The 72089-nt window shown below is 35.8% G+C and overlaps 1 protein-coding gene and 1 pseudogene across 2 annotated transcripts; one reads left to right on the plus strand and one right to left on the minus strand.

Moving 5' to 3' along the window:
* The first annotated feature begins 11226 nt into the window (after positions 1–11226).
* On the plus strand, positions 11227–21532 carry LOC149240057 (beta-galactosidase 5-like; annotated as a pseudogene). The gene is made up of 9 exons (XR_016245969.1): positions 11227–11273; positions 13169–13246; positions 13344–13410; positions 19456–19548; positions 19734–19877; positions 20253–20332; positions 20570–20727; positions 21047–21165; positions 21290–21532. The product of XR_016245969.1 is annotated as a beta-galactosidase 5-like (transcript).
* A 10122-nt stretch (positions 21533–31654) lies between these two features.
* LOC149240058 (uncharacterized) lies at positions 31655–32932 on the minus strand. The gene is made up of 2 exons (XM_089373623.1): positions 32762–32932; positions 31655–32469 (listed from the first exon to the last, which is right to left on the minus strand). Exons 1-2 carry the CDS (start codon positions 32774–32776, stop codon positions 31951–31953), a joined length of 534 nt encoding a protein of 177 aa, XP_089229749.1. The 5' UTR covers positions 32777–32932; the 3' UTR covers positions 31655–31950.
* Positions 32933–72089: the final 39157 nt, after the last annotated feature.

The raw sequence follows: 72089 nt of genomic DNA on the forward strand, positions 1-72089 counted from the left end.
AGAAGCTTGAACAAATAATCACTGGAGAAGAAGATTATGTCAGCACTTGTCCAGACAAATAATATAAACAAAGTAAAGATTATAAACTTATATAACTCAACAATCTCACCATCGACAACGACAAAGACAAATTAATTGAATAGTATTCAACTGTAAAAAGTGCAGCCTACACTTACAGTTCCCTTGTCCACAATCTGTACAGGCTACCATAGAGACGAATCCATTTTGGCCCACAGGAATCTCTCTCAGGCTAGGAAATTTTGATTCTAGAACTTGCATGACCCTACATTAATACTCTGTTCCTCTCTGAATCATTGCCTTTTGGTTCTCCATTTACTGAAACAACCCTTTATCAAATGGTCTGAATGCTCAAAAAGCGACCAACTGGTTAACTCAAAAACCCTCAAAGAAAAACCCTTGATTTCAAAATGTTCTCAAAAAGCTTCAAAGGAGGCAACGATTGTGAACTTCTCCAATTCCTGGCTAGTTAAGGATATTGATTGAGGACGAGGCTCCATTGCTCCTTCTCCCAGTTGACTCACAATGCTTTGATTTCCTTGCAAAGCAGTTGCTTCTTCCACTTCTTTCCATGCTTTCAAGCCAACGACCCAACCATCCTTCACCATCCTCTACAATTCAGACAACTCACAAACCATTTTCATATGCAGAGAGGCCAAGCTTAAGGGATGAAATGTCTAGCTTCTAGAGACTGCATAGCTTTAGAGTCTGAAATGAAACTTTTGTATCTTAAGGAAAAGTATGATATCCAAACATAGGAACTCGCAACAAACTAGAGAATCAGTATAAGAAGTTAGCCCAACTCCATATCCAACTAACAGTCTTCCAATATCCAATGGTAGAGGATCCTGTAGAGCATGATGGTTCCAGGCACTCAAACACACTTGCTTCATGGTTGGTTTTACATTGATTTCAACCACTCAGGGGGCTAAAAAGCATTATAAGAAAAGGTAAAAACCTCTCATAGTTACACTGCTAAAAAAAATTCACTCCACACCATGTACAAAAGATCTGGATAAAATGATTATCAAATTAAACTAATGACCTTGACTGTGGAGGATCTAAGATCTGGCATCCTGTACTCGTTCATAATCCAGTCCTTCCTCTGCCCGTAAGGGGATTTTACTTCATAAAACACGAGAATTTTCTTCAGACCGATGCATTGAAGCTGCTCGTTGCAAATTGCCCTGTCTGAACCCGTGGCCTTCCAGTAACCGACTTGGTCAATCTGTTAGGCCGAGCGCTCGAATTCTTGTGGTCTCTTGGAACGAAGAAGAACCATTGCCTCTCCCCAACATCATAAGCCAAACCTGAAAGCAGACGAATATATAAATTATTATTTTGTGAATTTTTTATAACAATTCTAACCTGAGAAGTAGCTGAGAGAATATAAACATAGCTGGTAACTTACAGGGATTGCATCGGTACAAGTCTAATGTTGGTATGATTATATTGAAGCGACCACCTTTGATCCCTTTCTTCAGATAAAAGCCAACCAGTTCCTCTTCAGTTGGATGAAATCTGAAGACTGGAAGATCCATTAAAAATCTCCCTGCACAGTCCCGACTGGGGATAAAAGCTCATCAAGCTCCTAGAGTGGGATGCCCAGAGACGCGGCCTACTCAGCAATATTTAACCGCAAGATTTGAAGCAATAGGAAAAACGATGCGGAAAGAACATAAGAAGCTAACCTAATCTAATTATTAGTTTTTTTATCCTAATTATTCATCCAATTGTATGGAACTTTTCAATCGTCTAACATCTAATCGAATGGTTCAAACAAGTACACGGTGGCAATTGGGGGAGTTGATTTCAGAGGGGAATGCCTTACGGCGTAATTATCGTCAATTAACGTGGAGGATTATTCATGATATGATGTTTCATCTGTGGGTCTGTCGGTTTTGGATATACATAAGGAAACCAATCGACGTGTTATATATAAATACTACCAAGGGGGGAGGCATATTATAATGTTATATTTACGGGCCTCCATGTAACCCTGGAGTATTCAAGCGAGGGCATTGGGGAACTCCCGTGATTTAAATCCTAGGGTTATGTTGTAAGAGCAAGCCCTCTCAACAATGTGTGCACCATGAAATGTGGATTCTATGTGTATTAATGACTTGGATAGCCATGTGGGGACCACGTGGGTTCCATGTGGTAGGTTAGGATGACATGACAGAGACCAATATATTAATCTTTCCAAATGGCCATAATTTTTTTATCGAAGAGTCAGATTGAGGAAAAAATTATATTGTCGAAAAGCCTCAACAAGACAATTATGATGGCACTATTTATTTTTGGTTTTGAAAAGCTTTACAAAGGTTTAAAAAAATTTAGGCCACATCTCCATAATTGAACCTAGGAGGTTGGATCACCATAGTAACTTCCTCCTTCTACTCTTAGTGTGGACTATAGGTCATAAGGGGGTATGTTGCATGAGGGAAGTTGGACTTTAATAATGAGTGGAAAGGAGATAACTTATTGGATGCATGGAAAACATGGTGGGACTCTCATGGGCAAAAGAAATTTCGACCATCCCTTCATTAATATGTTGGGGGGTACAACTATCTTGGAACAAGGTTATTTTTCAAGATATCCTCTCCTATTTTTCAAGATATCCTCTCTGCTCTGGAAAAAATTGCAATACAAATCCTTGTTCTTTTTTCCCTCCTTCCTTTCAAGAACAAACCTTCACCCTCTTGAGTCATACATACATAAGACATTCACAAGTATTGTCCATGGGATTTTTTTGATGGGAATCCGAAAGAGAGGGAGACTATGAAGGGGGTGTCGATCTCTATCTCTCTAATACACACTCTTTCTCACACTTGATAGGGATGGGAAAAGGGTCAAACAACTATGAAGGTATACTGGCCTTAAAGCTTCTTCTTATTTTTGCACCAGAACAAGATTATAGGTCATTTCATATTTTGGGGACTCTATGCTGGTGATAAACTGGTTCAAGGGGACAAAAAGATTCCACAACCATTCATTTTTTCCCTTGTTAGAGGATGTACTATTAATAAAAACTCCTTTGATAACTTCTTAGGCTATCATGTTTATGTAGATACCCTTTATAAAGAGGGTACCCAACTGATTTTGGGCCAATGGATGATAAAGGAAACAAGTAATGGAGAAGACTATGAATACTATCATAGGCCCTTCATAGAGGGGGGGCCTCTATTCCATCAACATACTAGGAACTAAAACAAAAGGATATTTTTGAAATTATAATGGCTTTCTTTGTTGTGATTTGTTTGGAACTATATGTATATATTTATATTTTCACTCATTAAAAGGGTGAAGACTTTGGACCAACTCTTTTTGGATCAACTCATATTTAGGAACAATGTGAAAATTCTCAGAATTTTTCTACTCTCAGGGAGTCTTTTGCCTCACCTGAGCTAGGTTCTCAAAGAAAATTTATCTGAAGGCTCTTTCAAGAATGCATAATTAATATATAGGAGGGGATGGGAGGTTACCCCTATTAATTTATATACATATATGCATATAGATCCACCTAACCTTGATGATTTATGTGAAGGCTTGAAGGGGATTGTGTGGCAAGTGAGGGCCCAACTCATTGGTATTTGCTACCATACATGCATATGAACATATATAGTTAAAAATAGGCTTTAGCCATGTTAATGTGTGTCTCTATCTGTGTGTGTCTATATATCTGTGTGTGTGTGTGTGTGTATTACAAGCCATGGAAGGGGGTCTTGTGTGTAATGATGTGGTATGGTTGAGGTTGTAGATGTTGACATAAATCCAATGTGGACCTTTAGGAAGTGACATGGAAATGACTTGGATATCCATGTAGGGGACCACGTGGGTTCCATGTGGCAGGTTAGGATGACATGACAGAGACTAGTAGACTAATACTTTAAAGGCCATAAATTTTGATCCAAGAGTCAAATTGAGGAAAAGTTTATATCATCGAAAATGCCTCAACAAGACGAATGCGATGGAACTTTTATTTTGGGTTTTTAAAAGTTTTACAAAGGTTAAAATAAATTTAGACCACATATCCGTAACTGAATCTTGGAGGTTGGGTCATCATAGTAACTTCCTCCTTCTACTCTTAATGTGGACTATAGGTCATATGGGGGTATGTTACATGAGGTAATTTGGAATTGAATAATGCGTGGAAAGGAGATAACCTATTGAGTGCGTGGAAAACATGGTGGGACTCTCATGGGCTAAAGAAATTTAGACCTTCCCTTCATTAATATGTTAGGGGGTATAACTATCCTAGAACAAAGCTATTTTTCAAGATATCCTCTTCTCTCTAGAAAAATTGCAATACAAATCCTGGCAATTTTTTCCCTCCTTCCTTTCAATAACAAACCTCCACCCTCCTAAGTCATCCATACAGAGGAAATTGACAAGTATTGTCCATGGGATTTTTTTGATGGGCGTCCCAAAGAGAGGGAGACTATGGAGTGGGTTTGGTTCTCTATCTCTCTGATACACACTCTTTCTCACTTTAGATAGGGATGGGAAAGGGGTTAAAGAACTATGCAGGTATACTGGTCTTAAAGCTTCTTCTTCTTTTTGCACTAGAACAAGATTGTAGGTAATTACATATTTTTGGGGACTCTATGCTTGTGATAAACTGCTTCAAGGAGACAAAAAGACTCCACAACCATTTAATTTTTCGCTTGTTAGAGGATGTACTATTAATAAAAACTTATTTGATAATATATTAGGTTGTCATGTCTATGTAGACACCCTTTCTAAAGAGGGTACCCAAATGATTTTGGGCCAATGGAAGATAAAGGAAACAAGTAATGGAGAACACTATGAATACTATCATAGGCCCTTGAAAGAGGGGGCCCTTCTAGTCCATCAACATACTAGGAATTAAAACAAAAGGCTCTTTTTGAAATTGTAATGGCCTTCTTAGTTGTGGTTTGTTTGGAACTATATGTATATATTTATACTTTCACTCATAAAAAGGGTGAAGACTTTGGACCAACTATTTTTGGATAAGCTCATATTTAGGAACAATGTGAAAAATCTTAGACTTTTTCTACTCTTAGGGAGTCTTGGGCCTCACCTGAGCTAGCTGCTCACAGAAAAATTGCGTGAAGTCTCTTTCAAGAATGCATACTTTGAGCTAGATGCATCAACAAAATGTAATTTGACTCATGATGCTAATGAAGAAAATTAAAAACAATTTCCAAGGAAAACATATAATTTCATTTTAAATTATTACTATTATTATTAATTATAAAAAGAATTAATATATAATTTAAGCTTATATACATTTAAAAAAACATGTAGCAAGATTCTTAACAATGGATATTCTTAGTTTGTAAATAGACTTTGTTACAATACCATGGGCCAGTACCATGGCTTATTAATACCACATGCCTAAAAAACCATAACTCATTTAATATGACACTTGTTCATACGATTTTTTTTAATTAATAAATTTAATTAGAGGAGAAAAAAATGGTATAACTACTTTGGAGATCAATTTCAACCTTTGATTTGTGTAACTACTAAAAATATTCTAGAATATCTCATGGAGGTTAAACCTCTACCATTCACCTAATAATTATTGATAATTAAATTAAAATTATAGAAGCCATATTCCAAAATAGACACACATATGCTTGAGCTAACTCTTAGGGTTTCACATAGTTCATTTATATGATTGGTTACCATTGTCTCAAACAGAAAGACACAATAGGATAGGATAAATGTATGGATGAAAAAAACATAAACATAAACTCAAATGGATTTAGAAACAAGTGAAGAAACACATAATATTCAAATGGAACAGCTGCATGAATTTTTGGAATTTGTTTTGGTGATGATATAGATAAACAAACAAATGAAGTTAAAGAAGTAGGTAATAATCAAGGAAAAAATATAAAAAGAAACAAAAGGTGGATTTTGTATTGATCGGCTCCAAATGTTTGGTCAAACTATGACATGCATGAGGAAAAAATAACCATGAAATCTAATTATTTTGAGAAGTATATGATCAATGAATCATGGGGTTTAGGAATGGTTGTACCAAATTACAAAATCATGCACTTATTACTTTTGAAATTCAGGGGTATATAAAAATACTAGTGCAACAAGGATTAATGCATTAGAGACAAAGATGAAGCTAATTCCATGTTATATTAATGAACATGGATTAATGTAAAGAGAGATGAGGCCAATTCCATATCACATTAGAACATAAAAAATGATAATGATAAAACAGTGTTAGATACAATGAAAATATAATATTTTGTTGAAAAATAATATTCATATTTATCAAAGTACCAAAAATATACATTTTTTTCAATAATGCAAAAAACATTATATATGTATATGTACAAGTATCAATCGTACTCTTTGTATGAAAGTTGTAATGATACCAATGATTTTATTTATGTTATATCAATATATCTTTGAACTAATTAATACAAAAAAATATTATGGAAATTCCTTTCTTCTCATTAATGGTTAATGAAACCATTAACTAAATCTTAGAGTAACTATATTATAGCTTATAGCTTATGAATCTCAAGGATATAATGGATGGAAAAAATAAAAATAAGATTTGATACTCTCATTCAATTAGGAATTGTTAGAAATATTTAGTATATGGTTTCGTAGTGGTTTTTACTGATAGGGGTTTAATAATGTTTAGATATAAAAATGGATTTAGATATAAGAATGGATTTGTATTATTAAAAAAATATTTTAAATCTTATTATAGTTCATTTGAGTCTATAGTGTCAATAACCATTTTTAAGATTTTTTAAGAAAATACGTAAGTTATTATAGGTTGAAAAAATTGCAATCTTATTATAATTCATTTTGAGTCTATAGTGTCAATAACGATTTTTAAGATTTTTTAAGAAATGATTTAAGTTGTTATATATTGAAAAATTGCAATTTTATTATAGTTCACTTTGAATCTATATTGTTAATAATCTTATTATAGTTTACTTTGATTCTATATTATGTTAATAACAATTTAAAAGATTTTTTAAGAAAGTTTGAAAAAATTACAAATCAATTGTATTTATAATTTCAAAAGTCGCCCATGGGAAAGAATGAAGTTAATGATCTTCTTATATTCATACAAATTAATGCTCTATAAATATAGACAAGGAGATTACACAAGGAGATGGTTATGAAAGGGAAAGTTATTATAATATTTGTGAAGCTTATGCCATCCATTTAAAGTTTGTAGAAAAATGAAATAGAAACTCCATAATGATGTATAAATATACCCAATATACCCAAGGAGATGGTTATGAAAGGGAAAGTTATTATAATACTTGTGAAGCTTATGCCGTTCATTTAAAGTTTGTGGAAAAATGAAATAAAAACTCCATCATGGTATGATAAGACAAATTTACTCCACTAAGTTTAGTTTTGTTTGTATATGTTTGGTGAATTGAACAAGTTGACCAAGATTTTTCAAGAAGAAAATGTAGATGTTGCACTATTATGTTGGTTCTGAAAGTAATTATAAATACATTGATTAGTTGATTTTTGAAAAAAATATATAATTGTAGAAGATATAACCTATGTTTTAAAATATTTTAAGTGATTCTCGATATAGATATATTGAAATTAAAGATGAAAGGTTAGCCAAAAGAAAATATGCGTAAGTAACAATACATTCTTATCCTAACGATACATATTGATTATAATGATATAAGGAAACAAACTATGAAACATCTCATTAAAATAAAATAAGAGAGTTGTGAACAAATCATATAAGGTTATATTAAGTTTCTTATAGATTCCTGGGTTGAAATACTTTTAGATGTCTATCATTTTAACGCAAATAAAACTACGCATCCTGTGTTGTGTTATTGTTTAAAGGGAAAACATGATCATGAAAAAAAACTTGGAGAGCTAGCTTTTAAATTGTTCAACATTTGTTGTATACCATGTCAAAGACATTTAACCCACACATTATTGATACATTAAACCTGGCTTGTGAGAGTTAAAAAATGGAAGAAGCATGGAAGGAATTTGGCAACAAGAAAGTGTTGACACAAAAATTATCCTCATATCATTAAATTGTGGCAAGTTCTACTTATTATTTCTACCCGTTGAATAGATTGTGAAAGGTATTTTATAAGCAAAATATTATTAAGAGAATAATAGAATCAAGACTATGGTTGAATAAACTAGATTCTCTAATAAGAATATTTTTAAATGGAGCTAAATTATTTAAATTTGATTGGAATGTAGTGTATGGGGTATGAAGAGATATAAATTCAAATGTTAAGAAAAATTATTGATATTTCACAAATGGGAAGGTAATTTTCTTTATCTACAGAAGTGAGTTTTTTTTTTTTATTGTAAAGTAATCTTTAATTTTTATGTTATTTTCTAGAATATGCGGAGATGAATATTTGAAACTGGGTTTTTTTAGTATGTTGAAATGTCTGGTCTATAAGTTCTGTAGAGAAAGGGATGGTTGGGGCCCGGTAGATGTTCAATGTGCTGCCAGGCTTCTGAATCATCCCTCCATATGTTCTTCCAATGTTCGGCTTCATCCCAGGTCTGGTTTGATCTTTCCATTTCCTTTGGTTTTCCGTTCCAGCTGTTCGCCTCTGTCCAGCATGCTTTCAGATGGTGGTCCGTTCAACGATCAGAATGGAGATCGATTTTCATTTATACCTGCTGGCTTTTATGGAAATGGCGGAACGAATTCATTTTCCAAGATTCAAAGATATCCATTTCCTCCATTCCGGTTCTTGTATCTGCGTTCTCTGAACAGTTTTGAATCTGTTTTCTGGATGCCGCATTCAATGGGCTTGCTTCTCAGCTGTCAATGCTTTGTTTCAGCCTTATCTCTGGATGCTGCCGATCCTTCCGTTTTATGGTTTACATAACTGTTCTGCTCGTTTTGATCCTGAATCATTGGTCCTCTTATGTTATCAGGTTTGTTTGGACGGCTCTCTCTCATTGGTGTATTTATCAGCCAGCGTGGCTCATTTTCTTCCCATTACGCTCAGAATCTGTTCTATTCCTGGCCAATGATTTTTCATATGGTCCGTCATTTGTATTTTGCCTATTATATATTCTTAATATAATACCATGCCGTTTTTTCCTTCTGAAAAAAAATGATTTTATAATATATTGAAATTTTAATTTTAGAAGAAATTTAAAATTATATATTAAATCTTAATTAAATATTTATTTTTCATATTTATACATTACGGTATATGGAGAGGAGTATTTGAACCAGAGTCTTTTTTAGCATGTGAAAGTGTAATCCATAATAGTTTTATAATATATTGAAGTTTTAATTTAAAAAAAAATAATAAAAAATAAAATTATATATTAAATTTTAATTAAATATTTATTTTTCATATCTATACATTAAAATATATATGTGTTATTTTTTTTTTTCTTTTCATAAACTTGAAAACATTTGATTTCCAATCAAATATAACTAGAAAATATTTAAACAAGTGAATTTTATTTAAGTGGTTAATACTTTCATGATTAAATCAAAATATGAATAGGTTATACCTTGTCGTATTATATTTAAGAGATAATACTCTAAAAGGCTCTTTTTTAGTCCCTGCCATCTGGCAATGGCCAGGGACTATAGTAATCGGAACGGATGAACTTAACATTAGTTGACCTGTCTGTGAGCTGTTTGCTACTGCCATTTGATCGAGTATAATGAAATTTTTTGGATAAATAGTCATTTACTATCTTATTTGGCCTCTTCCCGAGGCCAGAGGCTGAAAAACATATATTATTTTGGCTTTGTGTTATTCATTTGTTCATTTGGTGTTCATTTTTTTTGGACTTGTTAGACTAATGCTAACATTAGTCTACCAGTATAAAATGCTAGCTAGCTCCCGGGTATTGTCTATTGGAATCAGTACATCCTTCACAGCTTGGAATCGATACATCCTTCCTACTGTGACTGATGGGCTTTCTTGCTCTCTTGCCACCTGTTGCCACCTGTTGCTGCTTATTCTCTGAAGTTGCCACCTGTTGCTACTGTGTCTACTGTAGCATTGCTGCATGTTCCTGTGGTGTCTATGGAACCGAAGTCAAGTTGAAAGGAAGGGAATTGAAGCTGGAGAGAACAGATGAAGCTGGAGAGAACAGAAGAAGATTATAGAAGAAGAAGATCATAAGGGAACTGAAGCTGGAGTGCTGGAGAGAACAGATTATCCTAGAGTTGGACCTCATTCTGGTAGAGACCTCGGGTATGCCGGTGGGCACTGAGTTGGCAGGGGTGCTTCAAACCGGCTTCCTATTAGACCTTCACCTTCTTCACACGGCCATAAATAAGGTACGAGATAGCTTCTTATATAAGCCAGCTTCCATGAATTTCAAGCATATGGCGAGCGTAGTTCATGCATTAGTAGAGGCAGATGGATGACTATGAAGGACATACCTCCATACAGTATTAACATCCTCCATACAGCATAAACGTCGACTGGCATAGATTCCCTCATTCCCACTTGCTTGGGCAGCCGAATACGAAAATTCAAAAGAGTAGGAAGGGCTCTGCCTCCGACGCGGGCATCTGCCTCAATGTTCAGGTGCTCAAACCGAACTTCTATTGTTTGCATCGCAATCCCAACTCTGATCCCAACTCTGTGCAACCGAAAAATTGCCTCCATCATTGCAATTCCATGACATTAGTATAATTTCATCATTGCAAAAAGCTCAAACTCGACGACAGATATTCTGCTTTACCTGTCAATCCTCTGTTTGAGCTTCGTCAAAGAACCGCTCATTCTCCACTTCGGCCACCTGCAGAACTCTCTCAATGAACCTCTTGCGAGTGTCATTGGAAAGCGTGGTGACATCCACATCGTGATATTTGAAACTCTCGGTCTCTGCAACTTCGCTTAGAACAGACTTCCTCAGCCGATCATAAGTTGGGAGCTTCTCAAGAGCAACCCATTTGAGGGCATCTTCATCGTCCTCTGCATTGATGCTCCTTCTACTGAAAGATCCAGATAATGCAGTGTCTTCGCCACTCCATGCACTGCTCCCAGTTCGCCACAACCCCCCTAATTCCAAACGCACAGGCACGACCATGACCTTGCAAGCCTCCAATCCCTTCAACAACTTCTGCAAGGAAACCTAAGAAAAGAGCATTGAAGTCACTAGCATGGACAAATATTTGAACGTCCTCATCTAGCTAGAGGTGGACAGAATGAGTCAAGCAAACAGATGCTTCATTTCGATTAAATGAATTTGAAAGATGGTTTACATGATAGTTTAAGAGCGCATGTAAGGTGACACTTGGTATTCATGCGGTAGCATGAAGTCCAGCTGCAGCGACTTTTATATTTTTATATATTCTAATTGTCATATTATTTTATTTAATAATTTTTTATATAACTTTTAATTATTAGTTTTTTCTTTTTATTACCACCTGGTAGCCTGTTTATTACCACGTCCAGTGTTGTTCTCTTCTTTCTTTTTGGAATACATATTTCTGCAAAACCCAGAATCGAGGTCAACATTTACAAATTGAACGATTTTATCTGTTTTTGTCCTGATTACAGCAAAATACCCATTTTTTTTGAGGTTCGACTACGCTATTAAAGTAGAATAAGCAGAAAATGGGGAAAAATAAGTTTGGGAATGCAAGGCCTTGATTGGGCTTGAATGGACTTCTGGTGGCTCTGATGTGTCTGTGCTTAATTGTACTTGTCAATGGCTCTGGTGATGATTCAAGATGAAGGTTTGAAGGGAATCAAAATGCTTCAATCCCTTCAAGTGTTTTTGCCCCAAGAAAAGATACCGCTGATGCAAGAAAATCGATCTGGAATTTGAGAATTCTGTATGCACTACCATCTTCCCTCATTGTTTTTGCAATTTTGAGCAAGCCCAATGTTCTTAGATATATGGCCCATCCAAGCCCTATAACAGTCCAAAAAAAAATAAATATCAATTTAACATTAATTTAAATGAGAGTGGCGCTTACCTAGCCCGATAAACATGTAATTAATTAACCGTTCAAATTGAATGAATAGTGCTTACCTGTTTACCTATGGTCGAAGTAGGCTTACCGCAACAAGGTTTTGGGGATGACTCTGCACCCAACCATAGGCTCAATTCTGCAACGTCTTGCTACAACTGGCCACCCCCGAGCCCTCAATCAACGTACTGCTGCCAGTGACTCCTAGGTCTTAGTATACCATTCTCCCAAGAGAATGAAAGACAGAATCTCGGAAAGATGGAATGCATGAATGCCTCTCATCTTCCTCGCCATCTATTAAATAGAACAAACATTGGAAGAGGAACCACATGCACACACTCCATGTGTCTCATGCAACTTTCTTTTGATTTCTTTCTTTTTGATAGTTTCATTTTCTTGTTTTATTTCCTTCTTTTTGATAGTTTCCTTTTCTTGTTTTATTTCCTTCTTTTTGATAGTTTCCTTATTCTTATCTAAAGCTTTAGTATGGTTATTACTATTTTTTATCTTTATTATTTTTATTTATTTTCTTGTATTTTAAATATCATTTTTAACATTTATGATGTATTATTTTTATTATTTATTATTAAGTGGTTTATTATTTATTATTTATATTATTATTATTTATTTTGTATTATTTATTATTTTTATTATTTTTATTAAGGGGAGGGATATTACAAGCCCCAACTGATCAGGATTTCACGGCATGATTAGAAAACAGGCTTTAAGCAGTAGCATTTGACCGAGTCTACGCATATACAGAGGCGGTTGAAGAATCATAGCGTGCACTAGCACTTCGTCCAACACCCTTTATTATTATATCGATATCCATAACCTATTTAGCAAGTGGTTGATGATTCGATTCATACCCAATGGACTCAGTTGATCTTGACCCAGTTGGCCTAGAAGTAGCAGGGGTTTCACCACCCTCAGTGTTAGGGGTAGAGGCACCAGAAGCGAAGGAGGAGAATGAAGCAGTCCCAAAGCCAGTTGACCTCATTCATTGACCCGGAGCAGCACCCAATTCAAAGGCATCACTAGCATCAAAAGAAAAGGTAATAAGGGCATAGGCAGGAACAAGGACCGTAGAGATCTATATAAGTTAGTGTTATTTTGGTCCCGCTTGGATGGTGAATATGGCGCGTTTAATGCTTTGGAGACGTAGAGCTTTCGGGTGACTAGCGTTGTGCTTTTGGTCTCATGAAGGCTCATTCGTTTGGAGGAGGCAGGACTTTATGTTCATCTTCGCATTGGCCCTTATGTTTGCGCAGAATGGAATTTCGGGTATATTTCCTTTTGACTGATTTTCTGCAAGGTCCTCTCTACTCAAATCTATCAGGTCTTTATAACATTGGACACGAATCTTTTGATATATCCGCAGAGGCTTTCCAGTTTCGTTGAAATATGTTCCTGGCATCAGTTTCAGAACAGATAATGAGCCTTTCAAGGTTGACCTCTATTATGAAACTAGCTCATGAAAAAGATAGAAAAGATAGATCAACGCCTTAGAATTCAACCTCTTTGAGGGGGCAACCTCCTTTACATTACATAAATGAACAATTCTTGGATGATTCAAATGACAAAACCTCCTTTCTATATATAGGACTGTAAGGAGTCACAATATAACCCAACCGACCTAACAATAATAATATAAAGCCACAAAAATAACAATAGAGGGATTCTATGGGGCACAGTAGTAACAATATGGGGATAATAGGGGCACAACAATATTAATAAGGGGTACAACTACAATAGTAATGGGGCAATCACTAGTATTATAGGGACCCAACATGCCCCTCTCCTTCAAAAAAGCGTTGTCATCAACGCTTGAGAAGTTCTGGATGCTTCTGTATAGAATTCTCATCCTCCCATGTGGAATCTTCAGCGGATAAGTTCTTCCACTTGATAATATACTCCGAAATTGATCGATTTCGTAGCTGTCGAGTTCTTGTTTTTGTGACTGCTTCCGGTTCCAATATAATTTTTCCTTCCTCGTCAAGTTCTGGCAATATTGTTTGAACTGGGAGCTTGTCGCCTATAACCTTCTTTAAACATGAAACATGGAAAACTGGGTGCAATCGAGAAGCTGCAGGAAGCTCTAATTTGTATGCCATAGTACCAATCTTTTGCAACACCTTGTATGGACCATAGTACTTTGGTGATAATTTATTATCCTTCTTAGCTTGCTTGAGGGACATTTGCTTATATGGTTGTAGCCGTAGGAATACTCAATCACCTACATCAAAACTTCTTTCGCTACGATGTTGATTTTCCTGTTGTTTCATTCTATTCTGTGCCAACACGAGGTTATCCTTTAAGAGTTGGAGGACTTGTTGTTGATGTTCAATGTGATGTTCCACTGCTTGAACCTTAGAATTTTCTCTTAAATATGATGTGATGGATGGTGGCTGATACCCATAAAGTGCCATAAATGGGGTCATTTTTGCTGCTGTATGGAAGGAAGTGTTATACCACCATTCAGCCAGAGGCAACCATTTGACCCATTGTGTCTATTTATCAGATACAAGGCAACGAAGATATCCTTCCAAACATTTGTTTACTATCTCAGTTTGCCCATCAGATTGAGGATGATAAGATGAGCTATGAGCTAACTGAGTACCAAGACAAGAAAATAATTCTGTCCAAAAATTTCCAGTGAAAATGGGATCTCTGTCACTTACAATAATCTTTGGGTTTCCATGTAGCTTTTGAATTGTTTCCATAAATGCAGTAAAAACTGTACTAGCTTTAAATGGATGTGATAATGCACAAAAGTGTGCATACTTGGTAAGTCTGTCAACTACCACCATGATGACACTCTTTCCCTCAGACTTGGGTAAACCTGTGATAAAATCCATTGAAACCTTCTCCCAACGTTGGCTTGGAATGGATAAAGGTTGTAATAGACCTGGTGTCTTAATTGTTTCAACTTTATTTTGTTGGCAAACCAAACATTCTGCCACAAACTTTTGAATATCTGATTTAAGGCCATCCCAAAAAAATTCCTTCTTAACCCTGTGGTAAGTTTTTAAAAATCTTGAGTGCCCTCCTAAGGGAGAAGTGTGCAATTCCATAAGAATATTTTGTTTTAGTTGGGAATTCTTACAGAGGTATAAGCGATCTTTGTACCATAACGAATCATTTTGCCAGCTAAATGTATCAGACATACTGGAATCTTGTTGTAACTTTCTAATAAGTACCCACACTTCTTCGTCATTCTTCCATTCCTCCCTTGCTTCGTTTATCCAATCTGGTTGGATAATAGAAATGGCGCACAACAATGCTTCCACATCCTCATCCTTTCTTGAGAGTGCATCTGCCACCACATTTTGCTTCCCTTTTTTGTAGATGATTTCAAAGTCATAACCCAACATCTTTGTGACCCACCTTTGTTGCTCTTCAGAGGATAATCTTTGTTCTAAAAAGTATTTAAGGCTATCATGATCCATTTTTACCTTGAAGTGTCTTCCCATTAGGTAGGGTCACCATTTCCTAAGTGCATGGAGTATTGCCAACATTTCCTTATCATAAATAGCTTTGTGTAAAAACTTTCCCTTGATTGGACGACTTTCAAAAGCAATGGGTCTTTCATCTTGCATTAAAACAGCACCAATTCCATTTCCTGAAGCATCACATTCCACAATAAAGGTTTTTGTGAAGTCCGGTGTAGCTAAGACCGGTGCTTGGCACATTTCCTCTTTAAGATGTTTGAATGCCTTTGTTGCTTCTGGAGTCCATGAAAATGCATCTTTCTTCAATAATGTTGTTAGAGGTGCTGCTATTCTCCCATAATTCTTAACAAACTTGCGATAATACCCTGTCAACCCGAGAAATCCTCGCAGATGCTTTATGGATGTGGGAATTTTTCATTCCTTAATGGCTTTAATTTTGCTAGGGTCTACCTTAACTCCTTCATGAGATACAATATGACCCAGATATTCCACCTCTTGTACTCCAAAGAAACATTTGGATCTTTTTGCATATAATTGTTTCTCCTCCAATAGTTGTAGCACCTTGTCAACATGTTCAACATGATCCTTCCAAGACTTGCTGTAAATTAGTATATCATCAAAAAATACTAACACAAATTTTCTAAGGAATGGTTTGAAAATTGAATTCATCAAACCTTGAAATGTTGAAGGTGCATTGGTAAGGCCAAAAGGCATGACCAAAAATTCATAATGACCCTCATGAGTTCTAAATGTTGTTTTCGGAATGTCTTCAATCTTCATTCTGATTTGATGATATCCTGAACGAAGATCCAACTTGGTGAAGTAAATTGATCCATGCAATTCATCCAGTAATTCATCAATGACAAGAATGGGAAACTTATCTTTAATAGTGAGCTTGTTGAGCTCCCTATAATCCGGACACATGCGCCATGATCCATTCTTCTTGTGCACCAATACGACTGGAGCAAAGTAAGAACTTTGACTTGGTTGAATTATACCAGCCTCTAACATTTCTGCAACCATAAGTTCAATTTCACTCTTTTGGGCATAGGGATATCTGTATGGCCTGATGTTTGGAGGAACACTTCCTGGAATTAGATGAATAGCATGATCATGATCACGAATAGGTGGGAGACCTTTGGGAGTCTCAAATACCTTGGAATGATTGTCCAAGACTTTTTGGAGATCTGGAGAAATAGATGATTCCACTGTGGATACATCTAGTGAACATAATTGTGCAATTACACCTCTTTGTTCCTTTTTTAGAAGCTTTGTCATACCGTTAGAGCTAATTATCTTTCCCGGTTTCCCTGCAATACCCCTTAATTCAACTTCCTTTCCTTCCACAGAAAATTTCATGAAAAGTTCTTGAAAATTAAAAGCTATTGTACCCAAGGATTGTAGCCATTGGACTCCTAGTACAACATCAACACCTCCCATTGGAATGGAAAGCATTGGGCTAGTCAATACATATTCTCCCATGGATAGCTTGATATTATGGCACTTTCCGAGCAATTTATTGTTCCTCCATTTGCAACCATCACTTGACACTCTGGTGCTGGATATAAGAAGCAATTCAATTCTCTTGCTACCTTACAATGAATAAAATTGTGGGTACTTCCTGAATCAATCAACACTATTACCTTTTTCTTCTTGATTTGTCCTTCTATCTTGATGGTTTGAGGAGTGGTAATTCCCACCAATGCATTACAAGATATGGTCGGATTCATTTCTTCTTTATCTAGGCTTTGTTCCTGGAGTATATCCTCTTCTTTTGACCTTTCTTTCTCCTTTTCTTTTTCCTCTTCACAATCTATGTAGAATAATTTCTTCTCAGCACACTTATCATCTTTAGTGTATTTGCTATCACAACTGTAACAAAGACCTTTTGCTCTTTTTTCTTCCAATTGTTGTGGTGTCAACCTTATAGGTTGTGGAAGACTAACGGCAACAACACTTCCGTCTTTATAGTTGTGAGCGGTATGCTTCCTGGTTACCATAATTTTGCTTTCCATTTTTCTTGCTAACCTGAATGCCTTCTCTAATGAATCATGTTCCCAAAGGCGAACATCATGTTGGATATTATCCTTTAAAGACCCTATGAACACATCAATCCTATGTTCTTCTGGAATATCTTTTACCTTTATGTTCAATTTTTGGAACTCCTCAATGTGCTACATTATTGAACCCTTTTGTTTGAGACTTATCAATTGGCTAAAAAAAGTGTTGCTTTTTGTATCCTCATAATGTGCTATCAATTCTTCCGTTAAAATTGCCCAAGTGATAAATTGTTTACGAGAGCAAAGCCATTGATACCATACAAACTGATTTGATTCCAAATATAAAGTTGCAATACATACCTTTTGTGTGTTTTGCACATTATTGAGATCGAAAAATTGCTCCATCTGTAATATCCATGTTGCGGGATCTTTGCCATCAAACTTCCTCATATCGATTTTTGGAATATGGTGGGTCTTTGATCCAACATTAGAGTCTATGGAATCATAATTAACATTTATTTTGTTCTCATCATGAGTTTCCTTTACTACCCTTTCACCATTAGTGACCCTTTCATGTAGCAACTTATTCATATTTATCTTCAATTCTTCCATGTCTGTCTTCAAATCTATCTTCAAATCATCCATCTTAGCTTCCACGTCATTCATCTTAGCTTCTACACCTTTCTTTAAACAATCCATCTTAGCTTATACGCCTTTCTTTAAACCATCCATCTTAGTTTCTGTTCCTTTTTGTGCAAGGGACAGTTGTTGCACTTGGTCTTGTAATTTTCATATATCATGTTGCATTTCTTCCTCTTCTTCATGAGTCATGCTAGAGCCTTCAGGTTCCTTACTAAGTGTTTGCATTTTCTTTCCTCGGGGCATCAGTTACTGATAATAATGCTCTACTATGCCCTTTGAATTCCTTCAAAATAAATTTTCAAACCAAGCTTAAGCAAAAATTTAAGAAAATCTACGCACCTTTTTTCACTTTGTAGGAGCTCGATATTTCCTTTGATGTATCTCTGTACTTTCCAACCATCTAAATCTGAATTTTTGACCTGCAGTAGCCCTCTGTGTCCTCTTTCCAATGCCACAAGTCTGACCCAAATTGGATTCTCTAAAGAAGAGTTATGCGAAATCTCCCACAGTGACTTGATTATAGACTAGTTCAGTAGAGCGAACTTGTACGACGTGCCACGAGTCACCGTTTCGACCTTTAGATCTGAAAAATGCATACAAGAAACTATAGTCCGTCCTCTTTCTGTACCTTCTTACGAAATTTCAATTTGATCCCCAGAGAGAAAGTTATGATGCTTTTCCCCAGGTCACCTGTTTGGAATGTAATTCAAGAGTCTGCAAAAAGACCAACTTCCTCAGATCATATCTCCGCAAATATAGTGCGAACAGCTCTGAAATTCAGACTCGAGTTTCAACGCGATTTCTTTTCAAATGGGTTTTTTTTTCAACTCCTGAAATGTCGCAGAAAAAAAGTTATAGCGAAAATTCCACGATGACCTGTTTGGAGCAGCGAAACCCTAGAATCCAAAGCTCTGATACCAAATGTTATGAAACCAGCTCATGAAAAAGATAGAAAAGATAGATCAATGCCTTAGAATTCAGCCTCTTCGAGGGGGCAACCTCCTTTACATTACATAAATGAACAATTCTTGGATGATTCAAATGACAAAACCTCCTTTCTATATATAGGACTGTAAGGAGTCACAATATAACCTAGCCGACCTAACAATAATAATATAAAGCCACAAAAATAACAATAGAGGGATTCTATGGGGCACAGTAATAACAATATGGGGATAATAGGGGCACAACAATATTAATAAGGGGTACAACTACAATAGTAATGGGGTAATCACTAGTATTATAGGGACCCAACAACCTCTATGAATACCCTTTTTTTTCTTTTGAATTCTTATGGTCATTGCAATGTTCTCTCAACTGTCAGTGTCAGTGAGTCACATGCTTTCAAATCATATCATTCTTGTTACATTTTATGATTACCCGTTTGGGTATTTTACAGAATGCAATGGAAGGTTTCACAAGAAAGGTTGTCGACATGATGAAAAGTGAAGGGCTATTTGAATCGCAAGGTGGACCAATTATTATGGCCCAGGTATACTTTGATCCCTCATGGTAAAATGTGTTAAATTTTGATTGGTAGTCAATTGCTTGATTCATTATATTTGCAGAAAAGAGTGATCCGCATGGATAGTTTGAACTTTGTATATACTCATGGTTTGATTTCCTAATATAATGACTAGTGACAAAGTGTTCTTACAGGTAGAAATGAGTATACAGGTAGAAAATGAGTATAAACCTGAAGAAATGGAGTATGGGTCTGCTGGAGTGCAATATATGAATTGGGCTGCTCAGATGGCTGTGGGAATGGATACGTGTGTACCTTGGGTTATGTGCAAACAAGATGATGCACCAGACCCTGTGGTAAGCTCTGTTATCAATACCCACTTATATGTTTATATCATAATATCTTCATCTGGGCACTTGGTGACTCCTGTCTTTGGATGAACTTGTCAAATTATAAGAAAATGTTGCACCAATTAAATCGATAGTTAGCTTTGCATATTCACTCTGTCTAAAGAGGTCTTTGACTGATTTTTGGTGCTGCAATCTCTGTTCTATTAAGTTTTAACTATTCGGAGAAGACCTGATCACATGTATTCGGGGATAGTTGCCATGTAATAGATTGTGGGGTTTTCAGGGTCCTGCACTCTGTTTTTCTTTTTCTTGTAATAATCCATGTAGTGATATCTGAGCTTCCACTGTTTTACCTTATTTCTTGTTTAATATTTGTAACAGATAAAAACTTGCAATGGTTTCCATTGTGACAACTTTGTACCTAACAAGCCAACAATGTGGACGGAAGCCTGGAGTGGCTAGTACTGAGATTATTTTGAACTTTCTTTTAGCTGGTGGAATAACAGCTTCCATTACATCACATTCAAATTAATTTGGAAATGCGTCCTTCAATAAACTGATATGATGAAGATTCTAGGCTCTGCAGTAAAGTCTTTATTGCAACAAATTGAAAAATGCAGATATGCAGCAATGTTTATAATCAGTTGTAAATGTAATTTGAACTTATAGTATCCGAAACATTGTCTCTGATTTTCTAGGTATACTGCATTTGGAGGTGCAAGTCCTCGTAGACCAGTGGAAGATCTGGCCTTTGCAGTTGCTTTTTAGTGAAGCGTGGATCTTTTGTAAACTATTACAGCAGGTGGGCCTTTCATTGCAACCTCCTATGACTATGATGCACCCATAGATGAATATGGTAGTGCAGAGTTGAGAGAAGTTTTTTCAGGACTTGAATGTCATCCTTGGGCAATCTATAAGGTTATCTATTTATTTGGCAAGGGAATTGAATTCTGCTGTAATGCCTTTTCTGTTCTCGGGCTCAATATAAAGCAACTGCAATAGAAAAAACATTGTCAGAAGATTAAAAAACAACAGAAAGCTTGAATTACTGTTCATTTGCTACAATGCGAATTTCTAATGCTTGCCTTTTCCTTTCAATATCCAGCCTTGTGAATTGTGAAATGGATTCTGACCTTTGGAACACAACCTATTGCTTTCGACTCTGTCTTTGGCAGGGCTGATTAGACAGCCAAAATGGGGTCATCTTAAGGAATTACACAAAGCCATAAAGCTCTGTGAGACTGCTTTAGTTAGTGGTGATCCTGTTGTTACGTCCCTTGGGCACTTCCACCAAGTAAGACTTGTTTTCTTTGACTGCACTATACATATATATTTTCGGTGTAGACATAGAGAAGTTTCTCCTACTTTCTTAAAGGATGCTATGCAAGACAGAACTGACTTACGTGTTGTCTATTCAGGCTTATGCATATTATGCAGGAGCTGGAAATTGTGCCGCTACATTTCTTGTAAATTTTGATTCAAATAATGTTGGGAGAGTCATCTTTAATGGTCAGCACTATAAAATAGCTCCGTGGTCTGTTAGCATTCTCCCTGATTGCAGAAATGTGGTTTTCAATACTGCAAAGGTGATAAGCTTGAGTTATTAGAGTTGTGATTCTATCTTTTTTTTTCTATCTTAAAGCATTACGTCTCATGCAACTTGTTAAAGTTGATGCACAAACCTGGAGTATCCGGATGTTGCAAGCTGTTTCAAGGTAATAATAACTGATTATGTGCACCAAACAATTAATTAAGTTCCCCACTGGTCTAGCTGATAGTAGACAAAAGAATGCGTATCTGATTTCTCAGATAGCAGTTGATAATAAAACAGAAAATAATCATTCTGTTTCTGTTATATTTTTTCTGATGCCTGGCTTGCATGTATATTGTAGCATGTCACATCTCTGGAAATTGTTCTGTTTTCTAATTCAGCATTTATTTCCCCATCCTATATACATAGATTTCTGTTTCAGTTTCCAATAGACATAGATTTATGTTTCAGTCTCAGCATCTATTACTGTTGAATTACACATCGCTAGTCTAACCCAATCCTACTATGGGTCCGGTCCGAGCAATTGTTATGTCTTTCCAGCGGCAAGAGGCAACATCATGAAGCGATTGTTATGTCTTTCTTATATGTTTTGCACTCACTCAAGGCAGGGACTTGCTGCGCAGCAGCCCTCCTTGTTTTCATATAGAAATGATGCATTGATTTTTCATAGCTTTTTGTAATTGTTAATTTTTTTGTTAACATCGTCTCGTTGCACTATAAGTCAAATGTTGAATAAACTATATCTGGTCATATTATATCTCGGAGATAACACTCTAAAAAGTTTTTTTAGTCCGTGGAAATAATGCATTGATCTTCACCATAGCCTTTTGTAATTTTGAATATTCCTTTCGAAAAATGTACATCATTGAAAATTTTTAGTTTCATGTGGAATCTTTTATCATGAGTTGTGGAACTTACAAGAGTGGTTTTCATTTCCTTCGTAAATGTACAAGTGTTTCAGTAGTTAATCTGATTGTTTGAATAGGAAAAATACAAAGGCAATTTTCTAAATAATATGATCATTGCTTTTATATAGTATACGTGTTTTATTATGTCGGTTGAAAGTGGGATATATTGAATTTTATTTTGTCAAAATCTACTTTTGAAATTTTTAAACACACTCTATAACTTTTATTAAAGTTTAAAAAAATTATATATTAAATTGAATATTATTGAAAATTAAAAATTAAATTTTAATTTTTTAAAATGATTTTTTTAATTGGTTGATGGGTATTTTTATATGTTTTTAAATTGAATTATAAGATATAAAATTATATTAAAAAAAAAATTATTGGCCTAGTGTTATGACATTGCACAACATAATGCCATGTGGATAGCTCTCGGTCATTTTTTATGCAGAAAACTATTCACAAGATTAGAAATTTCAAGTAGAAAAAAACAAATGATTTATTTTGGTTTTTTTATTAGTCATAAGTATTTTTGCTTGCTTCTTCTATTTCAGTTCATTGCTTTCTCAATTTAAATTTTCTAATTTTAAAGATATTTCTAATTACATTTATTTTTACTTGCTTTTTCTATTTCAGTTCATTGCTTGCTAAGTTTTGCTATAAATAACTTTGGTTGTCAATTACATTTTACTTTTTACATTAAAAAAAATAAAAAAAAAACAACATTTAAATTTTATTTGTTTCATTAATTTTTGGCCCTTAATATATATCTTTCTCCTTAAAATAAATCTAATTGTTATTTTTTCTTATTCAACTTTTTTTGAAATGATTCTAATTTTAAATTACTGTGTAACTAGGATGTCCTAGTTTTTTTTTTTAAATCATCTCATTAATATTTAATATAGGAGGTGTTATTTATATTTTGGAGCATTGTGGAAACTTGTATGATGGGGCAACACATGAGTGTGGCTTCATGAGAAATCATTTAATAAGCGATGCGTGTATTGACTCAATAATTGAAGCTCGGAACAAGTTATATACAGATCTTTGCATCATGGCTTCTATGACTGCTTATGAATATGCAGATCTTTGCATCATGGCTTCTATGACTGCTTATGAAAATGAACGGGTTATCAGAAACAAAGTTACAGAAGATTGGAAGGTATTGTTTAACATCAACACATTTAAAATCTAATCTAGATTATTCATGGAAATCTCTATTGTATTTTATACATGTTTCAATCATATCTTGCAAATGCATTTCGTGGAGTTCTTCGACGGTTGGAATCGTATGCAACACTCTGAGTTCTTTAAGATATTATTATTGGGTTATTGTAACATATAATTGATTTTTTTTAATTAATTTCGCTTTCATTAACTTAACATGGAGATTGACATGTAAACAATCAAATTACTTAAAAGAATAAATCAACAGAAAGTATTTATATTATTTGACAAAGAAGTATATGCCTAACTGATAGTCATAGCCTTCACAGGTAAAGAACCATTTGATGCAAATGACTGGTTAACAGACAATGATATTTCAATGTATGAAACTGGTCAAAGCTAGAAGGCTCATTTTGGATTTCTGAAAGCATTAGGTTACACTAATTATTTAAAAAAATAAAAAATTATAATCATAGAAGTTCTAAGATGTGGCCTGATTATAAAAACATCCTGAAAAACATTGGGCTTCCGTTTGGGAGGAAAATTGGAAAAATTGAAAGTTAATAAAGTTTCTCTCTTTTCATTTAGTAGGTTTAATTTCCTAGTTTTTAATTTTAAAATAGTTTTACACTTTATCTAGTTTTTATTATGTGTAATATATATAAAATTTAAATATAAATTTATTAATTAATTAGTGGATTAATTAATAAACATTTAGGATTATTCCCTATTTATTCCATGATTCTTTTAATGAAAATAAATAAATTTAATAGTTAAATTAACTAATTATTTATAAACAATTTATCCCATAAATTTTTATAAAATTTACCCTTATTTTATTACTTGTGAAAATAAATAAATAAACGAACTTAGAATCATGTTAACTAATTAACGAACTAGTTATTAGTTTTATAATAATTCTATAATAATACAAATCTTTGAGTAGTTTTAAAGTATTAAAGAAGATATTAAAATATTTAGGTTTTAGGTTCTGAGTTTAAGTTCATTAAAACAATTTAGTTAATTATAAAAAGATTTATTTATTACAAATAAAAATAATAATGAATTGATTTAACAAACTAATTATTTAATTAATTAATTAATTAATTAATTATATTCTTTTCTCTGTCTCTTGGTCTAGTCAAATGTAGTTGTTGCCCAGTCTTTTGTAGTTGCTTCCTTGGTAAAAAATAGTTGTTTTTATAGCCGTTGAATGATCGATCTCTCTATTTAACTTGTTGCCATGATCTAATTCTTCATCTCCTCCTGACGATGAACCACACTTGTTGATTCGAAAAGCGTCGACAAATAAATTTCGATGTGATTATTGACCAAAACCACCCTAATGAAATTGGAAAAATTTATTAATGTTCCTACTAATATCAGATTTGACAATTTTTGTTTCACTTTTACTTTTTTATTTATATATTTTAGATTAACCACACGTTCTTTCTTATAATAAAATGAAAAAATAGAAATAATTTCCTAAGTTCAAAATTTTAATATTTTGGTTTATTAAAAAAAATAATATACATGTAAAAATTTGTAAAATTATTTCTATATAAACCATCTTCAATACATCAACAAACTAAAACTAAATTCTACATGGTCTAAACGAATCTCTACAAACCAATCAAAACCCATGTTAGATAAAACCTCTACCTTTCAATAACCAATAATAATTTCAAAGCTCAATTACATAATATGATGGAGAATAGTACGCTACTTGATAAAATCAATAAAAGCTGATAAGTCCAACAAAATTTACCTAGTATCACTCTATCGTCCTTCCCATCAGTTGAAAGGAATCTCTACGAACCGATCAAAACGCATGTTAAATAAAACCTCTACCTTTCAATATCCAATAATAATTTCAAACCTCCATTATATAATACGATGGAGAATAATACGCTAATTGATAAAATCAATAAGGCTAATAAGTCCAACAAAATTTACCTAATATCACTCTATCATCCTTCCCATCACATGATTACGCATAATGTAAAATAGAATTACCTACTAGTATCATTCCTCCCATCATCATTACATGCGTAAAAACTTGGGTAGATCTTAAAATCTATTATACAATTTCAACAAATTCTACTGCTCGTGATTATGCTGTTTCATTATAATGTGATAGCATTTTCCATTATCCTTTTTCATGATTGATAGTGTAAATGTGAGTAAGGATCGATTTAAACGATCTATACATATTTTATTCACCCGCCTCCGCCTTCCATCACCCTCGGCCTTCTCTTCCGCTTTGGCTGCTTCAGTCAGCTATGCTTTTTGAACAGAACTCTCTTCAACTGATGCAGTATTTTCTTCTAGAATTTCAGAAAGTGCCTTCTTCCCTACCCAATGATTTTACAGCTGTTTTTTTGAACAAAGGTCGCTTTGGCCGGAGTTTGAGCTATAACTCTTCTTTTACAGGGCACGGACTTTTCGGGTACTTCGGCAGCATCTTCCTTGGGTTTTCCGCTTCCTCGGATTCCACCGAACCGACTCTGCTTCGGGCTCGAAGACAGGCGTCCTTACACTCTATTTGTCTACAGATTTCGCAATGATGCCGGGACTTTCATCGACTGTGATTTCGGCTGGGGGAATCTTGTCAGCAGGAGCGTCTTCGACAGTGGTTGTTGGGTCGTGGGTTCGATCTGGGGAATCTTGTCAGCAGGAGCGTCTTCGACAGTGGTTGTTGGGTCGTGGGTTGGATCTGGGGAATCTTGTCAGCAGGAGCGTCTTCGACAGTGGTTGTTGGGTCGTGGGTTCGATCTGGGGAATCTTGTCAGCAGGAGCGTCTTCGACAGTGGTTGTTGGGTCGTGGGTTCGATCTGGTTAACATTCGCAGCTTATCTACGATATTCACCTTTGTTCCTTTCAAATCAATCTAGTGATTACATGCGGCTCTTTGCGAATGCAGATTGATTTTTCGTTTTTATTGATTTTTCGTTTTTATTCAAGGAAAATCATGTTGGGTAGAAATTTTTACCTGTAGTTTGAACATATTTTAGTATTTTAGCTTCGGTAAAATGTTTCTGATCTGGAACTATTAACGCATTCTTTTCCAATTAATCTAGTGATTACTGGCTGCTATTTGCTAATGAAATTGACACTTCCTTCTTACTCAAAGAAAAGCATACCATCTAGAAATTTTCGCGAATAATTTGAACATATTTTAGTCCCCAAGATGCTTCTAAATGCTTTTAGTCCCCTGATTGATATACCTCGACACCGTTCATATTTTGGTAATTAAGGATCTATATATAAAGCTGATAAAGCAATTAGCTGTGCAGAAATCCAATGGATCAGATCAGCAGCTTGATCGCTCGGCTTGTTTAGCAGTGGAAATCCTAAATTACAAGTCTCCCGTGTGAACTATTTATACTAAACACCAAGACGCGTTTGCGCTTCTCTCTCCGTGATTTGTGAAAGACGTTGACAATAATAAAAGTTAGAATACCCCGCTGGTATGCGTCAGCGTGAAAGAGAATGACGTGGGAGGTATGACGATGAGGCGGTCAAAGATATTTCGTAAAATTTTTCAAGCTTCTCCAATTAAGGTAAAGTTTATAATAGAAACTGGCACTCAAGCACTGATAAATTTTAATAGGTACTGGTGATTATGTTTATAGATTTTTGTAATGGCAGGAAACAAAAATTAGTTTTCAGAAATAAATATTGATATATATACAGTCATGTTTATAGATTATTGTAAATAAATACTCATTTATATATTATAATCATGATCAGGGTACATTAGAATAAAAGTGTATTTTTTTTTCCTTTTATAATGACAATAAAATAGTAATGAAATTTAATTACTAAAATAGTTAGGAAATCTAATTATTGTGAGAAAGGTTTTTAAAATAGTTGTATTACATTTTTGTAAATATAACATATAAAATAATGATTAATAAAATAGGTTTAATGCAAAATAGGTTAAAGCATTAAAGATAGATGAAATCAATTTCATATCATTCATAAATATAAAGTATTAATAAAGAAAGAGTATTCACTATCATCAAAATAACATTATTTTTAACCAAAAAGAATTGATTTTTATCAAAATATAAAAAATTATCCAATATTTTTATGATTGCAAAAACAACATATGTATCAAATCTGTAAATATATTTTTGTACACAAATTATAACATTGCAAATGATTTTATATATTTCAAATCAAATTGAACTAATTTAGATAAAAAAATATGTTTTGAATTTCAATGTAATAAATGAAAGAATTGATAAATCCTTAAAAAACTATTATTATTTATATGATATATTTACATTCAAGGAGTAGTATGCAATTATCTCATTGTTTATCAAATTTAATGATATAATGGATTAAAAAATGAACGAAAATATATGATAATGTCATTTATCTCATTGTTTATCAAATTTAATGATATAATGGATTAAAAAATGAACGAAAATATATGATAATGTCATTTAATAAATGTCGGAGGATTTCCATATGAAAATTTTCTTCAAACATAAAGATTTCTATTTTTATAGTTGAGGTTTCAATGCTGTATGAACATTTTCTTCACCATAAAATTAATTTGTATTTGAAGGTTCAAAAATCGAGAAAGAAAAGAAATAAATTTAGTGATTTACTTAAAGTCATGCAAACTAATTTTCTTGATGTTCTATACATATATTTTGTGAAATAATTATTTAATATAAAAATTATTATAAGATTTATGAAATTTAAGTCGAACATTTTAACTTTACCAAGATATAATAAGACACAAATTTGTTTCTTTATTTTTTTTTTTTTTATATAATATTTGTTGATTTATTTCTTAAAATAAACGAGAATTTTTAGAAATATTATGTAGACATTATAACTATTGAATTGGATGTTAAATTATTTATAAATACATCAATTAAATTAGATATCATTTTGGGATTCAATTGCGTTAAGTAAGTCATTCATCTATCTAATATAATGCAATGCGAAAACCCCCAATACTTAATTCAAAAGAGTGAAGGGAACTCTACTTGAATGGTTCATGAGGCACAATACTTGCTAAGGTTTGGCAAATGGGGTAGCAAGCTAAGTGGGCTTGATTGTGTGGAAAAGTCCATAGTTAAGCGCACTTGAGCCAGAGGCAATCTGGGATGGGTGACCTCCCGAGAAGTCTTGGTTACTGGGTGCAAGCCCTAGAAGTGATGATTGACGCTATGTGATTCATTTCACTAGTTTCAATCCCACTTCTTCACCCCTGTGAGCATCACCCCCGATGCAATGAGTGCTAAGTGGACTATTCAAAAATCATGAGCAATTAGTCAGTTATGACTACCTCTCACGGAAATGGTCATAGATGAATGACTTAGTTAACACAGTTGAATCCCAAAATAATATCTAATATAATGCACTGCAAAAACCCCCAATACTTATAACATCGATTATATTTTGAAAAGAAACATTTGTAAAAACATACAACTATATTTCTAAATTTCTAAACTATTATCAATATGGATTATTGAAATGAAAGATTAAAGGATAATTACATATAAACATTAAATACAAGGCATTTATATCTTAGTTATGAAGATTTATTATAATGATGTAAGGAAACAAATTATGAAAAATCATATTGAAGACCTATAAGGGAGTTGTAAACAATTGAGAGAAAGTTATATTGAGTGTCTTATACAATATTTTAATGTTCAATATTTCCATATCTTCATCATTTTAATGTAAGAAAACTATTTATCCTTTGTTGTTATCCAAAAAAGTGACATGACAAAAACTCTAAACATTTTCTCTTAAACTTTTTCAACATTTCCGTATAGTATATCAAATGACATTAAAATATTAAAGCTTAAAAATATTTGTGCCTTTTTATTGATTCACTAAATTTTTTCAACATTTCCGTATAGTATATCAAATGACATTAAAATATTAAAGCTTAAAAATATTTGTGCCTTTTTATTGATTCACTAAATCTTGATTATGAGAGTTTCTCCATGAATGAAGCAAGAAATGTCTTTTACAACACAAAACAATAATACGAAACCTATCTTCATATGATGAAATATTGGCATGTTATATTCACTATTCCAATATGTACAATAGATTATGAAATAGAAATTTCTATGCAAAATATCATTAACCATGTTAAAAAAATCAAGTTTAAGGTGAAAAGCATTAATTCTATTGATAAAAATATCTTTGAATTGGCCTATTTTATAAAAGGTTCATTGAAATGTAATATATGGTTAATGAAGAGATAGAAAGACACATGTAATACATGGTTAATGAAGAAATAAAAAGACACAGAGTTCTTTTAATTATGAGAATTGGGGAGTTAATTTTTTCCACCTTGTAAGTGAGTTGTGTTTTTTTGTAAAATAATTTTTAATACGTATAAATTGATAGAATGATTTGAAATAACATGTTATTGAGTAATTTCATTTTTTATTTCAAAAACAAATTTATGTTTTAGTGATATTTAATCATAAAATTGGTTAATAATTTTATAATAATTTTTTTGAAATATATATATATATATATATATATATATATATATATATATATTTTAGCGACATTTAATCATAGAATTTGTTAATAATTTTATAATATTTTTCCAATATGATAATAACATTAACAAGTACAATATTATTGCCTTAATTTAAATCAATTATAAATATATATTTTCATATTAAATACAATATATATAAGCTCACATTGTAAAAATGTTCTTATTTAATATTAGAAACATTGCATTTGTCTTTTTTTCTTATTATTAAAAAAAAAAAAAAAAACTAAAAATTTGAGAATTTTGATTTTATGTGGAATTCCTTATTAGTTATAGAAATTGTAAAATATTTCTATAAAAAAAAAATCTTTGAAAATTTTAATCTCATGCTGAGTTTTTTTGTCATGAATCATGGAAGTTTTAATAGTGATACCCATTTCCTTGAAAAATGGATTAATATTTCATTTTTTAAATAGTAGGTATTTTAATTATTTGAATAAGAAAATGCTAAAATTGTTTCATTAATATAACTATGATGGTTGTTTTTGTGATATAGTGTTTTCCCTCAACTTTAATTTAGTCTTATTAATTTTTAACATAGTCTCACAAAAAAGTATTGTTATTGTTACAATTTATCATTTTAACATGTTATAAAAAAGATTCCATGTCCAATTTTATTAGTTTATATTATTTGGCTTACTTAACAATAATTAAAGTGTCATAATTTTCAATATATTTAATTTTAATTTTGTAATAAAAACACTAAACTTTAAAATATCTTTTTATGTAAAATCATAACCCATAAATAATTCCTCTAAACTAAAATTAGAAATTATATCATTTTCTATTAACCCAGTTCCATTACATATAATAAAATTCATTATTCTTAATTTGAAATTATTAACCTTTCCCTTCTCATTATTACATAACAGGATAACATTCACACTTCTCCTATCTAATTTCTATTATTAAATGGTGTAAAAATCCAGGACAGACTTAAAGTCTACATTTAACCAATGTCCTTCCCTGACATAGTGTGACACTTCTGAGAAGCATAAATCTTAAAACTTCTCAATAAAAGACGGTTTATTTTTTCTGAAAAAAATCTTAAAACTTCTATCCAACTAATTATTTCCTTCCCATTATTACATAGTCCATTCACACTTCTCCTATGTAATTTCCATTATTAGATGATGTAAAAATCCAGGACAGACTTAAAGCCTACATCTAACCAATTTTTTATACGGTTCACCATTGTCCTTCCCTGAGATAGTGTGACACTTCTGCGAAGCATAAATCTTAAAACTTCTATATAAAAGACACGGTTTATTTCTTCTGAAAAGAAATCTTAAAACTTCTATCCAACTAATAAAAGACAGGGTTTATTTCTTCGGGAAAAAAGATCTTAAAAAATCTAGCCAACTAATTATTTTCTTCCCATTATTAGATAGTCCATCGTGTGATACTCCGAAGATAGACCTTAAAACCTTCACACAAGCCACTCTCAACAGAGCATATAACAGCAAAGTTCTGATCAATCAATCCTACAAATTCAACTTATGCTCTCCCACCATTTCATGCTTATAACATGTAAAATCCAAAAACTTCCGGGATTGAACAATTCAACATGAAAAACCATAGAAAGCAATTAGCACTCGCATGCTTGATAAACACAATCTACATGTAATTAATATTAATACACATATCATATCGCTTTAGGCGAGATCGCTGATCCGATCGGTAAGCTTTCCACATGTTTAATTTTCCCGAAGCTGCGATGCCTGAAATTAATGGAAGGGATGAACTAAACTGATCGGATCCACTCAGTACATAATCACTGGCTAAACAGTCTATAAACAGTTTACTACAATACTATTATATAAACTTCCTAGATCAAAACTCACCTCCCCAAATGATCCATACATATATTTTATTCATTTACTCTCCCTACCCATTCATTTATTCTTCACCCTTACCCTCACCCTCACCCTCGGCCTTCTCTGCAGCGGGAGCTGCTTCAGCTGGCTTTGCTTCTTGAACAGCACTCTCCTCAACTGATGCAGTTTTTTCTTCTGGAACTTCAGCAGGAGCTTCTTCCTTGACAGATGATTCTTCAGCTTTTTCTTCAACAGCTGCCGCTTTTGGAGTTTGAACTACAGAAACTTCTTCAGTGGGCTCGGCTTCTAATTCGGGTACTTGGACAACTTCTTCCATGGGTTTTGCCGCTTCCTCGGATTCCACGGGGACCGATTTTGCTTCGGGCTCGGAGACAGGTGGCGTGACAGTCAATTCGTCTTCAGATTTCTCAACGATGGCGGGGGTTTCATCGACTGCCTTTTCGGTTGCGGGAACCTCCTCAGCAGGAGCTTCTTCTTTGGTAACCTTTTCGGTCGTGGGTTCGATCTCTGTAAGATTCACAGCTTCATTTGCGGCCTTCACTTGTTCTTCGCTTGCAACTAATCCAACGGGCGCTGCAACCTGCAAAAAAAATCCATGCCCCGACGACAAATGGATCAGCATAGTTCGCTGGCGGCAGCACAATCGGCAAAAACAAATGGGCAAAAACTATTTTGCAAGCTCTGGTGAATCTAAGTGATCAGGGTAAAAAACCATTTACAAGCACTTGTGATTCTAAGTGATCCGAAACAATTTTTTGTAAATCTAAATATCCAAATTCAATCCCAAACATATCTCACCAGGGAAACCCAAAAAAAATTGACAAATCCATCCGCATAAACATAAACAAACATGCAGAGATTGATTGATATACCTCAACGCTGGCCATATTCTGCTAATTGAGGATCTTTATACAAAGCTGATAAAGCAATTAGCTATGCAGAAATCCAATCGATCAGAAGCTCGATTGCTCGGCTTGTCTAGCAGTGGAAATCCTAATACAAGTGTCCCAGGTGGACTGGTTGGGCTATTTATACTACAACCCAAGAAGCGCTTGCGCTTCTATATGTAATTTATAATAAGGTTGAAAATAACAAAAGTTAAGATGCCGCCAGTATCCGGCAGCATGAAAAAGAAAGACGTAGGCGGTATAATGATTAGGCGATCATATATTGGAATACCAGAAGGAAATATGTCCTGTGAACAAGATGATTCTATATTTTCCCAAGGTTTATAGCAGCCTGCCAACTTAATCACCTTGATCCTAGGCCAGAGCAGCCTGCTTATTGGATGGAAAAAGAACTCTGGATTTTAAAACTATGGGATAGAAAATAATAATTAATTTAGAATGGAAAGCTTATTGTTAGAATTGTATAAATATAATGTTTATAGGATTGTGTGAATATAATGTTTATGAGAGGAAAGAAGAATTATTAACTTAGAATTATTTGATGGAATAATAATGATCAATTTAGAATGGGATGCTTATGGTTAGGATTGCATGAATGGAATTTTTATTAGATAGAAGAAGAATTATTAATTTAGAATTATTGGATGGAAGAACAATGATCAATTTAGAATGAGATGTTTATCACAAGGATTATGTGAATGGTACGCTTATTGGATGGAAGAAGAACTATCAACTTAGAATTATTGGATGGAAGGATAATGTTCAACCTAAAATGGGATGCTTATCGCTGAGATTGTGTGAATGGTATGCCTATTAGATAGAAGAACTATCCACCTAGAATAATGATCAACCTAGAATGGGATGCTTATCATCTGGATTGTGTGAATGGTATGCCTATTGGATAGAAGAAAAACTACCTACCTAGAATTATTGGATGGAAGAATAACGATCAACCTAGAATGATATGCTTATCATCAAGATTATGTGAATAGAATGTTTATCACTAAAATTATGCTTGTCACCAAAATTATGTGAATGGAACGTTTATCACTAAAATTATACTAAACTCTATAAAACTTAGAAGCTACTTAAAATAATTTTAATTCTCTTAAAATAATTTCAATCCTCAACCATTTCTCATAAAATTTAAACCTAATTTAAATTTAAAAAATAAAAAAACTAAACCTCATACAAACCAACAATTTTACACTCAATACCATCCCAATTTATTTTTAATAAAATTATAATAATTCCCAACCATATTCTAATTCAAATTCATACCCCGACCACTTCAATTTTCAAGCATCTATTTTGAACCCAATATTTTTCCTTTTTTGTTACTAGACTGAACCTAGGCCAGGCCACAACTCCCGTTTTAACTGATTATTTGAATTTGAATGGTTTTTTCAAAACAAGAAGTTTGACGTGGCGTCTGCCCCGTGTCAGAGATCTCCTTCCGGAAATACGACGCGGAATTGTCTTGGAGTGAGCGAGCTGTCCGGCCGCCATGGGAAAGCTCCTTGTAGGTCCCACCTGGGCGGCACGACAGTTTGGCCGGCCATCTCTCGGAACCATACCGCTTATTCAATGCTTGCGCATGGCCAGCTGGACGGCACGGGGTGGGCCCACAGCACAGCTATTTTTCCCTTTATAATCATGACAACCATAGTTTCCTCCGTTTGTTTAAAAACAAATTCACCAATTACATATTTCATAGTTTATTTCACTTTATGAATCCGTCCTTTTCGCAATAGGACACACACAAAGTGATGACTTTATGACGTGGCAGCTTTTTTCCATATCACATCACATCGAAATTTGGGTTTGGGTCTTTTTCTGTTGAGAGAATCTTACTCTGTTTTTGGCTCCTATCAATTTTTCGGTTGGTTAAATTCAAAAGGCTCTCAATGGGCTGCTGACAAGTTACGTGAGTCGGTTGGCTTTTGTGTGTTGGCTCATTGGAATCGCCTTTGTCGTCCAACAAATCGTTGGTTTTTGTAATATATCGTGTTACACATTGATGTGATAATTGCTTTATTTCATCTTATAATCTTGCATCTAATATTTGCTTTTGTGAGGTTGGAATAGCAAGTAAAGTTCAGGTCTCGTTTAAGGAGGCGAAAGATTTGTTTGGATAGTCAAAAGTGGTTGGAATTAGGACAAAAAAATTCAAAAAATCTTGTAGATGCAGTGCTTGTGTTTTGATGGTGGAAATAAATTCAACACCATCAAAAACGTCTAAAACACCTAAAATTTTGATATTTAACAACTATAACTTGGATTTACAAAAATCCTTGCCAAATTTTTTCTAAATATGATCGGAATTTCCATAACTTTCGGAGCAACTCCTCGACCTCGTTAAACTACGCGTAAACTTCATGATTACAGTTTATAGGTAATAGAATCGCATATTTTTTTACAAGGGAGTGTTTTCCCTTAAAAATATTCACTTATTTTTATTTATTATTTCAAAAATTTTAAAGTATTCTAAAATTGTTAGAAGCAAAGATATAATTATGATTTTTTAAAATATTGAGAAAATTTATTTTAATTTACCTGTCAAATCAATATTAAAAACAGTTATCATTTATTATTATTAATAAATATAAATTTGCTCATCACTATTATTGCTGGAAAATCATGTAATCTTTTATTACCTCTAATAATCAATAAAAAAAAATGTTGCACTCTTGTTAAATACATATGAATCTTGAGCAATTAACTTATTTTTTTAATATTAAAAAAAAAATTAAAATTAAAATTTCACTTGGGAAAAAATATTATACACTTTATTTCGTATTATTACTTTAACTCTTACAGCAAAAAATTCCTACATCAAAATAAGAATAATCAATTTTTGATTGTTTAGTTGGTTAGGTTCGGTCATATTTATTTCGAATTTAAATATAAAAAGAATTAAACTAATAAAAGTGATCATATTCTCTTAAAAACATGGTTATGAATTTGCAATAAATTTGTTGGACGATCTAACACAAAGCAATTGGGTGGGACAGATTACCCATTGTCTCTCTTCAAGTTGATAGAAGAGTTCCAAAGAAGAAATGCTTAAGACAAACAGCCTTTTAATGAATATATATATATATATATATATATATATATATATATATAAATAAAAATGAAGAAATAAGTTGAGGTTCATGAACAATGTTTTAAAATATTATTTTTAATTGTGTTAAATGATGTTTTATTATTATTATTTTATAAATAATGTTTATTAAAAATTAGTATAAATTTATTTTGAGTATTGATTTAGTATGTATTTAGAGGAATCAAATTTCTTTAAATTTGAATGAATATGTAGTGGTTATTTTTCTTTGTAATATAATATATAAATTATTGATTGTTTAAATTGTATTTTTTAATATTATATAAAGTACGTAACTTAAATTTGTAAGTCCAAAAAATATTTGTTGAGCTTTAGAAAAAAATGACAAAAAAAAAAATATATGTGATTAATCCTAAAGACAAATTTACAATATGGATCACAAAAGTCTCAGATCTAACAAAAAAATATATATCTAAAAAAAACACTAAAATGTAAAATAGTGAAACTACTTCAAACCTTTTAACCATAAAAACTTAACTTTTTGCAATTGCTTTATATGATAACATTTTTTTTTGCTTTATATGATATACACATAATTTTTTTTTAAACAATATATAAGATAAACATAGTTGACATTAAAATAGTTTACATAACATGTGTATTGAGACATTTTATTTATAGACTATATTGTCCACATTAATTTTTTTTTGTTATTAATATATTTTTAAGTATACTTCAATATTACTTAATCATGAATATTAAAATATTTTATTGATGATGAACATTATTTTTTTTAATATTATAAATATTTTTAAATGCTACACATTAATTTTATATTAAGAATGGCATGAATTGCGCCTCTCTTTTATAATTCTTGTTATGACATACTTGATGTTTTTTGTTGAATTGAGTCTTTTGTGATCCATATCAAGTTTATGAGAAATTCTTCACCGTAAATCACATGATATTACATTTTTCGACGCGTTTCGAACCAACCAGTGTGGTTCATCCTCATGACAAGTTGAAGAATCAGATCTAGGTTGCATGTTAAATAGTCAGAGCAGAACATCCAACGGCTATATCTTACCAAGTAATGGCTAAATTGACCAACTAACGGCTATATTTGACTTGGAAACGACTAGTAAGACCGGACCAAGAGAAGGAGAGCATTTAATTAAAAAATTAAAATAAGTTAAAGTTACAGAATTTAAATAATTATTAAAATAATAGTTAGTTATACTAGTATTATTAAAAAATACATAAAAGGAATCAAAAATTATTTTCATTTTAGAGGTTAATAAAAAGAAAATCCTATTGTTAGGATTGTTATAAATTAATTTAAGTTTAATATAATAAGAATTTATATTTTAATTTGTACAGTTTATTAAAAAAATTAAATATATATATATATATATAAAATCATTTTTAATTTAAGCGTAGATATACACTGAATATCAATATCAAAGTAATTATTTGTATTTTTTAATTAAGTTAAAAGACTAATAGCTTAAACTATAGGCTATTTGAATATCTTATATTACATAAACAAACCTTCAAAGAGGAACAAAGAGCTCTAGTAAAAGAGAAAAGGTTAAAGGATAACAAAGGGGAACCCACAAAAAAGAAAACCAAATCACGCTATAAAAGGCGGGAGGGGAGGAAGGGAAGAACACTACTAGGAAGCGGGACCTGCAACTACTAATCTTCCAGGCATCCTCTCTATTAAGATTGCTCGACCTTTTTTCAATTTCAAGGGATTCCCTAAAATTTCGGTGATGGAACTGCGAAACTTTTTATTTTATCTTTTAACTTTCAATTAAAACATTGAATATTTTATTATATAAAATATTAAATCATTTTCCTTTTATATATAGATATATATGAAGTCACATATCAACATAAATTAGTTAACATGATCTTCAAATAATTTATTTAAATTGTATGTTGAAATATATTTTAAAAGTATAAAGTTTAAACATCTTTTATATATATATATATATATATATATATATATATATATATATATATATATATATGTTGAGTTGCTTTATCACATGAAATTTTATTACGGCAAGGTTTTAATATAAACAACAAATCGAGTTACCATAGTGAGGTTGAGATTATTGATATGTATTAATACTTTTAATTAAAACTAACTAACTAACAATATATATATATATATATATATATATATATATATATATATATATATATATATATATATATATATATATAGTTGATCACATTGCCCTCATACTATGCTCGATGCAATAAAAAAATTTTATAAGATTTTTATATAGAGAAAGAAAATGAAAGTAATTTTTTTTGTTATAGTTAAAACATTTCATAAACACTAGTATATATCTATCTTAACCACATATCTCGAAAAGCCAAGAGGGATCAAATCACTTGAGGAAAACTTAAAAAAATTCACCTAAGGATGATAGATAATAGGTAAGATGATACACTCTCTCTCTCTCTCTCTCTCTCTCTCTCTCTCTCTCTCTCTCTCTATATATATATATATATATATATATATTTGACTTTAAATTGCACTTTTGAATGCATAAATGGATTCACTTGGTCCAATACTTCAACATGAAATTCTAACAAATATTTGCTCCTTTCAAAATTAACCTTTAATAAATGGGTCAAAATGTAAACTAATGATACTTTTTTTTTGTGTAAATCAGCTTTTTATATTAAGACAAAAATACATATTTACAAAGGGTCTGCTCGTGCAGAGAGAAGTCTGTATCGCTACTCTGCATACACATCATCTTGACCAAAAAGACCTCCTACAGAACCCCGGGCACACCACGCAGGGCGGCCGTGACAGTTTGGGGTTGACAAAAAAAAGCAGACAGTGAACAAACTTAGACCCGATGAAGCCATAGACAGTAAAAGAGGAAAAAAAACAGAACTAGCTGAACAGACAGATAAATTCCAGGGTCATCGATTGCATATCCAGATCCTTGCCCCAAGAACTCCTCCAAAGCTCGCCACAGCGTCCCGTTACATCTCGAGAACCACATAATTCTTGGGGGAATCCTGACCAGTCAGAGCTTTGGCTTTGCCCGCCTGCGGCGGCACTGAGAGCATGCTCTTGCTGTTGCTTGTGATCCCCTCCACCCTTTCCCCAGCATTTACAGCATCCTGACATATAGAATGGCGCAGAAGACTGATCAAGACAGTCAGTTTTTTAGAAATGTCGTCGAATTGCTGCTCCAGGCCGCTAATTTTGAATTCCAAGCCTTCCAAGATCGCCGCATGCTCAGCAGAAGTAACAGCAATTGCATGTTGAGCCTGTCGAGCCTGGCTTAAATAGTCACCCTGCATACTTATGGCTTTTGCCAGCAGCATTTTCATTCTCCACATTTCCGCTTGCGTGCGGACATATTGGGTGGCTCGGGTAGTAGAAGTTCCAGGGTCGTGGACCCATTCCATATCTTTTTCCAGTTCCTCCTCCTCCAAATTCTCCTCTTCCTCATTCACAATGGCCTCCAGCTCCTCGATCTTCCGTTTTTCTCTCTGCGACGTCCTTGTTTCATAGGCCTCCTGGGCTTGTCTGAGATCCCGGTTTGCCGAAGCATTTCTGCTTCCCTCACCTGCCATTATCTTGAAATCGAGCACCCGGCTACACTGTATTCTAAGGGCCGAGGAAAAGAGTTTCTGCTGACTAATTGAATTCACATTGGCACTGCCGATACTGGTAGTGCAGATATATAGGAGAGATCGGATGAGCCACTTGTTGCATACCATCTTGTCACCTGCTGATCGCAAATCTCTTCATGATTACCCCTATTTCGTGGTTTATACTTTCGATGATGTTTCGGATTTTTACTCTCAAGTTGGCCTCTTTTGAGCTTCTCCGAAGCGTGCCAAGTGTCCCTCCTTCTATATGGGCGCCGGCACCGCTCATACTTCACACTTATGGAGTTGATGGGCGTGACTTTCCCTTGCCTATGCATTGAATGCCCATTTCCTGCTTGTCCTACATTTCTCTGTGTATCTTTAATTCTCCCCAAAATATGATTAATCGTGATCATATCCCAATGCCTGTTAAGAGCACTGCCCCACTGTCCTTATCTTTCATTCACCATATCCTGCCTCGAGAGCAGGGTACATTTGTTTCTTACTTCCGGGCAGGTGACGTCCTGCCAACAGTTGTCCATGATATCGTTTGGGTTGTCTATACCATAATTTGCTAGATGGTCCACAACTGTATTTGCTTTGCGGCGAACAGCTTGAAAAATTAACCCTTTCAAACGCTCAAGATGATCGGCAATACTCTCTGTTACTTTGGCAAGTCGCCAATGCTGTGTAACTTTATTTGCTTTGGCTCCCGCATACATCCTTCTGGCTGCTGTGATTGCGAGCTGGGAGTCCCCTTCTACCACCGCTGTGCCCACCTGTAATTTCCCTAGAATTCTCAGACCCTGTTCCATAGCTGCGAACTCCATCTCATTATTGGTCCCTTCCCCTAAGGCTCTACCCTAGATGTGCTGAATTTCTCCTTCGTTGTTCCTGATGATGCCTCCGATACCTGCCAGACCCGGATTACCTCGCGAGGCACCATCGAAATTTAGCTTGAGGAAGCCTGAAGGTGGTCGCTTCCAGATGCTTAAAGTGGTATTTATCTCCTGTTGGCGATTTACGGTGGTCGCAAAGGTTTCCTTATCCAGGTTGAAGGCTTTCAAGATTTGTAAGTCCCCAATTGATACTTTAGTATCTTTGTCTGGTTTTCCTTTGACAAGAATCAGTTGCCTAGTGTTTTGAATGATTGTTTCTATAGAGTGATTTATGCTTCTGGTTTCATTTAAAAAAACTCTCCTGTTCCTTTCCTTCCAGATTGACCATGTGATAAACCCCAGCATGATTTTCCAAATGATGTTGACCAATTGATTGCTGGAGAAATTGCCTCGCCAATTTTCAATGGTTGCTTGAATGGACTCTCTTACTCTGTCTGTTTGCTGCAAGGTTGTTTCCGCCCAATTCCACAGGAGGTTTGCCACCTCACATGTGTTGAAGAGATGATTCATTGTTTCTTCTTCCTTTTCGCACATGGGGCACCTGGATGGGCCACAGAACCCTTTCTTTCGGAGATTCTCCCAAGTGAGAGTTTTCCTGTGCATTAGAAGCCAGAGAAATGTTTTAATTTTCGGCCAGAACTGAGAATCCTAGACCTTATTGCTCCATTTAACCTTTTCTTTTGTCTCCGAGTCTTCAATACAATGTCTGGCTTCTTTGAGCGTGAAATTGCCCCCTCCTTGCTTTCCCCATATTAGTTGGTCTTTGTCTTCCACCATTCTAATTCTTCTTTCGTTTAACAACGTTTGCAGATTCCTGATGTCATTGGTTGCTTCAGAAATGTTCTCTGTTTCGTTGATTGCCCAATTTCTCCATTCTGGGTCCCTGTTATTAGGAGTCCAATAGTGATTCACCGTTATTATTCCAAGCTCCTGGTAATTTCGCTGTAAAGTTGCAAACTCAGGCCTTTCTAGCTTGGGGAGTTGTTGCCAGGCATCCTCCCAGAAAAGGGCTGTTTCTCCATTACGAATTTCCCAGAAGCTGTTCTCCTGTATAACATGTTGATTATTCCTTGCTAGGTTCCAAGTCGGTGAGCCTTCTGGATTCTCTTGCATTCTGATTAGGTGCTGAATATTATGCATTGGAGCGTATGTTTCCTTCCAATGTCTAACCCATGGAAGATTGGATTCCTTCAGCCATTTCCACCACAACTTAGCCCCACAACCCCTTTGATGGTGGAGGGGTCTAGCAGGTTCAACCCTCCCAGTTGTTTGGGCTTACACATTTTATTCCATGCCACTAGTGCCCACTTTTTCTTCTCTGCATTTCTCGACCATAAGAAATATCTTTGAATTACCCTCATTTTTTGTAGGACTCCTTTGGGAGCAGGAAGAATAGATAACATGTATTGAGGAATAGCTTGCAAGACTGCTTTGGTTAAGACTAGTCTACCTACAAAATTGAGGGCTCTTTGGGTCCAATTTTGGCATCTTTTCTCCATGCTAGCTAGGATCTTCTCCCAGTGAGTTTTTTGCCAGGGTTTATCCGTTAGAGGAGCTCCTGGGTATCGAGAGGGCAGGTTGCTTCTCCAGAAGCCTATAATGGTAGTGAGATTTTTTTTCACTGCTAAATGAGTGTTGAAAAAGAAAATGGTGGATTTAGATAGGTTAATTTCCATACCTGAAGCTTTACTGAAAAGATTGAGGATCCTTTTATAACCCAAAGCTTCCTTGACTGTTGGAGTGCCATGTAACATTGTGTCATCAACAAATTGTTGGTGAGTGGTCGCTGGGATGGAAGGCAGGGGCTGCAATCCTTTAATATTTCCCTCCTCTTTGGCTCTGCTAATGAGTCTGCTTAAACCTTCCATCAGGATTACAAAGAGGAAGGGTGATAATGGGTCACCTTGCCTAAGTCCTCGTGATGGAGAGAATTGATCGGCTGGGGCACCATTAACCAGAATAGAAAATTTAGTAGATTTGATTAGAGCTAAAATCCACACTATCCATTGACTGGCAAAACCAAAAGCCTTTAAAATTGCTTCCAGATAGTTCTAGTTGACTTTATCATAAGCCTTTGATAAGTCAAGTTGCATCATCATACCTGCGATTTTCCTGGAGTGAAGTGTATGAATCATTTCTTGAGCTAGTAAAATGTTGTCTAGAATTTGTCTACCCTCAACATATCCGGATTGCTCTTTAGAAATGAGACCCAGAAGAATAGGTTTCATTCTGTTAGCTACGACTTTAGAGATAATTTTATATATAGCATTACATAAAGCAATAGGCTGAAACTTTGCCGGGATGTTGGCCTCCTCTTATTTTGGAATTAGGGTGAGGAAAGTAGAATTTAGGGACTTGAGGATTGAGGCAGAGTGCCGAGAGTCTTCTACCACTTCCCATACCTCTGTTTTAACAATGTCCCAGCAGGCCTTGTAGAAGTTGATGGTAAAACCATCAGGCCCAGACACCTTATCATTTGGCATATCCTTTACCGCTTCTTCCACCTCTTCCAAAGAAATTTCCCGAGTAAGTGCTAGGTTTTGCTCATCGGTGATTGTCTTGGGAATGGATTTGATGAGTTCCTCAATCGCTTCTGTCCTATCAACCTCTGGCTCTTGAGCTATGCTGCTAAAATGCGAAGTAAGCAGGGTTGAAACTTCTTGATGTGTCTGTAGAATGACTCCCTGTTCATTTTTGAGACTGAGGATTTTGTTCGCTCCCCTATGGTCCATTGCTGATCTATGGAAGAATTTTGTATTCTGTTCTCCTTCCTTGAGCCACTGAATCCGGGACTTTTGTTTCCACAGTGTCTCCTCTTGCTGGCAACAAAGTTGCCATTGCTGCATTAGCATTTTTTCTCTATCTGTTGTTTCTGGGTCAATGTCTCCCGTGATCTAGTCTTTGTGTATCTGCTCTAATTGCTCCTCTAACTTGGCTTTTTCTTTGAAAATGTTCCCAAAGACTGTTTTATTCCATATTTTGATTTTGTTTTTGATATATCTCAATTTGCCTTGTAATTTATACATTTTGGTGCCTCTGATGTCCACCGGTTCATGCCACCATTTTTCAATAAGTTGAATGAAGTCCGGATGAGTGAGCCAAAACTTCTCAAATCTAAATGGATTGTTTCTTGGAGTGCCCTGGATAGCAGCAATCAGAGAAATGGGCCAATGGTCAGATCCTCCACTTGGGAGTATATCTGATTCCACTACAGCTCCCTCCAATAAAATGCTTTCAGAGATTAGAAATCTGTCTAGCCTGGAAGCAATTTGTCTTTCACCTCCCCTTTTGTTATTCCAAGTGTAAGTCCCACTCTTGGGGTAGACATCCACTAGTTTAGCAGAATCGATGAACTCTAAAAAGGCTTCAGAATCTTTGTTAAGTCTTCTTATCCCTCCTTTCTTTTCCATTAGGGTGGTTATCATATTGAAATCTCCTCCTATGACAGCCTTCGCTCTGGGATATCTCAGCATCAGATTTAGTATAGTTCTCAGAAATAGAAACTTTTCTTCTAACTTTTGAGGCCCGTAGACATTAGTACATAAGTAGATTTCCGAATTACCTACCACCTGAGCTTCTATGGCTATGTAGGATCTTGTTGCTTTCGAGGAGAGGACTGTGATAACTCGCGGATCCCACAGGGTAACTAAACCTCCCTCCCATCCATGGCTGGCAGTTTCCAGGCATTCCAGATGTTTACTTAATTTTTTCCTTACCTTCTGAATAGTGCTATTTGCACATTTGGTTTCTTGTACAAATATAATGTCTGGGTTTTCCTTCTGAACTTTCTTCTTTAACAATTGTTGTTTTAATTGGCTATTAAGCCCTCTAGCATTCCAAGAGATGACTTTCATTTAAAAAAAATTATTAGTAGTTTAGAGAAAAAGCTTCTAGAGCTTTCATCTTACCAGAGTTTAAGAGCATCTAACCCAATTCCTGCATGCCTCATTATTGGTTCTGCGTCCTCTTTTTTTCCTTTGTTTGGAGCTTGTGGAGGTTTGGAGTAGACCTTTCGTTCTGTTTCCCATTCCTTTAGCTATGCCCAGGTTCTTGCTTTGTCTTTTGATTTCTGCTTTCTGTTGTGCTATTAGTATCTCATTGATTCTTCTGACTTCCTCTTCCGGTATGTGTTCCATCCCCTTCTTTTTCCAGTGCTCCACCATGTCTGGTAGATTAACTCCTTCTTGCTCTAGTATGTCATTAAGCTCCATCTCATCACTTTCGATGTCACTTATGAGCATTTCTGAGTCTTCATCTCCCCCTTCCGTTATCTCTTGAATCTGTAGTGTAATGCTTGGCGGATTTTCCCCCATTGTTTTGGTTTCAGGCTCTGATGTTGTTTTGTTTGCTTCCGCGGTATTTTGTTCCTTATTATTGTCCTCTGATTCGGTCTCAGTTTCCAATACTTCGAAAGCATTACTAGTATTACCTTGTGATGTTCCTGATTTGGTTGGGCGTTTCCTGTTTGCTCTTTGTCTTGCTCTTGGTCGAGTAAAGATCTCCCTGTTCTTTCCTGCTTTGTCCGCGTTAAGGTCTTCTGCTGCTTTATTTAATGGACACTCTCTGACTAAATGTCCATGCTCATGACATTTTTGGCATCAGAATGGGATTTTCTCATAATCAATGGCTTGGAAATAGTCCTCATCCCTATACTCCAGCCACAGTCCCTCATGCAGAGCCCCTGATACATCCATTTCCACACAGATTCAGGCACAGGAAGTGTATCTTCTTTGCAGAGTAGCTTCTGAAGCTTTGATGAAGGTTCCTAATTTGTCACCTATCTGTTTTAGAGCAGCATATCCCCAATAGTCTATTGGCAGGGAGAAAAGGCGAATCCAGACTGGCACTTGCTTGAAGGTCTCTTTTTCTGGCACAAAATTTGGCTTCCAAGGCCTAATGTATAGGCCCGCAGAAGCGAAGAAGTAAGGTCCGCCATCAAATATTCTATCCTTATCCTCTAGATTTGAAAAAACAACAGTAAAAAAACCTTTCGCTCCTAAGTGCAGTCTAACATCACCTTTGGGTTTCCATTGCTGCTTTATCCATTGACACAAAGCCCTTTCCGTTGGCCAGAGTCCCATAAACTTGCAGATTATTGCATGTTCGATCATGTGATCTCAGTAGGCTTGAATCTCTGGGTCTGTTATCACCACCCTTAGGGTTTCTTCCGCCTTAGGTTTACATGGGCCTTGAGTTTTTTTGCCATTGCTTGCTCCTGCTTTGTCTCCTTTTTCCTTGTTCTCTTTATTCAGATCCCCTTCCTCTTCTTCTTCTATCTGCTTCTTTCCTTGTCTGTTTTCATGATCGGGATGTGCAAGCATTGCCTTCTCCCTACCTCTATTTTCTGTTTGTCCACCATCCTCCTTTCCTTTTAGCTTTTGATTCTAGTGTTCCTCCCTCATCTCTTTTCCTTCCCTTGTTGTTTCCGTCCTTTTTCTGTAATCTTTCATATCCAGCTATTTGCACACCTTCCTGTGTTGTCTGTCTGTGCATCATTATATGCTTGTACGAAGGGGTCCCTATGGACCCCTCATTTTCCATCTGTCTGGTCAGAATTTGTCCTCTTCTGAATAACTCTGCCGCTTTGCCCCTGTTCTTTTCCAGTTTCGAACCCTATATCTGAAGAGTCTTGTATCTACAAACCCCCGTTTTCACCAGGTCGCGCTCCAGAACTCCAGACTTGACCATTCCTCATGGATCTTAGAGGATTATTTTTAAACTAATGATACTTAAATGCCATAACAATAAGAGTTTAATTTCTCAATTATGTTATATAATATATAGACATTATGATTACTATTATTAACCATATATAATAGGTAAACTATGAACATTGAAATAATTTAGTTAAGAGGAGTAAATATGCATCACTACTAAAAATGATGAGCATCAACATAAACAACGATAATTAAAATATTATTATTCTCAAATTTGTTATTTAGGTTGTTGCTAGGTGTTTCTCTTTTGAATCGTTGATTTTATAGGTATTTGTCTCATCTAGAATACCATGCCCTGGGTACTTGTTTAAGTCCATACAATGCCTTTTTCAACCTCTACACTTCCTCAAGATTTTCTTATAGTTGAAAACCTTTATTTTTTTCTCTGTAAACCTCTTCTTCAAGCTCGTCATTCAAAAAAGTTGATTTTACATTGATCCAGGTGGATGTTGGTGGCCACCCACCTATCCCATTTGGACCCCCACAATTGTCTCTTTCAGTTTTTCTGTTTCCTTAATTATAGCACAGTTTACTATTTTTAGCAGTTTTTCGGGTCCTAAACTTTCGGAGCCGTTTTGAGGCCCTAAACGACGTTTTTTTGGAAATCCACCACCATCAATTTTTCTATCTAAAAATCGTCTTTTCCATCGTAGTCCTCAAAGAGATCTTTCCAACGGGCTATCATGCGCGTCAAATGGAGATAGTACGACCAATTCGCGACCCCGAGAAGTTGATGTACCAACTTACCCAAAAACGGGGCCCACAATTTGGCATTTCATCTTCTAGGGTTAGGTTTTGGAATGTGAAGGGTTTTCCATTGTTTCTCAACAATAAATAAGCCCTCGAGCCTCATTGTAAAACAGTTTTTGGAGAACAGTTCAGAGGCATGTAGCCGACACATCTCTTCTCAGAGATAAGCTACCATCGCCCTCGCTGGGTTATTTCCATTTCTATTTGTAAGCATATTTCAGTATTTTACAGTAATGAAATGAAGTATTATTTCTGCTGCATATTTGTCTTTATGGTTATCTCTGTATTTTATTGCGTTCCTATTTAAATCCGGATCAGTGGTATCAGAGCGGTCTGCTTTTTCTCTGTTTTTCTTTGCATGTCCCCAACGAGGTCGGGATATAAGGAGTTAGGTCTGGAACTGGTCGAACCTTTGCGAGACCAGCCTCGCAAATCTCGACGACCTCCCATGGCGGATGAGAAGAAAAACGAGGGGGCGGGAGATCCTATCAAAATCTTGCTCGAAGAAGCCCTCGAGCGACAAAGGAACGCGATGATGGACAACTTTGCCCAAATCCTTCAGTGGCTACCTAGAGGCGACGCATCGGCTTCCAACAGCTACTCTGGAAATGCCACACCATTTAAGGTACAAATTAATTTTGAAATCCCCATCTTCGAGGGTCAAATAGACGCAGATGCCGTAGATAAATGGTTAAATTTGCTCGATGGGTATTTTTCTGTTCATGGATTTTCAAGTCGGGAAAAGATTGTTTTCGCTCTTCTCAAAGCAGCCCCCCACGTCAAGGATTGGTGGGAAACCTACTGCGAACAGAAGGATGAAAGTACAGGCTCACTGTTTTCAGCCGCACCCACTTGGAATGACTTCTGGGATGCCATCAAGGAGCAGTACTACCCTGTCAAAAGCTATGAGGACAAATACATCAAATGGACCACACTGCGGCAGGGACGAGACCAAGATGTGTCGGAGTTCACAAACATTTTTCATACCCTTCGCACACAATTGGGTATCAAAGATTCTGAGCTGCATCTGGTACTCAAATACCGCGGCTGCCTACACAGATACATCCAGGAAGAGATGGAGTTCTTGAACATCTCCTCACTCGGCACAACATACCGATACGCTGTCAAAATCGAGCAAAAGTTCAAACGGAAGAAGCGAGACTTTGGATCTGCAATTCCAAAGCCCAAAGGACAAAGCCAACGCGGGGTGACCCAAGACAACCCGTCGAAGCCGCAAGAAAAGAACAACACCACGAAGCCAAAGAAGGACACAGGAAAGTGGTGTGAGTTCCACAAGAGTCCCACTCATAACACAAGTGAGTGTCGGACCAAGCAGTCGCTGGTGGCCGAGTTAAAGGCTTCCGAATCAGATGCATGTTCCGACTCTGAGTCAGAACCTGACAAGGGGAATGACAAAGGGAAGCAGATCATTGATGCGGATCCCAGCGCCACTGTTGCTACTACTAAGATCCAAAAAAATGAGCCCGAAGATCCAGAGGAGGGGGAACGTCTTTTCCACTCACAGATGTGGGTGAAGGGTTCGCCGCTGCAATTCATTGTCGACAGTGGCAGCCAAAAGAACCTCATTTTAGCAGAGGTCATGAAGCGGTTGGGCCTACCAACTACACCACACCCACAGCCGTACAGTATTGGTTGGCTTCACGAAGGACGAGATCTCAAAGTTTTCCAGCAGTGCCACCTTCCCTACAGCATCAAGCCCTTCACAGACGAGGTATTGTGTGATGTTACACCTCTGGATGTTTGTGATGTACTATTAGGCCAGCCATACTTGTGGAGGCGACATGCCGTGTATGAGTCAAGGCCTCACGCTGTCATCATTTCTTTGGATAATTCATTATACAGGATACCGGAGGTAGCCCCACCTACCGCCACCTCTTTGATCACTGCTAAGAAAGGCAGCAAGCTCATCTCATAGACTAGGAAATTTATTTTCTGTCTGGTTTGCTCCCAAAGTAAGGGGAAGATCGTTGCTACATCCATGACCCCCGCGAAGGGTTCCTCCACGCAGCAACAACAGGGGGATACAGTCGTGACAGAACACAGGAACACCATCTCCTTACCTGGAGGGGTACCACACAAGTTTCAGGTGGGTGACAAAGTTTGGTTACATTTGCAAAGGGAGCGCCTTACGAGAAACCATCAGAAACTCAGACCACTTCGACATGGTCCTTACACTGTAACAAGGCTACGGGAAACAATGCTTTGAAGCACATCATTCCTCCATTCCTTCGCTTGCACCGAGTGTTCAATGTGGAACGTCACCGACCATGCTCCCCACCATTTCTGGACACATCAGAGATTGTAGAATAGCTCACCAGAGACCCAGCTCTGCAGAAGCTTCCTCATCTTAGGGAGGAACTCAACGTAATGGGGACCATTGCTTCCTAAGGGGGGAGGAATGATCCAGGTGGATTTTGGTGGGCACCCACCTATCCCATTTGGACCCCCACAACTGTCTCTTTCAGTTTTTATGTTTCCTTAATTATAGCACAATTTACTATTTCTAGCAGTTTTTCAGGTCCTAAACTTCCGGAGCCGTTTTGAGGCCCTAAACGAAGTTTTTTGGGAAATCCACCGCCAACGATTTTTCTATCTAAAAATTGTCTTTTCCGTCGTAGTCCTCGGAGAGATCTTTCCAACGGGCTATCATGCGCGTCAAACGGAGATAGTACGACCAATTCGCGACCCTGGGAAGTTGATGTACCAACTTACCCAAAAACAGGGCCCACAATTTGGCGTTTCATCTTCTAGGGTTAGGTTTTGGAATGTGAAGGGTTTTCCATTATTTCTCAACAATAAATAGGCCCTCGAGCCTCATTGTAAGACAGTTTTTGGAGAACAGTTTAGAGGCATGTAGCTACCATCGCCCTATCTGGGTTATTTCCATTTCTATTTGTAAGCATATTTCAGTATTTTACAATAAAATGAAGTATTATTTCCATTGCATATTTGTCTTTATGGTTATCTCTGTATTTTATTGTGTTCCTGTTTAAATCCGGATCATACATCCATCTAATATACTTTAAAATTTTTGAAACAAGAAAAAGCTAGAAACATTCTAATTACCTCTAATCTTGCTATAAGAGAAAAAGTTTCCTCAAAAATAAATTCCTTCAATCTAAGCATAGTCTTTGCATACTAATCTGGCCTTATTTCTCACCACTTATCCATTGTCATTGAATTTGTTCCTAAAGACCCATTTAACGCCAATGACATTTTTATTTAATGGTCTTGGAACCAATTCACAATTATTATTTTTCTTGTCTAATCAAGTTCCTCATTCACGACTTTTATCCAATGCTCATTCTAGCTTGCATGATGAAATTATTTTGGCTGAATCATGGACAACATAGTAATTTGTGCTTCGTTAAAGGTATTACTTAATATTCTTCAAGTTTTTACTCTTTCTTCCTTAATAGAAACAATCTGATTTGTAGGATGATGCTTCTGCTTGTTCTTCTTGTCTTTATTCTTTAAGTTGTCCTGCCTCATCTTCATTGTTGGTCTAATTAGGTGGACACATAAATATTGGTTGCTTGCTTTTGAGAGGTAACTCCTCATCTACCTTTACATCAACATAATCAAATATTTTGCATAGCCTTTTATTCTAACATCTATAACCATTTCTCTTATTAGAATATCAAAAAATATTCCTTCATTAGCTATTGCATTGAATTTACCAAGATTATCATAATTGTTTTTTATATAACACTTGCTGCCAAAGATTTTGAAGTGCTTTATTGTCATTGGTTTTCCATATCATAGTTCATATGAAGTCTTATCCCTATTTGGCTTGAAATGTGATTTATTTAGAATGTGGGTTGTTGTATGAAAATCTTTAGCCCAAAAAGTTTTTGGCATATTTCTTTCATCCATCATTACTCTTACCAATATCCACACTGATCTATTTTTTCTTTCATCCACTCAATTTTATTGCAGGTTGTTAGAAATAGTGAATTATATTTCTATGCCATGTTCTTCAGACAAGTTATTAAACACATTTGATGTGAACTGGCCACACCTGTCCGACCTTACACAATTTAGTTTGCGATCAGTTTGGTTCTTAGATAGGGTTTTGAAGATCTTGAACTTTTCAAATGCCTCCGATTTCTACTACAAAAATGCAATCCACGTAAGTCTTGTATGATCATCAATAATTAACATGAATTATGCTCACCACTGGGATTCTTGGTTCTTTAAGGCCCACATAAATTTGTGTGAACTAGTTATAATGGCTTGATGGATAAAGTTTCATTGGTCTTGAAGGGCACTCCTATTTTCTTTCCAATTTGACATGATTTATGAATTGTGTTGCTTGGCTTGGAAATTTTTGGCAACTCATGTACAACTCCTTTTTTTTTTTAGCTTCACAATATGGTAAAAACTCATGTGTCCCAGTTTTTTGTGCCACAACTTTCACTCATCAAGCTTCACAAAATAATGACTAGTTTTCTTCCTAGAGTATATACAGGTTATTCGAGGTTCTCACACCCTTAGCTATCACTTTTGTTATGTTTTCTAAATCTATCTCATCACCTTTGGAGTGAAGATATCATCATACCCTTGGTCACACATTTGAATTATGCTTAATAGATTGCACTTGAACCCATATAAAAAGAGAAGTTCTAATATTTAATCCTTCCATTATTTAAGCTCATTGTTTCTTTGCCCTTGATGTTGTCTAGGGCACCATTTCCAAAGATGACACTTCCTGTCTTGTTTTCATTTAGTGACAATTTTTTTTTTTTTTTTTTTTTTGTATCACCAGTCATTTGCCTAGAATGTCCATCGTTTACGTACCATCGATTTCCTGGGTTTTGAGCATATAAGACAACTCCATATTCTTCCTTTTTCTTCCTCCAGGTTTTGGGTTCTTCTTATGCTTAGTTAACCTAAGGGGCTGCTATGGAATTGATGGCACTACACTCAACCACTTTATGTCAATCATTATGAATGAAATACCACTCAATATCCTCAAATAAGGGAGAAAATGGATTGTTTTCCTTGAGATTATTTCATTGTGAATTTACAAATCAGATTTATTTGTTTGAATTATAAGGTTTATTACTTACTTTTATTATAAATTCTTTTCCAAAATATGCTATAAGGTATATAGATTTATGCCCAAAATTTTTGCATGGAAAATAGAAATCATTGAAAATATTGTGGTACATGGTAGAAAATTTTCTTCAAGGATATGATCTTCTTGTTATTTAATAGCTTTGTCTCTGATAAGTTGTATTGTTGTTCTTTTGTTGTTGCAAAATTTAAATTGATTGACGTAGTTGTTTGAATGGTTGTTATAAACATTTTCTTTATGTTGTTGCAATCCTTTGGCTATATTGCTCTTAGATCCTTTGATGTCCTCAAATTTCTTAGTGCTTGATTCTATTTCGTATCCTAGAGAAGTTTTTATGAGAGGATATCTCTAAATACTCATAACCTCATATGAATTGTTAGATCCTTCAATAAAATTTATGTTATGGTTCAATTGAGTCTTGGTTTTTCTCTAATTCCATTTAGAGGAAGACTATTTGTTCTTATAGCTTTTCACACTGCTTGACCTTCTCTTTTAATTGTTGCAACAAGGTGTTTTCAATTTTCTTTGCTTCTCTAGCTTAAATTTTAGAAGAAGAAGTGAAGAATCTTCAAATTTATCATTTTCAAAATTTTCTAGCATCTCCTTCTAATTCTTATTATTTTTCCCGAGCCTTTTGATTTTTGCTAGGGCACTTATCAATTCAACTTCTATGTCTACTTTAGCTTATTCTTCATCAACCTCATCTTGATTTTTATCAAGTTTTTCTGGGGCCAAGGGCATAAGGTCCTTCATTGTTTGTTTTTTCTTTCTTAATTAGAGGACTTCTCATCTTCATATTTTGAGGAATTATTTTCCTCTTGTTTATAAAAACTCCTCTTCTTGAACTCTTTTATTTCTTTTGTTTCCCATATTTGTTATTTTCTTTATGGTCATAGTAATTCATTTCTTCCTTATGTGGACATTTTGATGCATAATGACCTACTTTTCCACATTTAAAACATTTGAATGGTAACTTATCATTGTAATTCCTAGATCCTCTCTTTAATATTCTTTCAAACTTTTCTTCTTATTCATCAGATCCAGAACTCTAGTCTTTTAGATCATATTTTCTCTTCTTGGTAGCCTTGGAAGCAACTTCTCTTGATGTAGATTTTTCTTTTGAAGTTTGCATTTCATAGGCTATCAAGGTTATATGCAATTAATCCAATGTCAATGTGTTAAGATCTTAGATCTCCTCAATGGTTAATAATTTGACATCAAATCGAGCTGGAAGAGATCTCAACACCTTTTAAACTATAAAGGAGTCATTCATAGGTTCATAAAGCCCTCTTGTGGTGTTGACTATTTCATCCACTTGAAGGAAGAACTTGGTTATGTCTTCATCCTCTTTTCTTTTTAATGATTCAAACTGACTTCTATAGCCTTGGAGTTTGTATTTCTTAACTTTACTATCACTTTCATAACAACGCATCATCTTATCCCATATATTTTTGGCCATTATGAAAAGCATGAATTTAACCAACTTGGATTAAGGGAAACTGCATTAATGGAATTTTCAACATAAATGTGGCTTCCTAAGGAAAAATAATAAAATAAGAGTTATGAATTTTGGAGGGAAAAGAAGAAAACTACATTTTTTATTTGTATTTTTGGCTTATGTCCTTGTAGGTTTACTGATCCAGACTTAAACAGGAACACAACAAATTACAGAGATAACCATAAACACAGATATGCAGTGGAAATAACACTTCACTTCATTAATGTAAAATACTGAAATATGCTTACAAACAATAATGGAAATAAACCAGCTAGGGGGATGGTAGCTTATCTCTGAGAAGAGATGTGGTGGCTACATGCCTCTGAACTATCTTACAATGAGACTCGAAGGCCTATTTATTGTTGAGAAACAATGGAAAACCATTAACATTCCAAAAGCTAACCCTAGAAGATGAAACACCAAACTGTGGGCCCTGTTTGGGTAAATTGGTACATCAACTTCCCGAGGTTGTAACTTTGGCATACGATCTCCGTTTGACGCGTACAATAGATCGTTATAAAGATCTATCCAAGCACTACCACTTTGAGAGGCTATGTTGCCCCATATTTCCTAAAAAATGTTGTTTAGGGCCTCAAAATGGCTCCGGAAGTTTAGGACCCGAAAAACTGCTAAAAATAGTAAGTTGTGCTATAATTAAGGAAACTGAAAATGCTGAGAGAAATAATGGTGGGGGTCCAGGTGGCCACCAAGATCCAACTGGATCATTCCTCCCCCCTTAGGAAGCAATGGTCCTCATTGCGTTGAGTTCCTCCATGAGATGAGGAAACTTTTGCTGAACTTTGTCCCTGGTGAGCCACTTGCCCTGGTGAAGGAGTTGGCCTGCTTTTACAACTCGATACAGTTGGATATTCTGTTGGCAAGTGTTCTTGATCTGTGTGTCCATGATCCGATCAGTTGCAGCTTGTTCCATGCAATCTGGATTTAATTCTGTGGGTGTGTGCTGTTCTGCAATGTCGGATGTGTCTAACAATGGTGGAAAGTATGGCCGAAGGCGGTCCACATTGAACATTGGGTGTAGGCCAAGGAATGGGGGAATGTTGAGCTTAAATGCATTGTCTCCCACAGCCTTAGTAATGGTGTAAGGAACATATCGGAGTGGTCTCAGTTACCGATAGGCTCCAGTAAGGCGTTCCTTTTGCAAATGCAACCAGACTTTGTTGCCCACCTGAAACTTGTGTGGCACCCGATGTTGATCATGTCACTGCTTGTACTTGGAATTTGATTTCTCCAGAATGTCATGGACCTCCTGGCGAATATGTTGGATGTGCTCAATGAAGCTGGTTGCCTTATTTGTTTCGGATTGGACATGAGTCGAATCTGTGTGAGTAGCTGAAGTGGCATGGCCACATCAATGGGGCATAGTGGCTGGAATCCCAAGCCCACCTGAAAGGGGCTGTGGCCAGTTGAGCTGTGAAGAGCTCGGTTGTAGCTATGCTAAACATAGGGGAGGCTCTCGTCCCATGTGCGTGGATGCTTTGAATTGTACATGCGCAGAATGTGTACAATCATCCGATTGACAACCTTTGTCTGGCCATCAATTTGAGGATGGAAGGCTGTGGACTTAGTGAGTTTGGTGTCCAGCATTGACCAGAGACTGGACCAAAATGTACTGAGTAACCGACTGTCCCGATCTGAGATGATAGACTGTAGGATCCCAAAGTGCACCCACACTCATTCAAAGAAGAGTTTAGCAGTGGCTTCTGCTATGATATTCTTCTTACAAGCCGCCATAATGGCCATCTTCGAGAACCTGTTGACGACCACAAAAACACAATCATTACCATGCTTAGTGGAAGGAAGGCCTGACATGTAATCCATGGAGATGGATTCCTAAGGTCGACTAGGGGTAGGCAACGGGGTATAAAGGCCTTGCTTGTTGATGGTTGGTTTGGCAATGGCACAGGCAGTACATGATCTGATGTCCTTCCCGACATCCTGTCGAAGATTTGGCCAATAGAAATACTTTTGCAGTACTGCCACCATTTTTTCAACCCTGAAATGCCTAGCAGCCCAACTGTAGTGTGCTTCCCAAATCATCTTGGCACGCTCGCTTGAAGGAACACAAAGGTGACCTAGGTGGCATAACAGGGCATCCTGGAGGTGAAAATCTGGAACATGCCGACCCCCCAGGAGTGTTTGGTATGTGTGGCCAAATTCTGGGTCGCTTTTGTAGAGAAGTGGCCAATCAGAAGTCTCGTGCCCACAAGAGTTGAGCACGGTGGTTAACGCCATGATCGGTGCTCAACTGAGGCAATCTACAACATTATTGGTGCTGTCCTTCTTATACTTGATATTCAAATGGAACTGTTGCAAATATGTAGGCCACTTCTGATGGCGATCATTATGCAATTTCCCTTGGGTCTGTATGAACTGCAGGGGTCGGTGGTCTGTGTGGATGACCGTTTCCTTCCCCAAAATGTAATTCTTCCATTTTTGGCAGGCCTGCACAATGGATTACATCTCTTTATCATAAGTGGGATACTTCCGGACTGTGTCTGAAAGTGTTACACTGTGATATGCCACTGGATGCCCGTGCTAAGTAAGGACTGCCCCAATAGTATAGTCAGAGGCATATGTCTCGACCTCAAATGGTTGTTGTAAATATGGTAACGCGAGCACTGGTGCCTTGCAGAGGCGATCTTTCAACTCTATGAATGTCTTCTGTTGAGATTCAGACCAAAAGAATTTCGCTTTCGATCCTCCCTTGGTGACTTGACTCAAGGGCCAAGTGATATGAGAAAACCCCAACACGAACCTGGGGTAGAAGTTGGCAAGACCTAGAAAGCTGTGGAGCTCTGTCAGAGTGGTTGGAGATGGCCAATCCCGAATGAATTGGATCTTGGCTGGATCCACATGCACACCCTATTCATCAATAATGTATCCCAGATACTGAACTTGGATCATGCCAAAAGTGCATTTCTCCAAATTGGCACATAGCTTGTGTTGCCGCAGTGTTTGAAGAACCTGTCGGATGTGGTGGAGATGCTCTTCCCAACTCTGGCTGAAGATCCGAATGTAATCCAAGTATACCACTACAAATGAGTTGGTGAATGGCCACAAGATGTCATCCATTAGCCTCATGAAGGTTGCAGGAGCATTCGTCAATCCGAAAGGCATAACCAACCATTCGAAGAGGCCCTCCTTGGCTTTGAAGGCAATCTTCCACACATCAGAGGGTTCGATTGGTACCTGGTGATATCTTGACTTCAGATCGATATTGCTAAAATATTTTGCCCCCTTTAGTTGGTCCAAGAGGTCATCAATCTGCGGGATCAGGTACCTATTATGGACAATGATCTTATTCAGCGCCCGATAGTCAATACAGAGTTTCCAATTCCCATTCTTCTTCTGTACCAACACGATCGGGCTCCCAAAAGGCGATGAACTCGGACGGATGTGACCTTTCTGTAGCAGCTCCTGAATCTGCCTCTTGATTTCATTGTTCTCCAGAATGGAGCGCCGATAAATTGGTCCATTGGGTAGCGGCGCACCTGGGGTCAGATCGATGGAGTGCTTGACCTGATAGTGCAGATGAACCCCTGCGGGGGAGGTGAAGATTTCCTCGTACTCCTTCACGACCTTATCCATCTGTAATTGTCGTGCGGAGGGGTCCTGTCTGGAGGCCGTGGCCACCATCTTTTTCTTTCCTTGAGGGCATATCATCAGGAAAACAAATTTCCCAGTCTTGGAAATGAGCTTACTGCATTGTTTTGCAGTAAACAAAGAGATGGCGGTAGGTGGTGCTACCTCTGGTATCCTGTACAACTTTCCCCAATGTAATAATAACAGCACGGGGCCTTGATTCATACACAACATGTTGCTTCCACAAGTATGGTTGTCCTAATAATACATCACAAACTTCAAGGGGAGCAATGTCACACAATACCTCATCCATGAAGGGCTTGATGTTGTACGGAAGGCGACACTGCTGGCTCACGCGAAGATCCCGTCCTTGGTGAAGCCACCCGATGGTGTATGGTTGTGGATGTGCTGTGGTCGGTAAGCCTAACCGCTTCACGACCTCTGTCGAAATGAGGTTCTTTTGGCTCCCGCTATCGACAATGAACTGTAGTGGGGAGCCCTTTACCCACATCTGGGAGTGGAAGAGACTCTCCTCCTCCTCTGGATCTTCGGGTTCATTTTTCTGGATCTTTGCGGTAGCAATAGTGGCGTTGGGATCCGCGTCAATGATCTGCTTCCCTTTTTCATTCCCCTTGTTAGGTTCTAACTCAGAGTTGGAACATGCATCTGATTCTGGAACCTTTAGCTTAGCCACCAGTGACTGCTTGGCTCGACACTCACTGGTGTTGTGAGTGGAGCTCTTATGGAACTCACACCATTTTCCCATGTGCTTTTTCATCTTCACGACGTTGTTCTTTGCTTGTAGCTTTGGGGGGTTGTCTTAGGCTGCCCCACCTTGGCTTTGTCCTTTGTTCTGTGTTTTAGGGGCACCTTTCCCTTACTTCAGATTTGCAGATCCAAAGTCTCGCTTCTTTTGTTTAAACTTCTGCTCGACCTTGATGGCATATCGGTATGCTGTGCCGAGCAAGGAGATGTTCAGGAATTGTATTTATTCCTGGATGTACTTGTGCAGGTAGCCGCGGTATTTGAGTATCAAATGCTGCTTCGTATCATTGATACCCAACTTTGTGCGAAGGGTATGGAAAATATTGGTGAACTCTGGCACGTCTTGATCCCTTCCCTGCTGCAGCGTGGTCCATTTTATGTATTCATCCTCATAGCTTCCGACAGGGTAGTACTGCTCCTTGATGGCATCCCGGAATGAATTCCAGGTGGGTGCGGCTGAAAATAGTGAGCTGGTATTTTCATCCTTCTACTCGCAGTAGGTTTCCCACCAGTCGTTGACGTGGGGGGCTGCTTTGAGAAGAGCGAAAACAATCTTTTCCCGACTAGAAAATTCATGAATAGAAAAATAACCCTCCAGCAGATTTAACCATTTATCTATGGCATCTGCGTCTATCTGACCTTCAAATATGGGGATTTCAAAATTAACTTGTACCTTAAAGGGCGTGGCGTTTCTAGAGTAGCTGCTGGAAGTCGATGCATCGCTTCTAGGTAGCCGATGAAGGGTTTGGGAAAAACTGTCCATCATCGTGTTCCGTTGTCGCTCGAGGGCTTCTTTGAGCAAGATTTTGATAGGATCTCCTGCCCCCTCGTCTTTCTTCTCATCCGCCATAGGAGGCCGTCGAGATTTGAAAGGCTAGTCTCGCAAAGGTTCGACCAGTTCAAGCCCTAACTCCTTATATCCCGACCTCGTTGGGGACATGCAAAGAAAAATAGAGAAAAAGCAGACCGCTCTGATACCACTGATCCAGACTTAAACAGGAACGCAAAAAATTACAGAGATAACCATAAACATAGATATGCAGCGGAAATAACACTTCACTTCATTAATGTAAAATACTGAAATATGCTTACAAACAGTAATGGAAATAAACCAGCTAGGGCAATGGTAGCTTATCTCTGAGAAGAGATGTGGTGGCTACATGCCTCTGAACTGTCTTACAATGAGGCTCGAAGGCCTATTTATTGTTGAGAAACAATGGAAAACCCTTAACATTCCAAAACCTAACCCTAGAAGATGAAACGCCAAACTGTGGGCCCCGTTTGGGTAAATTGGTACATCAACTTCCCGAGGTCGTAACTTTGGCATACGATCTCTGTTTGATGCGTACAATAGCTCGTTAGAAAGATCTATCTGAGCACTACCACTTTGGGAGGCAACACCAATCCATGGACCCATGTTGCCCCAGATTTCCCAAAAAATGTCGTTTAGGACCTCAAAACGGCTCCAGAAGTTCAGGACCCGAAAAACTGCTAAAAATAGTAAGTTGTGCTACAATTAAGGAAACTGAAAATGCTAAGAGAAACAATGGTGGGGGTCCAGGTGGACTTGGCAGGTGGCCACCAAGATCCACCTGGATCATTTACTCAAATTTTAGGTGTAGACACTCGTTGGATGCAGAATTAAATTCCACATCCAACAAGTCCCCATTATGAATACTTTTGAGAAGAACCACATCCATAAAAAAATGCACTCATTAGATGTGGAATTTAATTCTACATCAAACGAGTTCCTAAACCTGAAATTTAAGTAAACTTATAAGGAGAAAAGCCAAAAATATAATTAAAAAATGTAGTTTTCCTTTTTTTCCCTCCAAAATATTTACATGTACCTCTCTTTTAATTTAAAGGATTTTGTTTATTTATATATTATGATATGTAAATTTCACGGGCACTTTTAGGCTTAAATTTATTCTAATGCTTAGGATTACATTCATGGCTTTAGCATTGTAAGTGAACTCAAACTTATCATCTTTAATAACCAATACCTTTGTGTTTTCATAGCCATTTTGTACTATGTCCCAAACATCTACACCAAGAGACATTAAATATGTTCTCATTTGTACCTTCCAAAATACATATTTTTTCTCATGAATAGGGGGGATTTGTTGGTGGAGTTTCCATCTCAGCAGTCATTATTTTGGACCTATATCTAAATTGTTAGAATGTTGCTAAAAGAATTAGATTGGATACCAATTTTTAGAAACTAGGATAATACTGAGAGGGGGTGAATCAATATTATACCAATTTTAACAATTATAAAAAATATCCAATATTCCAATTCATTAAGGAATCAATTATATAAGCAACACATAAAAACACATACAGACATCATATGTACATGGAAACCCATAAAGGGAGAGAATGATAAAATTTACACTTGGATATTGTTATTACATCAACTTTTATGGCTCCAACCAGAAGGAGACACCCATCCCCTGAATTTACAAGCACCTACTTGAAGGAAGCACCAACTCTCTGATCTTTACAACATCCGACCTCAAGGAAAAACCAACTCCCTAATGTACATGAACCAACCTATTTAAGATTTTTACACGAACCAATCTTCTTTACCTAGAAGATACCCATTTCATAATATTTTCAAACTAAAATCCATAGGCAATCTTGTCTATACAACTTTGTTTTTTACTACTTCTCTATTTTGTAATTTATTTCTTATTCTAAATCCTTAGGATGAATCCATATAAATTATATGAATTCTTCTGCTAACACACATCCTCCATAGACTTCATTCCACAATATTACTTTGGTCCGTTACACCACAAAAAGCCTACATAAAACTATTTTCTACAAAAATCATTGGTAATGAAATACATCTCAAACTTCCAATCTCCTTGGATTATTCATACTCTATCAGATTGATCAACCAAGGTTAGGTGCACAATCATCCAAACAACTTGTATTTTTATTTTATTTTTCCTTACTGGAAATATGATCTGGATGACCTAAATGCGACTTGGATCAATGGATCCTTGGCTCCTTGGGGCTGAGGTTTAGCTGCATGAGACCATATGCTATGACCATCTTAAAAAATTCTAGAAAATCCAAATCTAGGTCTAGCTAACCGAGTTGGATCACTAGGCATTTAGATTCTTTACAACCCAAATTACAAACTTCAGGAAGCATGGGCTTATAATTGTACATAAGATCAAGTGTTAGGACCATGGGCTTAAATAACTAAATAGAGTGTATGTGATATGGCTCCATCAGGATATGTTAACACTCTTGAATCCCTTAATTAAGTTGGATAGCTCTTTAATCGAAATCGTGGCCAGCAATGGAACCTTAATCTCTTGAACTTTGACCTCAATCCAATATTAGGGTATTTTTTTTTTTACTTGCACCCATCATCTCTCGAATTCTTAGATAGCTAAATGACTTTTCTCTTAGAAATATGACCAACTATGAAATCCCAATTTCTTGATCCTTGATCACAATCCAGTATGCAATTTTTTTATTTTTATTTTTTGATCAAATTTGTATGCACTCATCATCTCCTAGATTATCAGGTAGGCAGATAGTTTTCACATGGAACCATGACCATTGATGGAAATTTTCCATAAAAATTTGTTGAATCTAGATCCAAACCTTTAGTCATTAATGTGTACTCCTTATATTTCTTATGAACCATAGATATTTGGATGTCCAACCTCATTTCCAATTTAATATAGATTTGGTCCAAAATAAAACGTACAAACTAATGAACTATTGCAATCCCAGATCATCGAATAATTAGATAACTAGGGATGTTGGGCCTTCTATTATTTTTAGTTTTAATTTCTTTTTCACAACTAATTCATCCAAAGGATAAATACACTGAAAATTTTGAAATCCAGGTATAGACCCAACTATACAAGACTGACTATCAAACCCAGGTATAGATCCAACTATAGAGCTAGATGACCTAGAAATGATAAGACTAACAACACAATAAATCCTCGCAATAAGAATCCAAATAGACAACAAGGGAATGTTTGAAGAAAAATGAAACCCCCCCTTATATCTAAAAGGCAAGCGAATTGAACCCCACTACCACCTTTCTAACAATAAATCCAAGCAAAAAGTAAATTTATATTGATAGAACTAGCAACAAAACCCCTTTGAGCAAGTATAGTTTTAATCTATGACACAATTGTATAGCTAAAAATCGTGATATGAGTTAGAATTACCATGGAAAGGATGAGACGTAGCTTTTGCTTGCGGGTAGTTTTGGTTGGCTGATAAGTTGAAGAAAATAAGAATAAGTATAATGCCTTGATGACAAGACCGAATTGGCAAACTTGGTTTCACCCCCGGATTGATGTCCCTTTTCCACCAGGTATACATTCTTGCTTGTTCACAATGATCTTTCTCTAGAATTGACTCTCCACATATCCCACCACTTCGAGGTTCCAAGGAAAAACCATTGGTCTACTCGCAGAGGTAGGGGATCGAGGAACTCCCTAACCAACAGTCCAAAAAATCTTTCCTCGCATCCCTCAATAGTACAATTTAGCCTCCCCAGGAAGTTTCCAAATCATTTTAGTTCGCATGTGATTGCATGCCTGGGTAGCCACCCCACTCCTGAATTCAATGCTTAGCACAATGGCAGTTGCTAGGGTGGTGAGCACAAATGCCTATACCACCACTATTGTCATGTTACACCCCATCAAGAAATAAAATATGTTAAATTAATTTAAGTATAAATATTTATGTTTTGTTTAATTTGTAAGTTATATATTAATATAGATTCCTGAAGTTGACATTTTCTTCACAATCGTGCTCATTTGCAATTATTGATTGGTCAGTTTCGCTGATAGAAATCCAACATTATTTATGGTTTTGAAAATTAATGTGAGGCCTTTTAAATCTCTTGACACATCAAACCATGACGTCTTTTGTATGCATGAACTTGATAATTAACAATTGTTCCCTCATAATGAATTGTTTCTATGGACTCAAAAATAGTAGTTGCTTGAAATTCATGTACTGGACGTTATCTTTATTAAAAAAAAATTGTATCTGAAAATCAACTTATTTTTTAAATATACTTGTCACATCATCTATATGTCATGCAGAAAGCAATAATTAATACATTTTTAAAAACTTCTATTGACATGGTGATCAAGTTGAGAAAACACATGAGTATATCATTTGTTTTGTCACTTGAGTAAAATGATGAATATAGATAAACTGTGATTGGTGGTTATATATTTTTACCTTAGGAATGTATTGAAATGGTGGAAAAGGGATGTGCATGCAACATCCATGAAACTCAGATCACGCTATGGTGTGTTTGTTTTTTCTACCAGTTAACTCAGCGTTGCAACTATCGATCAATAAAACACAACGAAGTATCTAGTTAATCATTAAATTCTTGCTACAAATACATCATCTGTAATGTACAATTTGGAACAGAAAGCAATCTGTGAAGACATAATTACTGTTGGATCCAAAATAAAATTTGGTTTCTTGGAATAAGAGTCTCATACCCTTAAATGTGAATTAAATACATTTAAATATTTTTGGAAAATACAAAATTCATATTTATAATTTAAACCCACCAATAAATTGTTATTTTTTTATTTTTATTTTTATTTTTGTTAATAAGAGAATAGATTCCTATATACAATATCTATGGTAACTCTAATAATAAAATGATTGGTTGATATTTCTAGTGAAGATTGCATCATTTATTTTAAAGGTAAAAGAGATTTAAATTTTTTAATTAAAAAGTTTATATGAGTAATTATTAATTCTTAATTGTATGGGAGTTAGTTTGGGGAGAAATTAAATAATATTAGTGATAATATCTCATTGGTGGGTATATTGTTCTTCCATCCAAGATTAGAGTTGGTTGAAAAGTCAATAACTTTGCAATCATAAATTAATCTTTGAGAATATAATAACTAAATATATTCATAAAATCTTATATAAATAAATATATTTAGCTATTAATATTGTTGTATAGATATTATTATAATGCGTACATTAATGTGTATAATATTGCCTTATTGTCTTTTATATTTATTTTGTTGGCTTTTAATTTTAATTTTTTAATTTCTAAATTTTTCCATATTTTCAACTTAGTAGTAGCCTCTATGAGGTCCCTATACTACTAGTGTAACCCCTTAGTGTTATTAGTGCAACCCCCTTATTATATTTTTGTGCCCATGTAGTACCCATGTTGTTATTATTGTGCCCCATAGAAGCCCACTATTGTTATTGTTGTGCCCTTACATTATTATTGTTATGTCGGCTCTGATTATATTATGACCCCTTAGACTCCTATATATAGAAAGGAGGTCTTGTCATTTGTGTCATCCAAGAATTGTTCATTTGTGTGATGTAAAGGAGGTTTCCTCCATGAAGAGGATAATTTTGAAGTCGTTGATCTATCTTTTTGTGAGCTGGTTTCATAACATTTGGTATTTTGGATTCTAGGGTTTCGCTGCTCCAAATAGGTCATCATGGAATTTTCTATATAACTTTTTTCTACCAAGCTTCAAAAGCTAGAAACAAAACCCATCTGATAAAAAATCGTTCTGAACCTCGGGTTCAAATTTCAGATCTTGTCTTGCTATATTTTAGGATATATGATCTAAGGAAGTTAGGGTTTTTACAAGCTCCAGAACTCCATCTCAAACAGGTCGTTGTGGAATTTTCGCTATAATTTGTTTTCTACGAAGTTTCAAACTCTAAAATTAAAACCCATTTGGGTGAAATCGTGGTGAAGCTCGGGCCCAAATTTCAAATCTTGTTTCACTACATTTTCGGAGATACAGTCCAAGACATTTAGGGTTTTTGCAGGCTCCCGAATTACATCCCAAATAGGTGACCTGGGGAAAATCATCATAACTTTCTCTCTGAGCATCAGATTGAAATTTCGTAAGAATATACAAAAATAGGATAGTCTTTAATTTTATGTATATTTCTTTCAGGCCCGAAGGTTGAAAGAGTAACATGTGGCACTTCGTACCAGTTCACTCTACTTAAAAAGTATATAAGAATGTCATATTGGGAGATTGCGCATAACTATTTCTTGGAGAATCCAATTTCGATCAGATTGGTGGCCTTGGAAATAGGACGCAGAGGGCTACCCCATGTCACAATTTCAGACCTTGGAGATATGAAATTTTAGAGATACAATAGATTCAAGATCGAGCTGCTAAAAACAAGAAAAAGAATGACTCGAATCAAGAAAATAGAAACACCTAGTAAGAAAAATTGGATGGAGGATTTGAACAATGCGATCGAAGCTAAGATAAATATTTTTATATGTGCCATGGAATTTAATATTGATGGTAGAGAAGCAGATTTGAAGAAAGACATGGAAGGTTTGAAGGAAGGTGGGAGAAAACTGCTACAAGAAAGGCCTCCTAATGACGAAAAGGTAGTAGAGGAAACTCATGATGAGAAAAAAATAAATGTTAATCATGATTTCATAGAATCTAATTTTGGATTGAAGACCCACCATATTCCAAAGATAGATATGAGGAATTTTGATGGCAAGGATCCCATAACATGGATACTATAGATGGAGAAATATTTTGATCTACATGATGTGGAACTGCTACTGTCACACAGAATGAGTCGATCTTGCAGACAAGATAGACCTTCCTAGAATCTAATGATATCTAGTGACAAGCAAGCCAATCAAAAATATCTTTCTCTAAATATGCGTTTATAAACAAAGGCAAACAAGTGTTTAGGCCTACCTTGGGTCCAATGCAAGTTTGTGGAAGCCTCGCTCCTTTGATCCAAATGAGCTCCCTTGTTGCGAATTTGCAAACGCAAACAAGCAAACAAATTAAATAGCACCTGAAAATCCAATATCATAAAACATACTTAACATGAAGATCAAGGAATTCATCAAACAAATGACATAGGACAATTTGTTTAGAAAAATGAATCTGATTGTATTAATTCAAATGAAAGAAGAACTTTACAACCTGTGCCTTGATGCTGTACAAGCTCCTCCCAGGGTCCAACAAGAAGTCTCCTCTACTTTGACAAGTTTCACTCTCTTCCCAATGAAGCCAAAAAGGTATGTGATCTCTCCTCTCAAGCTTAACTAGGAAGTCTCAATTCCACCAGCATTTACCCTAAAAAATGTTCAGCTTCTAACCTCTCTAGCAACCAGCCCAATGCCTTAATTTATAGTGCAATGGAGGGAAGTTACTAGGTCCTCCTTCAAAGGGATAAAGCCCTCATTCAAAGGATAGCTCCTCTCATCAAGGGATTAGCTCCTTCTCTTTTGAGATGCATGAACCACCTAAGAGCGACCAATCCACGTCAAAATTCCTTCTAGAATCATCTAGAATTAACTCAAAGTGAGTTTTTTATAATAAACTTGCGCCTTTTTGACTTTCACAGGGGTCCACTCCCACTCCTTTAGGGACAGAGCGGGCAAGTCCGCAGCTTTTGTGAACAGGGGGTGCGGGACCATAGGCAACAGTGAGAGAAAGTGCGGAACCAGAGCTTTGTTGATTTTCAATGTCTTTCTCTCATTTTCAAAGCTTGACTTGAAGAGCTGAGGTATGAGACTTGCTTAGGAGGACAGTATAAGTGATGATAGACCCATACTGACTGCAAATAATCATGGTGACAATATTTTTGTGTAACAGATTGCCCCCTAAAGTGCGAAGTTTGTAGTAGATGAGGATTTCATTTATCATTTAAGAAGAGTGAAGTACTTTATCATTTCGAGGATCATCTTGTGGAGAGCCCGGTCAGAACCTGTAAAAACATTCAATGCAAGATATATATATGAGATCATATCATCGCTGAGGTAGGCATTCCCATACTCAGATCAAAACTGACTTAGAAAACTAACTACTGCTCTGATATAGGAATGATCTTGTAATACATCACAAGTATAGACTCTTGTGGACACAGTATGGACGCAGCCATCTGTTCACAGTATGGAGCATGGAGAGTTCATAGTTGTTCAAGCTTGGAGTTCACTGGTCCGTGTTATTTAAAAGTTGAGCTAGGAGAGGTGAATATAGTAAAGTAGAGTTGCGTGGTGGAAGCTTGGCGCAGGGAAGTATGAGCCAAGCAGACTGTGTTGTTTGAATTCAAACCACACTTCATGCCCAACTTTCCTCGGCCCCTCTTGGATATGTCAGCTATCGATTTCGGGTGTGTTCTATGCTTGTTGAAACTAGCAAGTGATTAAGCATGGAATATTGGAGCTGACTGGATTTGTGAAGACCTGGAGTCGGGTTGAAGATTGTTAGAAGGGTGTATCGGTGTTGTGTAGTGTTGCGAAGACCAATCGAATGTGTTGTGTGTTTCCCATCGCTAGACACCCTCAAAATTCAAAACAAGCATAAAATAGAAGCTGATGCCTTAGCCATCTTTTTCCCAAAATGTAGAAAGAAACATGCTTTAAGAGAATGTCCCTTAGCTGCAAAAGTTGTAGAAACATGTATGATTTGCTTGGAAAGTCATGAGACCAAGGATTGTCCTTCAATCCCAGGTCTTAAAGCTGTCTTTCAAGAGGAAGTAGTTCCAAATTCTGTAGAATCTCTTTGCTTTGTTTCGAGAAGACCTTGGAAAGGGCAACAAAATCAAGGATTTAACAATCCAATGAATTTTCAGCCCTCACCAAATTGGAATTCTTGGCAACAATCTTGGCCCCAACCTCAAAATCAGTATCAATCTCAATCATGGGCACAAGGGGTACAAAATCCTTATGGGAGATTTGCTCAATATTATCAATATCCTCCATCTTATCAGGGCTATCCTCCCCCACAAAACCAACAACAAAATCCACAACCACAACTTCCAAATCAAAGCCCTCAACTTTCATTACCATTTCCACAACAACAACCTCCTCAACAAAATCAAAATCCTCAACTCTTGCTTCCATTTCAACAGAAGCCAAATCAACTACCAGCCCAACCATTACCAAATCCCAACAACAAGAACCCTCAGAATGCTTACATGGTAGAAGGACAACCATTTCCTACCTACATGATTGTTCCTCTAGATCTTAATGATGTTCAACTTAGATCTGGTAGGATTTTAGAAAAGGAAGAACCTTCTATAGATATTCAAGAGCAAGATGCTTCTAAGGAGGATTCTCTGAAAGTCAATAAAAGTTTTGAAGAAACATCCCTTCAAAACCCAACCATTCAAAAAAAAAAAAAGAGTCAATCCACACAATTCCTATAGTTGAGCAACATGTATCTACATCCACACCTCCTTTTCCTGAGAGATTACAAATTGACAGGGGGGTGAAAAACAAATCTTGTTGCCTGACTATGATTTCCCAGATGAATTAAAAAATGTCTGTATCAAGATTCCCTTGCTACAAACCATTAGAGAAATTCATATTCTAGCAAAAACAATAAAGGAGTTGAGTATCAAAAGACCAGGTAGGAAACCAAGAGACACAAGAATCCACCTGGTAGGAAAATAGTAGATATCATGATGGGAAAGATTACCATGCAGAAATATGTGGATCCAAGAAGTCTAATTTTCAAGACACACATAAATGGAATAAAAATTCCAAATATATTGATTGACTTAGGGGCTGCTATAAACATTATGAGTAGATAGACTATTGAACAGCTTAAACTTCCTAATCTTCTTTTCACACCTACCTTGCTGCAACTTGCAGATAGATTAGTAATCAAACCAGATGGTGTACTAGAAGATATTTCGGTCTCCTTGGATTCTTGGGAATATCCGGTGGATTTCATGATTTTGACTCCCAAGAATAATCTAGGAGGACACCCACTCATCTTAGGAAGACCTTGGCTAGCCACAACTGATGCTTTTATTAGTTGTAGATTTGGTGGCATGTACATTTATGATGGTAGTTCAACAAAGAAATTTACTTTGTATCCTCTAGCAAAAGCAATTACAGAAGTAGGAGACAATGAATGGGTCGATGATGAAGATGCTATACAACCTGTCTTTACTCTCTAGGAAGTTAGTGAGGATAGTCAAATCCTGAACACATTAGAAAATTTTGAAACATCTTCAGAATATGATCACACACAATTTTAGTTAGATTCTTATATTGAATACTTGTCATCAAGGCAAATGTCTCTCTACTCTATGGAAGAGTTTGGCAGTTCTGCAGTTGAAATTTTTCCAGGTAGAATATTGAACATTAACAAAAACTTGGAAAAGTTACAACAAGAAGAACTAACCAAAATCTTACAAAAACATTCTGCTGCATTTGCATGGGAGTATACTGATATGAAAGGTATTGACCCTAAGACTTGCATCCATCATATCTATATTGAGGAAAACAATAGACCAATCAGACAACCTCAGAGAAGGATGAATCCAAATCTTAGGGAGATTGTGAAAGAAGAGCTCCAAAAATTACTCAATGTGAACTTCATTTACCCAATTTCAGATAGCCGATGGGTTTCTCCCTTGGTGATAGTGCCCAAAAATAATGGTAAATGGAGGGTGTGCATTGATTATAGGGAATTGAATAAAGCAACCTTGAAGGATCACTTTCCTTTGCCCTTTATAGATCAAGTATTAGATACATTAGCAGGCAAAAAGTACTTTTCATTTTTGGATGGTTTTAGTGGTTATAATCAAATTCAGGTAGCACCTGAAGATCAAGATAAAACCACATTTACTTGTCCATGGGGAACTTTTGCCTATCGAGTTCTTCCTTTTGGATTATGTAATGCACCTGCAACATTCCAAAGAGCAGTATTAGGAATTTTTTCTGGTCTAATCCAGGATTGTGTAGAGGTATATATGGATGATTTTACAGTCTATGGTAATACATTTGAAGAAGCCTTACAAAATTTGGAAAAAGTCCTTAAAAGATGTAAAGAAACAAACCTTTCATTAAGCCATGAAAAATGCTTTATGATGTTTACTGAAGGTATTGTTTTGGGACATCATATTTTAGGGGATGGGATTAAAGTAGACAAATCCAAAGTTGAAGTCATCTCCAAGTTACCTATTCCAAATTGTCAAAAAGATGTTAGAAGTTGTCTAGGATTTACTGGATATTATAGAAGATTTATAGAAAACTTTACCAAAATAGCATCTCCACTCTTCAAACTTCTTACAAAATACTGTGAATTCAAGTGGAGTCCTGATTGCCAAACAACATTTGAAGCCTTGAAAACAAGAATATCTGAAGCACCTATCTTAAGAGGACCAAATTGGAAACTTCCTTTCCATATTTCTACAGATGCTTCAGATACAGCTCTAGGAGCTGTACTGAGACAAAAAGACTTCGTTCCTTATGCCATTTACTATACAAGTAAAAATTTGACTCCCACTAAGTTAAATTATACTGTGACTGAAAAAGAGTTCTTTATTGTTCATGCAATTAATAAGTTCAGACATTATATAACAGTCTATGAAACTCTTATTCATACTGATCATTCTACAATTAGAAATTTGATGAACAAACCTATTACTAATGGCAGAGTTACAAGATGGCTCCTATTTTTACAGGAATTCAATATTACTGTGTTAGATAGACCTGGGAAACAAAACACAGTTGTTGATTTCTTGTCTAGGATTCAGAATATCAAAGAATACTCTCCTGTAGAGGATAAGTTTCCTGATGAATACTTATTTGTAGTAACTACTAAAACTCCTTGGTTTGCAGATATGGCTAACTATTTGGTTACAGGGAAACTACCTCCACATTTATTTCCTAGAGAAAGAAGAAAGATTATTCAGGATAGTTCAAGATATTCATGGATTTCTAATGAATTGTATAAAACAGGGCCAGACTTTGTGATCAGAAGATGTGTCAGGGAAGATGAAATGCCTGATATTCTCAAAGCATGTCATGATGAACCATGCGGTGGACACTTTTCTGACAAGAGGACAACTTATAAAATCCTTTCTTTAGGATATTTTTGGCCATCCCTCTTCAAAGATGCAAACTAATATGTCAAAAGGTGTGACAGCTGCCAAAGGGTAGGGAAACCTACTCCCTCAAATGAAATGCCATTACAACCTCAGGGACTCATCGAACCCTTTGAAAATGGGCTTTAGACTTTATTGGACCTATTAATCCTCCATCCAAGCAGAAAATGTATATATTGGTATGTACTGATTATGTCACTAAATGGGTAGAAGCCAAAGCATTATTTTCTACTAATGAAAATACAGTAGTTAATTTTATTTATGAGGATATTTATACTTGCTTTGGTGTCCAAGGGAAATTGTGATAGATAAGGGAGTCAATTCACATCCGGAATGATGGAGAAGCTTATGGAAGAGTACAAGGTCAAGCATAGGAAATCCACTCCTTATCATCCGCAAGCAAATGGTCAAGTGGAGTCGACAAATAAAGTAATTGAAGGAATCATTACCAAGAATGTGCATCTACATAGAATAGATTGGGCATAAAGGCTTCTTGAAGCCTTATGGGCCTACAGAACTACATGGAGGAACACAACGGGACATACTCCCTATGAACTTGTTTATGGGAAGGAATTTCTGCTCCCCATTGAGTTCCAAGTTAAAACCTTCAAGATGGCAGTTCAGTTTGGAATGGATCTATCAGAAGCTCAAAAGCATAGACTAGAGCAGTTGAATGAACTAGATGAGATCAGACAAGAAGTAGTTCAAAGAACTGATCTAGTTCAGTAGCAGAGAGCTAAGTCGCATGACAAATACATCAAGGACAAAACGTTTCAAGAAGGATATTGGGAATTGCTATTTGATTCAAAGTTCAAAGATTTTCAAGGTAAATTTTAGACTCATTGGCTTGGGCCATATGAGATTGAATTTTTTTTTAGCAATGGAGCAGTTAGAATCAAAACAATTGATGAGCATCAAACTCCTCTCCTTGTGAATGGTCACAGATTGAAGATCTATCATAAGCCAATCTCAAAGGAGGAGTTTATCAAAATATTTCAAGATAACTCTACAATGAGGATGGTGAAGAAGAATCATTCTTCTCCACTAGCCTAGTCTTTGTTTTTTTCATCATCATCTAAAAAAAATAAAAAATAAAAACAAAAAAAAATGTATAATCTTGAAAACCAATCACTAATTGGCATTATTATACAGAAAATACAGGGCAAAAATCAGAAGATTCTGACACCTTATATTTTCCAAAAAAATCTTTCATTTCACTCATAGTTTGCTTCATTCCATTTCATTTTCATTTCACTCCATCTCGCCACCACATTCCATCAATAAAATTTCTTTCAGTTTCTCTTCATATTCACCTTTCCATGTATCATCCATACAGTCATTTTTCATTTCCATTCATTCGCCAAG

The sequence above is a fragment of the Pinus tabuliformis genome, chromosome 8 (genome assembly GCF_031772625.1).
Source record: "Pinus tabuliformis cultivar Carrire ecotype Pingquan chromosome 8, CPIR1, whole genome shotgun sequence".
Taxonomy (NCBI): Eukaryota; Viridiplantae; Streptophyta; class Pinopsida; order Pinales; family Pinaceae; genus Pinus; species Pinus tabuliformis.